This window comes from Mercurialis annua, linkage group LG5 (genome assembly GCF_937616625.2).
Source record: "Mercurialis annua linkage group LG5, ddMerAnnu1.2, whole genome shotgun sequence".
NCBI classification, from domain to species: domain Eukaryota; kingdom Viridiplantae; phylum Streptophyta; class Magnoliopsida; order Malpighiales; family Euphorbiaceae; genus Mercurialis; species Mercurialis annua.
Window position 1 is genome coordinate 12,184,863 of NC_065574.1, and position 66,491 is coordinate 12,251,353.

At 33.4% G+C, this 66,491-nt stretch overlaps 4 protein-coding genes and 1 long non-coding RNA gene across 5 annotated transcripts; 3 read left to right on the forward strand and 2 right to left on the reverse strand.

Moving 5' to 3' along the window:
• Positions 1-19,841: 19,841 nt before the first annotated feature.
• LOC126681480 (uncharacterized) lies at positions 19,842-21,161 on the reverse strand. The gene has a single exon (XM_050377018.1). It carries the CDS (start codon positions 21,159-21,161, stop codon positions 19,842-19,844), a length of 1,320 nt encoding a protein of 439 aa, XP_050232975.1.
• Positions 21,162-23,821: 2,660 nt separating this feature from the next.
• On the forward strand, positions 23,822-24,635 carry LOC126682530 (uncharacterized). Its single transcript, XM_050378251.1, has 3 exons — positions 23,822-23,922; positions 23,992-24,080; positions 24,234-24,635. The coding sequence occupies exons 1-3, from the start codon at positions 23,822-23,824 to the stop codon at positions 24,362-24,364; spliced, it is 321 nt and encodes a 106-aa protein (XP_050234208.1). The 3' UTR covers positions 24,365-24,635.
• Positions 24,636-25,105: 470 nt separating this feature from the next.
• Positions 25,106-29,575, forward strand: LOC130015470 (uncharacterized). Its single transcript, XR_008790686.1, has 2 exons — positions 25,106-25,491; positions 29,031-29,575. It is a non-coding gene; the product is annotated as an uncharacterized LOC130015470 (long non-coding RNA).
• A 10,059-nt stretch (positions 29,576-39,634) lies between these two features.
• On the reverse strand, positions 39,635-40,069 carry LOC126681481 (uncharacterized). Its single transcript, XM_050377019.1, has one exon. It carries the CDS (start codon positions 40,067-40,069, stop codon positions 39,635-39,637), a length of 435 nt encoding a protein of 144 aa, XP_050232976.1.
• Positions 40,070-56,926: 16,857 nt separating this feature from the next.
• LOC126681482 (uncharacterized) lies at positions 56,927-57,717 on the forward strand. The gene is made up of 2 exons (XM_050377020.1): positions 56,927-57,133; positions 57,181-57,717. Exons 1-2 carry the CDS (start codon positions 56,927-56,929, stop codon positions 57,715-57,717), a joined length of 744 nt encoding a protein of 247 aa, XP_050232977.1.
• The last annotated feature ends 8,774 nt before the right edge of the window (positions 57,718-66,491 follow it).

Here is a 66,491-nt window from a genome sequence, read left to right on the forward strand (position 1 = left end):
AATGATAAAAAATAGTTTAGTGACAGAAATGAAAAAACTTGAAAGTTCAGTAATATTCAAGATCAATTACCCACTTATATTTTTAAAAATATTTGTATGGTTATGTGTTCTTTTTTTTGTCAAAGATGGTAATCAATTCTTCATAGTCCCAATTGTTAGTTTGTTAGTTACGGAGGTGTGATTCGAACCCAAAATCTTTTAATGCATTTAGAGGAACCTTAGCCATCTAAGTTTGACTAACACTGACGTATGGTTATGTGTGATTTGTATGTGATTTGTAGTTTGATCGGTTTATATATATTTATTATTATTCTTTTATTTAATATAAAAATAAAATAAAAATTATTAATTATTTTCTATTTATTTAATACATTCCATGTCAATATAACACTTCTCTTTATAAATTTTAAATTAAATAATTTAAACAGAGTTCAGTATAAAAATAGTATTTTAAAGAAATGTTATATTTCTTTATATTTAGTAATATTAAATAAAATAAATAATTATAGAATTTATATAATTTAATTTCATACCCTCAGTTTATTTTATTAAATAATTAGTGTAGTAATTTAAAGTATACTTTTCAATTAAGAATTAAATTAAATAAATTGTAAAAAATACTAAATTTTTTACATTAAAATATTAGAAATTATTTATTTTAGCATGTTAAATTAAAAGAAATATTATAATATTATCCTTTACTTGAGTTTTACTATAAAATGAGATAAATTTATGGTGTGGGTAGCTAATTTGACGAGCTTTTCTTAAAAAGACTTAATGTTTTTAAGAAAAGCTAAAATTTGGTGGGAGGTCAATTCTACCAAAAAAAAGCTTAAAATTATTTTATTAGCCCAATATGATAAATGTCTTGTTAACTATAATTATTTAAAAATAATATAAAATATTGCCACTTCTCAATTTTTCCTCTTTAATCTAATTTAGAGGTATTGCGAGTAAATGACTCTGTAATTGTTTTTCCTTTAGAAATTTCTCAATTATTTTTAAATATTTATAGATTAAATTTTTTTAGTTTTTTTTCCCAGGTTAGATTAGATTACATAGTAAGCCAATCAAACTAGCAGATAAATACACTATAACGTCGAAACTTAGCTTTATGCAATTGAACTAAACGGTGAGTCTCGCTGTTGTTTTGACGTTTAATCCAGCTAAATTGACTGTGGTCAAAAGAAGGTGAGCATAGAAAAATATCCTGACAGATTTCCCAACATGAAGCCAATAAACATTTACCGGAGTTAACTGAATTGGAGACATGGATGACTTCCCCCTAAAAACCACTAATCGCCAGAGGTGGTGGTGCACAGCGTAGATGACCGGATGTGGTTGATGGTGGTAGAAGCCGACTTAGGTAGCGTGTGATAATTATATATGTATGGATCGTGTATGATTAGTGAGATATTGATATGTGTCCATAAATAATAAAATTAGTTGTAGACAAGTTATTAAGAATAAATGTGAAATTTAAAAAAACTATTAACGAAATCTAAGTAAACTGATTGGAATTTTAAAAAAAAAATTAATGTAAAAAATATATTGAAAATAAAATCTTAGTAAAATAATTGTAAACTATATTGAAAAAATTAAAAGTATACAAAGTGGTGATACACTTAAAATAAATCTAGTCTAATAATAGATATAGATTATCTAAGTACAGTGTAAAAAATTGACTTAGTAAAGATTTATAATACAAAAAGTAAATTAAGGAATTTTTTATAAAATAATATAATACGGAATTTAAATTGATAGTAAATTAATAATAAAATAATTAAAATAATTTACCAAATTTTTATAATATCGAAAAATAAACTGAAAGTAAATTTTTAGTAAATCAGTCATAAATATTAATTTTTTGAAAAAATAATAATAAGTGAAAACTAAATTTGATGATGCTATTAAAGTAAATTTAGTCTAATAATAAATTTAGAACTAAAATAAAAATATCAATTTTAACTTATAATTTACTGGTGATGTATATAAAAGTATAATTAAGATAAAGCTAATATACAAAGGTTTATACTACGGAAATTAGAAAGTAAATTAATTAAATTATTTATAAATAATAGTGCTTCTAAACCTCAGAATTCCCGGATCTTACATCAATCAATTAAAGCTAGAAAAACCGATCAATCTCAGTTCTGATTATAGTGTAATCGCTACAGATGATTAAAATTATAAATTATCTAGCAGGATCAATAGAAAACGAGCTAAATTCTTTTAAAATGGTATCAGTTCTGATTCATATTTTTTCCTGAAAACACTTAGGCTTGCATGTTAGATCCATTCTTAAACTCAAAATCAATAGTTCTAATTTTTCTGGTGTTCATACATATTTTTACAGACCCGAGTTTAAGTGTTTTAGATGTCTCTTTTAGCATGAAAAATGAATCCAAGATCGAAATCACGAACTGAAAAATTGCGTGACAAAAGATTGTTCTCATGCCTCTTACTTTAAGCCTCTAAATTATCTTCAATTTGGTAAACTCCTAGTAATGCCAACCGAGTCAAAAAGCTGCACCTTCTAAAAAATCGTTGATGTTTCAAAGATGAAAATTCTTTCGGTATCGGTGGCAGTAATCACTTCTGTGATCATATGTATTCTAGACTAGAGGCTAGACGGTCGATCGGTTTAACAATATTTATAACTATGCATGTACAAATAAGTGTAATGAGTATGTTGAACTTGTTTAATTGATATACGGAATGTATGTGAAGATCATATTAACATTATTGGAATCCAGTCCTTGCATTAAAGGCTAATAACAATGCAGGTTAATTCATGACTACTAATGATATAGAAATAATAAGATTGCAGTAAAAATAAAAATAGATGTTTATTTAATCATTAACAATGATAAATATTTACAATCAATCTCACTTATACATTTCTTTTAGGGTTTGTGCACGTGAACGGAATAAAATCCACATTAGAAACTTTTTTTAATACGTCAAATTTCACTAAATAGAATCCGAAACAATTACATTTATAAGAAATTCGGGAAATTCAAAAATTAAATCCGATGACCTGACATGCAACAGATTATTTACACTAACTTGCATTGTCTGATTCGCAGATCTACTTACGAAAACAAATACTAAATTATTAACTGTTTCGTCAATAAAGTGCAGTATTTGATCATGTTAGATTTCATCTTAAAACCAATTAGTGTTAAGTGTAGGTGTTCAACTAATATTTAAACACATATCCATTCACACACAATCAATGTTGGATACTCCCCCTCACGCGTAGCGTGTTCGGGCCGGACAACTAATCTCCCGTCACGCATCTTACGTTTGCCGGCCAAATTCAAATTGTGTGAATGGACGAGACTCTGATACCATGTTAAATTCCATCTTAAAACAAATTGGTGTTAAGTGGATGTGTCCAACTAATATTTAAACACATGTCCATTCACACACACAATCAATGTAGGATACTCCCACTTCAACAAATCAAACTTCTTCCATGTCTGCTAACTGATGTTTGATATCAGAAACTACAGCCATAATTTCAGATCAACCACCACCCGACTAACCCTTTAAAAAAAAGGACAACCAACCTTTCATAAAGAAAGGACAACAAACTTTTCACATAGAAAGGCAAAAAATGAAAGAAAATAACAATAAAAAAAATTAATATAACCTATAAAAATTCTATTTTTATTGTTGAAAGGTCTTCAATCCATCTTCGACTCGCTTTTCGACTATAAATATTAATCTATCAAAATAAAAAAAGAGTTGCCTATTTATTAAATTTTATGAAATTAAAGCAAAATAAAAAAAAAGATAGCTACTGCTAACAATAAAATCAAACCACTGACGGCAGCCAGAGAAAAAATAATATCCACTTTAGTAGCTCATTATTTTCTAAAAATCGGAACTAAATAATTGTTTAGGACTATGTATTTATGTGTTAACTATGATAGTTAAATGTTGAATCCTATGACAATTAATTCTTATCTTTTTGTATCTCAGTATTAATTTTAGTATTTATTTATTTATTATTGATTTGAGACTTATTGTAATTATATGGCATAATAGATATATGTATAATAAAAATATTTTGGTAAATTAATAAATTTAATAATGACGAATTAATTGTGTGAACTATATCCCGGATTTAGAAATTTTTATCTTATGTTTGATTTCTAAAACTAAAAAGTGAGGTATATAAGTCATTATAGAAGACGGTGGCTTTGTTTTTAATATCGGTATTTGTTCCATTTTGCGGGCAGAGTTATGGGGTAATTTTAAAGGAATTGAGTTGGCTTGGAGCTTGAGCATTTGAAAGGTGGGCAATACTTTAAATTTTAAGGTAAAAAAAACTATAGCATTAGTTTATATATTCATATTTTTTTGAAGATTTTAAATAATAAAATGGTCAATTGTCCGCCATAAATTTTTCCTTAGTCCACTCTTCTAATGTGGATGTTGTATGATTGTTCTGTTGCTGGCCTGTCTCCCTCCGACTGTCTGATCCGTGGGTTCTTGAGGCTCCTGCCTCCCTTTTGTAACCAAAAAAAGAAGACGCAAATTATTATAAGGCTGAACGAACATAGCAAATTCGGGTCCCATTCTCTTATTGTATAAAGATTTTTTTATGGAGATGAGTAATTCTGTAACAAAAAAATCAGGCAATAATTCACCAAAAGGAGAATAATCCAATTGAGACCATTGGAACAAGAGATGCCAACTTGCAATAATGATCACAAATTCACGGCCTTGAAAGTTGAAAGGACATGAAAACAAAAAGTGACAGATTCTGTTAAAAGCAAAACATAAAGATTATATTGCGTTTGCTAGTATATTATATTGACATTATTTTAAAATTATTATTGCTATTGCTATTTATATTTAAATATTAAATAATTAATTTTTATGAAGATGTTTAAATATATCTTTTTATTAATTTTTTCTCTCAATTCCAACAAGTAAAATATTTTAAAAAGAGAGTCTAATAATCTCATATAGAATAAAATATTTGAGTAATTACAAATATTATATTGTTCGCCGATTGCTTTAAAAGATTAAAAATTAAATTAAATAATTATTTTTACATAACAAAAATTAATTTTAATAAAAACCTGGCAATTTTTTGTAGAAAAAACTAATAAACTTTCCATAAAAAACATAAAAACTCTCATATAAAATACAAACAATAGATAAAAATATTTTAAAAAAAAAACTGTTATTGCTCGTAATTAATTTCATTTTTATTGTTTAAAGGAACACATTTATTTTTAATTTTTAATTCGCACACAAATTAAATTTAAATATATACTTTATCAATAATTTTAATTAATTAAATTAAGAAGATTAAAAAAATTTGACTATATCACATATCTTATAAAAATAAATCAATAACAAATGACTAGTGTTGTAGGTAATAATAAATTATTAATTGCAGTTGAAAATAAAAAAATAAACATTTACATTTTTTATCTAAAAGAGAGAAAGATGAAGATATTTCAAGTTATTAATTAAAATTAATAATGTAATTGGATTTGAAAGATGATGACTAATTATTTTTTAAAAAGTTTAATAATGGGAAAATATTGGCCGACATTGCGTAACCAATGAAGTCAAATAATGTTTGGTGAGAGTGGGAATAAAATTCTTAAGGGTAAGGGGAAGGCTCGCATGTAAAACGCATCGAAATGATATCAGTGGATGCGTCTGATCACTCGAGTCCAAGATTGTTGGTTTCTCTCGCACCCATTTTTAAGTCACGGGGGTTCTGCTCGAGCTCAATGATTAAAAAATAACTTTATTACTTTTTCCTTTTCAAGGAAGAACAGAAAAATCTACTATTGTTTTTATACGACGTAAGTAGCAATTTGCTCCTTCAACTTGTAACAATGGACAACTGACACGTAAATTAACTATGTTGGCAAATCAGTACACGAACTTGGTGATTATAGGCAATTAGCACATTTAATATTACATTCTCAACAGGAATTTCATTTTGTCAATCACCAAAGAAGCAATTTTATTGCATAAAGCCAAAAAACTGGCAAAGAACAAGCTGATAATCAGCTACAACAACAGCCTAACTAAAAAAGGCAAACAAGAAGCTAATTACTTCTACATCTACTCATAACATCAGCTTTAATACTTCTGAACACTTGATCACTATTGGCTAATTTCTAATTGAAGATAACTTCATTCCTTGCATGCTAGATTTGGTACACTGTGGCACATAAGAACAATCTTCTTTCCCTGGCAATCAACGATCTACCATTGCATTTTCTAATAAAATAACTGATCTCTCTTCTCCAAGGCATATGCTATTAGTTATACCCAATCTTTTTCAGAACACATGCCCAAACATCATAGGAGAGCTTACACCTAAAGAATAGATGGTTGACATCCTCAGGGCACTAGTTACATAAACTAGTAATACTCGGTAAGACCGAGGTCGAATCCCACAAGAATGAGAGATTTAAAGTGAGTGAAATATGATTTTGAAATCCAATTCGTTTAGCAATAGCAAGGTAGTTTATTTGGACTTTGAACAATTAAAACATTAATTAAAGCAAACACAATTACTAAACAATTTAACTAGAAAAATGCAATAAACAAGTGATTGAATGATTAAGATAAACTATGGATAACGAGCTTGAGGGGTGATACTACGATTAACCAATTACTATCAAGGGGTCGGACTATGACTTCTAAACGCGAACCGAGTTTTTTTTTAAATCGCAACTCCCGCTCTCTCGAGCCTCAAAGAGTTACAACACCACAACTAATTAAGCTCAACCTACTCTCGTAGCACTAAACACAATTAGAGGCAATTAGCAATTAAACACAACTCATAGGTCACCTAATTACTAACCCACTCTCATGGTGTTACTAATTAAGCATCTAATTAATTAATTCCAATTAATAAACCCTCTCTCAAGGTAAAAATTAATCTAGCAACAAATACTAGGAGATCAATCTAGCATAGGCATTAAGCAATTAATTAGAACACACAAGCCAAACCCTAACCAAATCTAGCAATTATTCAACCATCATATCAACCCCCAAACATGGAGGTTTTAGCTACTCATGACAAAGTTAAAATCAACAAACAACCAAAAACAATTAATAAATATAAAGAAAGAATTAAATACCTCTTGAAGACAATAAATGAGTAGAGACATTAGTTAGAAAAGATAAAACTTCATTAAATTGCAATATCCATATAATAAAAGCTTAAAATGTTCATCAATGGGAGATACTAAAAATGATGGAAATGATGAAGAAGATGGTGACTCAAAACCCTAAAATTAATCTACTCCTAAAAATGACTAAAAATGTGTAGAAAATAAGTGATGTATGTATTTACATGATAAGTGATACCCTAAAGGTGAGAGATAATGAGCCTTATATAGGTAAAAACAAAAGAGGAAACATAAAAAACATTCTAGTCCACGTTTTGTTGGGCTAAATAAGGAAAATGTTCAAAGCAAAGCTCTAAACTCGAATTTTGGTCTTTTCTGAGTTTTCTTCATGTCTCTATCGAGAAGCTTGTTGAGAAGTGCTTCTTGATCGAGACCCAATTTTGGCTTGCTCTCTGTTCCTTTTTGTAACACTGGTCTCTATCGAGAAGCTCATCTGAACATGCTTCTCGATCGAGACATGCACAAAAGTTTGTCTTGAAAGAGACACTATTTCTGCTGCGCAACGACTGACTTCAAAACTCCATAACTCGTTGTAGACACCTCCAAATGAGCTGATTCTTGAACCGTTGGAAAGATTAGGATGTCTACTTAAACATTCATGAAGAACACAAGTTCATTTGAAGCCTCTAGCTAGTCCATATTTGTCAATAAGTGCAGCGGGGTCAGATTTTCAGGGTTGCAAATGTGCTTTCGGTATCTCTTTACTTCGGAAACCTTCAGAATGCTCAAATTAAACCCAAAACTCATTGATTTCCATGTATTTAACCTTAAATACTAAAACACACAATAAGACCTATAATAGTTCAATTATAACAATAAAAGCATGTTAGAAAGACCAAAACCGATATAGAAAATAGGAGTATTTCTACTCCTATCAGCTAACCAAGTAGTAAAGCTATAAATGAATGTCTAGGAATGTTTCCAGAAAATCAGATAATCTTGCATTAGGGAACTCTACAGCTTCCAGTATTCAATTTTCTCCAAAGACTTTAGATGGTAAAAATGTCATTATTTTGAGCTTTCCAGATGATGTTGTCTGTAGTTTCAGGGTTGATACAATAGTTATTTGTGACTTGGTCCTAAATCTCTTAGGTAGCTTCATCAATGGGGTTAGCGAAGACCCATTGGTTGTTTTTCCAAAGGTCTTTGACAACAGCTGATTTGCTAATATCAGCATCAGAGATACTTATATTAAAAAACCTATCAACAATACTTTTCACCTCCAACCAAGGGTCATACCAGAATGAAACCTCTCACCATTACATAGTTTATAGTCAAAATAAGGCTTGATCAAGTGTCTTATTTTTAGGAGGTTCCTCCAGCTCCATGAGCTATCATAAGGTTTAGTAATTCCCCAAAAGCTCGGCTTCTTCAATTTGTTTGCACTGACCCATGTAGCCCAGAGAGTGGACTTAAGAGTAACTAAACCCAAACCTATTTTGGCAAGGCAGCAATATTCTAGTTCTTTATAGCTTTAACTCCAAGGCCACCAAACACTTTTCTGTCACAGACCCTGGACCAGCTAACTAAAGCACCATTTTTGCTAGCATCTGAACCATGCCAGAGGAACCTTCTGCAAACAGCTTCAACTCCTTAAATAATGGAGGCAAAGAGCATGAAAATGGAACTCCAAAAATATGCATGCTGAGAAGGATTGGGTTCACCATTTGAAGTCTACCAGCATAAGACAAGTTGTTGCTGGACCATTGGGTTATTCTAGAGGTAATCCTGTTTATCAGATTCTCACAATGGGATTTGTCTAGTTTAGAGGAGATAAGAGGTAACCCTAGATACTTAATAGGATCCCTCTTGGAAGCCAAGGATACCTATAATCTGTTTTTTAGTGACTCCATTTGCTCCATTGAATAAAATAGAGCTCTTTGTTTGATTAGGACAAAGACCTCAGGGTATTCTTAATAATAGAGACAAAGTGCAGATCACTAATACAAAAGAGGAAGAGGTCATCAGCAAAGGAAAGTTGGCACAATTTAGTACTTTTACATCCTTTTATGGTAGATAAACCCTGACCCTGGAGCAGTATTTTTCACAATCATTCTGGAGAAATACTCCATGCATAACACAAACAGCAGGGGAAAATTGGGTCCCCCTGTCTTAAGCCTCGACCATTATCAAAATAGCCTATAGATTCCCCATTTATCAGAATTGAGTACTTCACCTTCCTAGTGCAAGTCATCACCAGATTGATAAAATTTCTTGAGAATCTAAGACCAATTAAAACTTCCTCTATGAAATACCAATTAACTGAATCATAAGCCTTTTATATGTCCCCTTTAATAGCACAAGAGTTATTATCACCCCTATGGTAATTTCTAACTATTTCATGAGATAAAAGGATATTATCAGCTATGTTTCTAGAGGGGACAAAAGCATATCGACAGGGGTTAACCAATTTATCTAACACAACTCTCATTCTATTGGTTAAAATCTTATATATGCATTTGTAGATTACATTACAACATGCAATAGGTCTAAAATATTTTATAGTTTGAGGATCACTAACCTTAGGGACTAAGATAATAGAAGTTGCATTAAGTTGGGTAAGCATTTTACCAGACTTGAAGAGTTCAGAAATAGCTTTTGATATGACCAACTGTTCTCCAAGTCTTCCTGAAAAACATGCTGTTGTAGCCATCAGGTCCAGGGGCTTTGTCAACCCCAATATCAAAAATAGACTTTCTGATTTCCTCCATAGTGACAGGTAAATCCATTTTCTTTTTGTTGGACCACATATTGTTTTATCTTATAAGTATCATTAAGTTTTAAGAGATATTTGTTAGTAGTATATGATGCATGAGTTGTTCGGAGTCGTGCAGGGAATATAATCCATTGAATATTAAATTGATGCATAGCTTGTTATGTGTGAACTGTTTGTGTTCAACATCATCCAAACTTTCTTTAGCAGCTCGGCATATTCAAGCTGATACTTCATTTTTTAAGATATTTTTAAGGGTTTATGTCAAAAAAAAAAAATCACGAACTTTACACGTTTTCTTATTTTAATCACGCAGTTTAAATTTTCTCATTTTCATGCACGAACTACCACTTTTTCTCAAATTCATGCACGGTGTTGAGGTGACACTCACTCATTGGTGTAAAATGACCTCCACCTCAGCAAATTACACCAATGGAGCCGTGACACCTCAGCACCGTGCATGAATTTGAGAAAAAGTGGTAGTTCGTGCATGAAAATGAGAAAATTTAAACTTCGTGATTAAAATGAGAAAACGTGCAAAGTTTGTGAATTTTTATGACATTAACCCTATTTTTAATAAAATGTTTATAAAGTTAATTTGAGAACAAAGTTATAAGAAATTCAATTTTAAAATGCATTCCAAACATAAATATATAAAAGTCATTGCAATTTTAAATTTTATATTTTTTCATTTCAAATGGTGTAATTCATTTGTAAATGATTTCTATATAAAATTTATTTATAAATGAATTTCAATTGACAATTGAAATTGTTTCAAAGGGGGCCTTAATCAAATTGAGATCATGCGGAATAAACAACAAAGTATCATCAGCAAATTGCAAGATAAAAATCAGATCATTATACCCATCAATACAAACCATTTCCAATGTTACTAATAACAAATTGACTAATTAAAGCTTTTAAACCTTTAATCGTTAAAACAAACAATATAAGAGAAAGAGGATCACCATTCTAACTCTTTTTCACATCGAATTTTTTGGGCTTCTTACTCAAATAACCAACATTCATGTTTGATTTACTTTTATACCAACACATATTTGACATTTTAAAACTACCATGCAAGGGAGAAATTATTACTTTTATACCATCCATATAAATAGAACCCTAATAACACAAATCTTCATAATTACAATTATTTTCTCTCTCCTCAATTTTCTCTCTCCTTTCTCTTTCAATTCACCTTTCACACAAATTTCAGATTTGTTCTTCGCACCAATCCGCCTCCGCCGTTCCATTTTTGTCGTTTTGCCTCCGCCGTTCCACCATCTTTCTTTTATCATTTTGATTTCAGATCTGAAGTTTTTTTTTTCATTTTCAGATCTATAATTTGTTTATTTTTACTGTTGTTTTCACCATTAAACATGTATGAAGATTATCTTTAAAGAATCTAATACTCATTTCATGTAATGTAGAATAATTTTGTGATTCTATGGAATAAAATTCTGTTATTTCTGCATTTTCTTGTGTTTCTGCGTTTTTTTTATTCTGCAGAACGATTTGTTGATGATGATTGATTGCTGAATTATTGTAATGTTACAGTGTTGTTGATTTTATGTTGACTTTATGTTGATATCAACTGATTTTTTTATTTTTACATTGACAACTAAGATAACATTGTCTGTGAAATAAACTAAAAAAATTAAATTAAATTAAATTGAGACTAGATAATGATGTGGTAGCATCGGGGAAGAAGACATATAATGATGTTGTATTATTGTAATGTTACAATGTTGATATGATGTTGATTTTCGGTTGATATTTTGTTGATTTTAGCATCGGTGAAGAAGACAATAATGATGTTAAATTATTGTAATGTTACAATGTTGATCTTATGTTGATATAGTGTTGACATGGTGTTGACATGGTGTTGATTTTGGTATAGGTAAAAAATATAAATAATGATTTTGAATTATTATAATATTATAAATTTGAATTTATGTTGATATTATGTTGATTTTGTGTTGGTATTTTAGATTGGAAAAATAATTTATTAATCTTTGATTAATTTAATGTTGATTTTATATTGATATATATAAAAAATAAAATATATGATAAATAATAAATTTTGATTAATTATTAGCAAAAATAAAGGTAAATAAATATTAAAAATAAAAATTAGTGTTAAAAAAGATTTATTAAATGTTGTTGATATTATGTTGATATTGTGTTGATATTAAAACTGACAAAAATGTCAACAATAAATAATGTACACATGTTAATTTTATATTGATTTTGTGTTGATTTTGAGTTGATATTTGATTAATTTTAATGACAAATAGTATACACATGTTGATTTTGTGTTGATCTTCAATTAATTTTAGGGATATGTGCATGTTAATTTTAGGTTGATTTTAGGTTGACATCGAGTTGATTTTGCGTTGATTTTAATTAATATAGCTTAAATAATTGTACATCAATAAAATTCAACATTGATTTTATAATAAAGTTTGTACGTAGAACATAATATAAGGAGCAAAAAAACCAACCAAATTTCAAAAATGCCGAAATGAATTTAGTACATTCTAATAAAATAACACTCTATAAAATGAAAGTTATATAAAAATGGCTGAATACCAATAACATATGTTTATGTAGGGAATTTCAGAACGTTTATCGAGAAAAAAACACAAAGAGATCAATCATTCAAACAAATATGTGCACTCCACATTCCATCCTGCTGCTTTTCAAATAAACATCTATTCCGCAAACTTACAGGAGGCATTTATTTCATAGACAATATTATCTTGTTTGTCAATGTTAAAATAAAAAAAAATAGTTGATATCAACATAATATCAACATAAAATCAACATAAAATCAACAACACTGTAACATAACAGTAGTTCAGCAATCAATCATCATCTACAAATTGTTCTGCAGAATAAAAAAACGTAGAAATACAACAAAACACAAAAAAATGCAGAGTTAACAGATTTTATTACATAAAATCACAAAATTATTTCTACATATCATGAAATAAGTATTAAATTCTTTAAAAATACTCTTTATACATGTTTAATGGTGAATAAACAGTAAAAGATAAACAAATTACAAATCTGAAAATGAAAATATAAATAACAAAAAATTTCAGATCTAAAATCAAAAATAGAAAAGAAAGATGGCGTGGCGAGACAAAGGTGAAACGACGGAGGCGAAACGACGGAGATGGAACAGCAAAAACGGAACGGCGGAGGCGGAAGCGGAACCCCGGAAGCGAAGAAATAAGAACATGGAGAAACTCTGCTGGACTCATGGAGAAGAAGAAGGAGCCGCCAAAATTCAAGAGAAAAAGAAAAAACGGTAGAAAAGTAAGAATTCAAAGAAATTAGGTTACAATTTTAATTTTGGATGGTATGAAATGTAAACTTTGGCTTTAGACTGTATAAAAGTAAATTTGGGCCAATTTTCTGTATATTGGGTAAAAAACCCGAATTTTTTTAGGACTCTCACTTACAAAAACTGAGAGCTGAGCTAAATTAAAAAAGGCCGAAATTCACTTCCACCAAGTGCAATCGAAATCCATTCCTACAATTCAAGTTTTATACTTTTTAAATTTTGATTTGATATATTTACAATAATAGAATGAAAATTCTTTTTTTAGTTTGATATCTTCTATTATGTGTGACAATGTAATCCCAAATTCCCACTCGAACCGAACCAAATCCAAGTTCCAAATTTAGTCCGGGACAAAAAATATTAAAACTATTATAGAAAAATAAATTTGTACAAAGAAATATATTTGTACAACAAAAATTAAATAATATTTTTTTATATTTTTTGAAATATATTTTAAAAATAAAATTTGAAAAAAATATATTTAAATAAATAAACATTTTTATATTTTGAAAAAAAAAAACAAGTTTTTAAAAGAAATTGACAACAATTAATTTTTTTGAATTTTGTTTTGAACAGACTCATAAAATCGAACCGGACTGAACCGAACGCAAAAAAAAAATGAAATCCCAAAAACAAATATTTCTAGGTACTGGAATTCCATGTATTCTTTGGAAAAGAAATCCTAATAAAATCATATTTCTAGAATTAATTTTTTTTATTTATATACCAAATCAAATAATTGAAATGAGAATAGGGTTTTCATTTCAAAATGTCATACGGAAGTCGGCAGAGAACGCACACTCATGGAAATTGGTAATTCAGACTCTTTTTTGCAGCAAAAACTTATATGACCCCCTGGCAATGTTCAATACATACAGCCTTGCCAACATCTCCAAGAACTATAGTGGTTGTAGCATCGGACAGAAATGGTGGCAATGTACGTATAAGCTGAATCCTTTGTTCATCGTTTGCGGTCCAAAATGGCAACTTTAGCAAAATTCACAACTTGAATCTTTTTATTTTCGATTAATTTTTTGCACATTTTGTTTGTTGTTTTACTTGTTTCTTATGATGTTTCTTAAATTTTTGATAGAGTTGTAAATATCATATAGTTAAATCTTGTCATATGACTTTTTAAATTATACTAAAATGATATCACAAAGAACATTTGACCACTTAAACATGGCTGCCATTGATTGAAAGCCCATGAAAAAGTTATAAATAGCCCATAAAATCATTTTAAGTAAATTGCAGACAAGAGCAAGAGAAGACCCAGCTATGAAAACTGAAAAGAAAGAAATGCATAACAAAATTTGCCGAGTGGAGGTCATTCCATATAAAATGATTATAATTTGAAAACATGAACCTCTATAATCATCAATCGTCATAAGAATGATAAGAAGGAGTAATGTTTTAAAAATTTAACAATTTAATACGTTTTCTCATTTTAATCATGTCAAATCGTCATTTTCATAACCAATTACCAATTTTTCTCAAATCCATATACTGTTAAAAAATCTGGAAAAACATATTGATGTGTGACTATCTACTTCGTTATGACATGTCACTATACGGTTGTCAAATCAGCAATTTTTTATCGGATTTTTGAACGGTGTATGAATTTGAGAAAAATTGATATTTTGTATAAAGAAATGACGATTTTTGACGGCGTGATTAAAATAAAAAACGTATAAAGTTGGTAAATTTTTATGACACTAACCCTATTAAAAACATGTGATTTATCAAAAGCACCAAATAAAGTTGAAAGAGGCAATACAATACTTTTCAAAGAATTATTATAAAGATTTTCGTGGAGGAAATTAATCAAATAAACAATGTACATTACTGACAAATTTATTTGTATTCACAAATGGAAGAATCTCAAACTAACAATGGTTTTCTCAGAAAAACAGGTTAGGGACTTTAGAGTACGAGAAAAATAACATGCATCAGTCATAACAAAAAAATCAAGAGTAAATTATTCTAAAACTCCTTACGTTTGTCATAATTTTTAATTTGGTACCATTTATTTGAAAATCAAACGATTTGAAATTTTAATTTTGATTTTGTAAATTATAAGACCCCTCTGTTAAATATAGGTACTAAATTGTTAACGGAATAAAATGCGAGGTAACCAAATCGTTTGAAAATGAGGTACAAAATTCTTTAACATAATTGAAACTGAGGTACCAAATCGTTTATATAATTGAAACTGAGATACCAAATCGCTTGAAAGTCAATTTCAAATCATTAACGGAACTAATAAAAATGCCTTATAGTTTATAAAATCAAAACTGAGATACCAAATCGTTGAATTTTCAAATAAGGAGAATCAAACTGTAAATTATGACAAACGTGAGGGGGGCCTTGGAGTAATTTGCTCAAAAATCAAAACTAAAATTTGCTACTTCTTCCCAACCAGTATTTGAATTTCAATTGTATTCCACACCGGTTTACTTTCAGTGTAATAGCTAGCATTCATTCAGTTTCTTTTTTTTTTTGAGAGGAAAAGAAGACTTTATTGATTAGAATGAAACAATAAGTTCGTTGACCGGGGAAGGAATTTCACCGTCAAACATACAGTCTTTTCCGATAAAAATACCCCATTTAGCGAGGGCATGTGCAACAAGATTGCAATTTCTACTAACATGACGAAAGATAACATTCTTCTCTTGAGCTGCTGCAATACAGTCTTCAATAATCATTTGAACGTGATCAATGGCTACACCTTGCTGCTGAAAACGCTTGACAACAGTAAGGGCATCTGTCTCAACAACCTGCTCCTTAACTTGCAAATCAGCAACCATTTGTAACCCCAACCGAACTGCTAAGGCCTCAGCTAGTTCTACTTCAGTCACCCCATGCAAGATAGCTACACCACACTTCACCACTATACCTGAGCTGTCCCTACAAACAGCGCTAATGGCAGCTAACTTTTTCTGAGCTGAAATTGCAGCATCGGAGTTGATTTTAAGAACATTGGGAGGAGGGGGCTGCCAAGTAGTATCATCTCTTACCTTAGGGAGAACCTGACGTTCAACACCACGGCCACGAAAAGAGGAGACGTTGCGAAAGAGAAGCTGAGCTGGCTGCCTAGGATTCGAGAAGACAATGTTGTTACGATCATTCCAGAGCATCCATAAGCAGATTATAAAAATTTGAAGATCATCAGCTTTAAGGGTAGAGAACATAACTCCTAACCAGTCAATCAACGACAGGGCCTGCATTTCATTCACTCTCAAGTTTAATGGAGATAAAAGCCATAAACCCCTCACTTCTTCACACTCTTTCAAAGCGTGTAGGTCAGTCTCAGCTTGCGTACCGCATCTCGGGCAAAGGTTGACAACAGGGACTGCTCGTTTTGCCAGATTATCCAAGCAAGATAGCGATTTATGACAGATGCGCCAGAGAAAGTGACGGATCTTCGGTTGGACAGATACCTGCCAGATCTTCGTCCAAAGCTTGTCCGGATCAGAAATAGTTGATGAACTCGCACTTCCCCTATTCAAGATATTGCAGGCTTTATAGTATCCAGATTTTACCGAGTAGAAACCATTCCTATTCGAGGGCCAAAAAAGCTTGTCCGGAGGAAGTCTATTGCTGATAGGGATCTTGAGAATATCAGTGGCAACCGAAGGAGAGAAAGCAGCCATAACTTTATCATGGTCCCAGCTGGGCTGCTGAACGTTGATAAAGGAGCTAACATTACAATCGTCTGGGGCATGAACAGGACCCAACGGCTTTAAAAAATTTGAAGTGGTAATCCAGTTATCCTTACGCACATTCACTGACTTACCATCCCCAATTCTCCATGCTATGCCGGCATCAATAATTTTCTTCCCTTCCATAATACTTTGCCAAACGAAACTCGCACCTCGTCTCAAATGGGCACGAAGGAAAGACTCCTGCGGGAAGTATTTGGCTTTGAAAACTCTGGCACAGAGAGAGTCTGGACACCGAATTAAACGCCAAGCCTGTTTGGCTAGCATCGCCAGGTTAAAAGCCCTTAAATTTCGAAAACCGAGACCACCCTCTTTCTTGGCCTTACAGATTTTGTTCCAGCTAACCCATGAAATTTTCCGCTTATCATCAACACCGTTCCACCAAAACTTGGAAATAATACTCTGCATGTCCGCACAGAACGAGATAGGCAAAGCAAAACAACTCATAATGTAAGTTGGTATAGATTGAGCAATGGATTTAATAAGAGTTTCTTTGCCTGCTTTAGATAAAAACCTTTCCTTCCATCCTAGAGTTCTCTTGTTCAGCCGGTCTCTGAGAAAAGCAAAAATAGGTTTTTTAGATCGACCAACCATAGTAGGCATCCCCAAGTATTTCTTAAAATAAGGCACCACTTGAATGCCAAGAATCTGCTGAATAGATTGTTTGCCCTCCTGCGCTACCCCTGAACTGAAAAGTAATTCAGACTTGTCAAAATTGACAACTTGTCCAGTCGCCGTTTCAAACAAGCCGATTATCTTCTTCACAGCGTGACATTCTTTACTCGTGGCCTGGGCAAACAGGACGCTATCGTCTGCAAAAAATAAATGATTGACTTTAGGTGCTCCTCGACATAGTCGACTGCCCGTTATACTGCCTTCTCGGACACCCTTCCTGAGCAAAGCAGAAAAACCTTCCATACAAAAGAGAAACAAATATGGTGATAGTGGGTCGCCTTGTCGAAGGCCTCGCTGAGGTTGCAGGAAGCCGTGTGGCGTGCCATTAACAAGGAAAGAAAAGGTTACCGAAGACATACAAACAGCAATAAGCTTAGTAAAATGCACCGGAAAGCCCATTTTACGCATCGCCTTCTCAATGAAACTCCATTCTACCCTGTCGTACGCCTTGCTCATATCCAACTTTAGAGCAATCGATCCTTTCTTACCCTGAGACCTCTTAGCCATGGAGTGGAATAATTCGAACGCAATCAGCGCATTATCAGAGATGAGTCTCCCCGGGACAAAAGCACTTTGTGATTCATGGATCAAACTGGATAACACTCTCTTCAATCTATTGGCAAGCACCTTAGCTATCAACTTGTACACAACATTGCATAGACTAATAGGTCGAAGATCTTTCATGGACTCCGGAGATGGCTTCTTAGGAATAAGAGTAATGAAAGTGTGATTCATATCTTTCGGCATAACCCCAGACTGTAAGACTCCGAGAACACATTTGACTACATCCTTTCCGACAATGTGCCAATAAGAACTATAAAAGAGAGCAGGCATACCATCAGGACCTGGAGCCTTTGTTGGACCCATCTGCTTGAGCGCTGAAACAACCTCCTCTTCGCGAAATTCAGCCTGCAAATCAGAGAACTGCTCCTCCGTAATACACGAATCGAAACTGTCAACTACGGCCTCTTGATTTATCGGATTGGATGATGTAAACAATTTCCTGAAGTACTCCGTGACAACCACTGCAACCGCCTCACCTACCCGCCAGTTACCCAAATCATCTTGGATCCTATGAATGGTATTGGTTTTCTTACGGCCAGAAGCTTTGTGATGGAAAAATTTGGTATTGCGGTCACCATCTTTAAGCCAATTCGCACGAGAGCGTTGCATCCACATAGTCTCTTCCCTACACAGTTGTTCATCCAATTCCAAGTTCAGTGCAGCAATAGCTCTACCATTGTCATCAGAGAACGGTCTAGCTTGTAATTCTTTAAGGGCTGCCATATTTTCCTTGATGTTGCGACGAATGCACCCTATATTATGATAAGCCCATTCTTTGAAATTCTGGCCACACAAAATCATCTTCTCCATAAAACCATCATGAGGGACAGCGGTTTCATTCCACAGCGAAGCAACAACTCCTTCAAACTGATCATGAGACATCCATAATTTTTCGAATCGAACCGGCTTGGCCTCCTTTTTCACTGCAGTGCTCATCGTGTTGAGCAACACAGGGCAGTGATCAGATCGTTGGCGAGCAAGATGGTGGACTCTCCACCCCCAATACATCTCCTGCCATCTAGCGTTGCCTAGAAAACGGTCCAACCTAGCTTGTATATTCTGATCCAAGTTTCTCATGTTCGACCAAGTGAAAGGACAACCTTCAAACCCCAGATCAGCGAGACTACAATCGTCAATGGCATTTTTAAACCCATCGATCTCTTTTTGATCTCTAAGCCGACCCCCTATCTTCTCCGAGTGAAGGAGACACGTGTTGAAATCTCCAAAGATTAGCAATGGTTTAGTTATGTGCAAGCAAACCCGTCGCAACAAATCACAAGTGAGCATCTTATTATTGGCCTCAGGCCAGCCGTAAACACCAACACCAATCCAGTCCAAGCTCACCTCCACATCATGAGCAGAAAAAGCAATATGATTACTAGAAAAATCAGAAATATTAACAGTGATGGATTTTCTCCAAAAAAGAGCCAAACCACCTTTACGACCAACACAATCAACAGAAAAGGAATTAAAAGACTGAAACTTCCTTCTAATAGAGGTGAACTCATTATCGAAGAGTTTTGTCTCCATAAGAAAGAAAATGTCCGGGGAATTAGAAGTAACAATAAAGTTAAGAGCACGTACCGTCCAAGGATTCCCCGCACCTTGGAGGTTCCAACTGAGGAGTTTCATTGCTTCCGGCGAGACTGCTTAACAGCCTCCGCCGATATCTCAATATTGTCAAACTTATCCAACAATCCATCTCTAGCTTTCTTTGAGAAAAGATTATTTGGATCACAAGCTATCTCTGCCTCAACGAGTGATCTTTTCGAGACTCCGGTTGACTTCGAACCCTCTCCAATCTCACACCCTTCGTTTCTCTGCCCTGAAAATCGTGACCATGTGCTCTTTTTATTACCCTTCCCTTTTTTTCCTTCCTTGGGGTCATCAGATTTGTAATTTGCATTTAGCGCTGGAATCTGGTGTAGATGTTGCACCTGAGATACATTAACCTCCACAAACTCATTTGTTACTACATTAGTTGAAATTGTTGTTTCCTTACATCCCACCTGAGTTTCCATCGCGTTCTTCCCCTTATTCGTCTGGTTGGGGCCATTTAAATCAGCTATTACCCCATTGCAATTTTCCTCCAAATTCAGGACCCTTCTCGCAGTGGACGCTACCTCTGGTTCCACATTATGCATGTTAGTCTCATCCACCTCCTTCCGACTTCTAACTCCCGTTGGAGCTGAGCGTATATTTCCCATAAGAACCCGTTTTCGTGGTGTAGCTCTAAGACCAGCTCCATACGGCCATTCAGTAACATCAGTTTCGTCCGGCTTAAGCTCACAATCAACCACTGTGTGATCAAGAAGACCGCACCAATAACAAAAGTTTTGAACTCGTTCATACTTGAAAGAGATCCAGCAGCTCTCTCCGATTGGATTTATGATTTTCGTCCCCCGAATTAATGGTTTTGTGACATCTATCATTACTCGAACTCTGCTATATCTATTCCAGCTCCCTTCTCCTTCATCGCACCATTCAACCACTCTACCAACCTTCCCTCCAATCCTACTAATAGCCGCTTTCCCTCGACAGTTAAGTGGGAGATCATATATGCGAAGCCAGAAAGGAGAGCATTGTAGTCCCATATTATTTGGTTGCATATTTCCACTCATTGGTTCGAAGATAATCAACTGTTTATCAAAGTGCCATGGGGCATCACTCAGAACCCTATTTTTATCAGCTTTTGTGCGGAATTCACAGACAAACAGATTATCACCGATATCCCTCATCTCAAACCCCTTAGCAAGTCTCCAAGCACTCGTAAGCGCGTTGCGCATATGACTCAGATTATATGGTTTCTTTGTCAGAAGTTTTCCGACAAGGCTAAGATTAGCCTTATGTTCTAGGGTTTCGTCAATTACATCCTCTAGATTAATAGCAGTGCACTCATCCTCTGTGAGTCGTATGTTTGCACAACGATCCACCAGTTCTTCCTCCATGACGGGCTCCGGAAAGCAAGACAGGGCAGTAAACAAACGAAATAAATCCGATCAGACTTCACGTAGAAGAGATAAACCCTAACCCTAGATAGGCCTAGAGTAGAGAGGAGGCTCCACAAAAATAGGGAGAGTTAAAATTCCCGCAATTGAATAATTCGTACTTTCATTCATTCAGTTTCTTAAAATTTGAATCTTGCTCCATTAGTATTTCTTTTATTCTAGATGTAGAATAATAAAATTTCTCATTCCATTTTTCATTGTAAAGAATTGTAATAATGTCATGATAATGGTGGCATTTTCTTGTTTCTTGGTAATTAAAGTATGAAAGTGAAAGCTCCGATCTTCTAAAACGGCAAATTCAAATTTATGACTTAAAACATGAAAGGTTTACATATTAGACATTGATTACATGTATAACATATACTAAAATATTTAGTCATGTCAAATTAATAAATTTTTTAGTCTGTTTCTAAATCCGCCTAGTTAGTAGGCCTAATTAATCAAATATTATTTGTCTTTTTCAAATTTTAGAATACCATTTAACTAGTTATAAGTTACTTTCAATCTAATTATACTAGTTTAGTTTCCACCTGAACTAGATCATACAAAGTTTACATGCATCTCCTCTTCTATATAATATTTTATGCAATCTTCTTTGCAATTGTCTGACTAGGATTTTACAAAACCGAACTGTATCAATATGTTGTATGAAAAACTTTAAAAATATATATAATTATGTATAAAGAAATAGATCTATAATTTTTCGTCTCAAATTGATATGCACTGTTACAAATTGTTTATCTCAAATAATAGATGTTTTAGTTATATGTAAGTGATTAGTATCATATATATATATATATATATATATATATATATATATATATATATATCTCTTCATTAATAACAGTACAGTTCATTAAAAATAAAAAAAAGTTCTCTAAAGTGATGAAGCTGCTAACTAATAAAATAACAATAATACAAACGAATTATAACTTAAATGGTATGCGCGTTGGGCATCAAATTGTTAGGTCATGGGTTGAATTTCTCACAAGCACCTTCCCTCTCCAATTACCAAAAAAATTATATTATTATAAAAGTAAATCTAATTCAATTCAGATGTGTTGGTTACTGAAATTCAATGCAAGGAAGTTCCTAAAACCTCTCCAAACATTGAGTTACTCCTTATCCCTATAGTACTCTTGTTATATGTAGTGAGGAGGTTAGGATGCCTTGTTATACTATGAATAAGAATGTCAGTTTAGGTGTGATTGGTGAGGGTAGGTCGAGGCTTACCAAACCCCCTAAAATAATTTGATGATAGGCTGTTGGAACATTAGAGGGGTTAGTATGTCCCTCAAGCAGTCATAGGTGTGCTCTCTGATTAAAACTAATATATTGTGTGTTGTTGGTCTAGTGGAAACTAGAGTTAAAGAAGTAATTTTGAGGAAATTTGGGATTCCATGAAAAAGAGTCTTCCTGATTGGGATATAATTCACAACTATGTTTGTTCTATTATTGGAAGGATTTGGATTTTGTTTAACTCTGAGATTGTTTTTGTGTGTTCCTTAATCAAACATAATCAGTTTATCCATTGTAAAGTGAGTATGGGGGATGTGATATTACTGTGTACTATGGTCTACGGTTCTTATTTAGCTTATCAGAGAAGTGAGTTGTGGAATCAACTAGGCACCATTAGCGAAAATGTGTGTGACAAGTGGGCTATTATGTAGGGCTTTAATGCTGTTATGACCAATGCTAATAGAATCGGGGGTAAATGTATTGATAACCAGGCAGGGTTGGATTTTAAAAACTGGTAAGTTCATGTAAATGTAACTGAGTTAAGGCATCATGGTAGTTCTTATACTTGGTGTAATAATCAAAGAGGTACCAACAAGATTTGGAGAAAATTAGATTGGATTTTTGTGAATGATATGTGGTTGCACCAGTGGATGGATTCTTATTATGATGTCCTTCATTTTGGTATTTCTAACCATATTCCTCTAGTCATAAGATTTGGCAATAGTTTGGTTGACAGGAAAAGCACCTTTAGATTCTTTAATGTGTGGTGTAAGCATTCTAATTTTCAGGATATTGTGAATCAAGCCTGGAATAACAGTGTTGATAGCTCCAAGATATTTAAGGTCTATCAGAATTTGAAGATTCTTGGAAAAGAGCTCAGGTGTCTTAGTAAAAGAGATTTTTGTGATATATCTCTTAAGTTGAATCAAACAAAAAGTCTTTTGGAGAGACTCCAAGATGATTTAATTAGTGATCCTTTTAATGAGCATTTGCATGATGGGGAGAGGGCAGTGAGCAGATATATGTACAAATTTATTAAGGATCCTTCGTTGTTTCGAATTGGTCTGAGTTACCCATTACCTATCATGATTTGCCTTTATCTCTGAAACCGGTAAAAGCGGAGCATTAGGATCCAATGATTAGCAATTTTCTCCTCACAGTTGGCAGGTTGGAAAGGAAATTTGCTATTTTTGGATGGTATGCTGACTTGGATTAAGTTTATTCTTAGCAGTCTCTTAGTCTACTATCTTTGCTCTTTTTACATTTCCCATCCAATTGTTTTATTTCTGTAACAATTTATACGTTTTGTTTTTGGAGTGGTTCAATTGTCAAGTCGGGGTTCAGTAAAGTTTCATGGGTGGATGTTTGTTTTCCATTCGTTGATGGGCTTTGAGCATTACTCCTATGAAAATCAAAAATCAAAGTTTGCTACTAAAGTGGATTTGGAAGCTTATTACTACCGGTAAGTTATCTCTATGGTTTAATGTAATTTCTTATAGTTCGGGTTTAATAAATTGGTTTGATATTGAAGATGTTGCTGCTCGGCGTCTATCTCATTTGTGGCGCGATATTCAATCGGCATTTGGAGAAGCTTCAAAAGCGGGCTAAGCATCTATTTGAGTATGAGAGATTAATCAAGATTTTGGTTTCATATTTGGACTGGTAATGAGCCTCTATTTTTGTTTCCTAGTCTGTTTTCTCTTTTTAGAATTTAGAATTTCTTGTTTCTGATATGTTTGACTTTCAGCAGAACTATTATTGTTTTTCTTGCAGGCAGCGTAATTTTTGGCTGGGTGAATAGACTCGGCTTTGTTCTATGTTGGTTTTGGTCTCCGGCCGTCTTCCTTGCTCTGCCAGACCGAATGACTTCTGCTGGAAGAACAAGTTTGTGTATTCTTTGGTAGCTTTGGTTAACCTTCTTCATAATTCTGCTCGGTCTGCTCTTGTAACTCGGCTGGGAAGATTTTGGAAGTTCAAAATTCCCCCACACATCCTCTTCTTTATGTGGTTGTTGTCGAATGTAATGTTGGTTTGCAGAGGAGTTCTTTCGTTACTCAACTCTCCCTGCTTGCTTTATTCATAGGAGCAATCAAGTATAAGATGTGGCTTATTACCCAGCTAACAACTTGAGTTTTGATTATTTTCATAAATGATAAATTTGAACTATTTTTGTAATTTTTTATGATCTGGTAGATTTTTTTCTTTTTGAAAAGACTCTTTGTGATCCACTTCTTTTTGGATGAGCTAATCCAATAATCATTTGTCTAAAAATTTATTCTAGTTCAAGTTGCTAAATAAATAATATTTTATTTTTGTATGGATATTTGAATTATTTCATAATTGAAAGACATATTTGAATATTTTTATATATGAAAGACATGTTTAATCTTATCATTTACGAAGGGTATATTTGAACCTTTTGATATATGAAATTTGAAAAAAGAATCAAATCGCCCCTCTATTTGGCACGAAATATCAAATAAGTCAATCTCACCGCTTTTAATACAAACAGATCCAAAACTTGTGTTTTCATATAAAAAAACCCTTAGACAGTGAGTTTTTTAATATCAATTCATTAATTTAATGATAATAATTAGTTATAATTAAATTTTTAATTATAACCCAATTACAACCGTAATCAGTTAAAGTCCTAATTATACACCTAATTGGCTAATTCACTCTAATTAAACGAATAAAGCACAACTAATCCTAATTGAATTAAATCTAATTCTAATTAAAGTAAACCTAACCCACAACAACCAGTTGCCGTCGCCCTTACCACCTGCTAGTGTCTACTATCAAACCATTGCTCAGCAGACTCTGCCACAACCATCTCTTCAATCTCCTCCGCTGCCACCAGCAAACCAACGGCCAACAAACAATCAAATGACCAAAATGACCCCGTCTTTGTAATCACCTTCAAGAATGTCCGTCCGATGTTTATGTGGCTGAGAAAAATGAAACATGATGGTTGGTCTGCAAAATGAAACCTAGATGGTTTGTTCGTGGGGCTGAGAAAAATGAAACCCATGTTAAATATCACCGACATTACTCTCTTAATCTCTAGGACTTTCCATTTCTAGATATTTCTAGGATTGTGTAATAAAAGAAAAACCTAGAAACACCTAAACTCATAATTAACCGACCTAGACAACTATAAATAGGAATGGGCTTATCAAATTTTGTATGCATAAAGAAAGCTATCAAATATTAAGTGAGTGGGTGCAAGTGACGTGAGTGTGTGAGAAAGAGTGTGGTGTAATAGTTAGAAGTGTGTACTAATTACAATTTAGTACAAATAAATAAAAATTGTTTCAATTAAATCCTCCCTAAAAACTAACAAGTGGTATCGGAGCCGGACGGTGAGGGACCGGTTCGAGAAAAGGTCGAGCAAACGATCCGGGATCGTGGTACGTTGAATCGCCGCAAGCACGCAGTCAGGGACCGTGCAGAGTATTGGTCAGGGACCAAGTGATTTGGTTAATTAGAGAAAATAACCAAAGAAATGGCGGATATTTCAACCTCGGTAAGTACCCTGGAAAAACTCAATGCTAATAATTATAGCACTTGGAGTACTCGTATGCAATTTTATTTGCTCGGTCAAGATCTGTGGGAGATCGTCGGAGGGAGTGAAACGACATCCCCAACAAATAAAGATGACCTTAGAAAGTGGAAGGTCGGGGCCGGTAAAGCTATGTACGCTTTATCGATATTGGTGGAGGATGATTTGCTACAGCACATCAAGGATGCAAAAACGCCCAAAGAGGCGTGGGACACTCTTGCTGGAGTATACACTCGGAAGAATGACGCCAAGCTCCAACAACTCGAGAACGAGTTACTATCGATATCACAACAAGATTTAACGGTAAGTCAATACTTTACCAAAGTTAAATCTTTATGCCAAGAAATATCAAAGTTGGATCCTGAAAATAAAATCACGGAAACACGAATGCGGAGAATAATCACTCACGGGCTACGTCCAGAGTTTAATGCTCTCGTGACCGCAACCCGTGGATGGTCAAAAGAACCAACTTTGAATGAGTTAGAAAATGTCTTGGCAAATCAAGAGGAATTAGACAAGCAAATGTCTAAAACCTCAATCAAAGAAGAGGAGAGAGCCCTCTTCAGTAATAAAAATGGTAAGGATCCACAAAGGGTGAGATCCAACAACGGAGGAAGAACGCCAATGCAAGAAAATTGGCGAAGACGACAAGAAAGGAATTCGCAACAAGGGGGAGCTCAACGAGAAACCAACAATGATCGACGAGAGGAGACGAGACGACGTACAAATAATCAATGCTTCGTTTGTGGCAAACGAGGTCACTATGCTCGCGATTGTTGGTATAGAAAAGTTGAAGGAAATGTGGCATCCACACACCCACAGGTGGAGACCGAGGAGGAGTTAGATTTTCAAGCATCTGCTGCGGTGAGTGATAACATTATTAATTATGATAATGATTGGATTTTAGACTCCGGATGCTCAAATCATATGAGTGGAGATAAAAAGAAATTTCTAAGCATGTCGGAGTATAAGGGAGAACGAGTCGTAGTTACTGCAAATGACTCGAAGCTACCTATCACTCACGTCGGTAAGACAATGGTAGTGCCTCGATACAACTCCAAAGAAGTACCATTGGAAAATGTGCTTCATGTACCAGGGATGAAGAAGAATCTAATATCGGTGTCGCAACTCACATCTTCGGGAAACTACGTAGTGTTCGGACCCAAAGATGTGAAGGTGTATCAAAATTTGAGATTACCAAATAAGCCATTGATGGAGGGACGAAGGCTAAATTCTGTCTACGTGATGTCTGCTCAAACGGCATACGCAGACAAGATGAGGAAAAATGAGACGGCTGACTTGTGGCATGCACGCCTAGGACACGTGAATTATCACAAGTTAAAGGTGATGATGCAAAAGTCTATACTCAGGGGACTTCCTCAACTAAATGTTCGAGAAGACACTGTATGTGCTGGCTGCCAGTTCGGGAAAGCGCATCAGCTACCATATGAGGATTCCGAGTATAGAGCGAAGGAGCCGCTCGAGCTAGTCCATTCAGATGTATTTGGACCGGTGAAGCATCCATCAATTAGTGGCTTTCGGTACATGATTACTTTCATTGATGATTTATCGAGGTACGTTTGGGTCTATTTCATGAAAGAGAAATCGGAAGCACTACGTAAGTTTATTGAATTTAAGGAGATGATAGAAAAAGAAATTGGAAGAAAAATTCGGTGTCTGCGTACCGATAATGGGGGAGAATATACATCACGTGAGTTCTCAAAATATTTGCAAGACTGCAAAATAAGACGTCAGTTGACCTGTCCAAACACTCCACAACAAAATGGAGTGGCGGAAAGAAAGAATAGACATCTAGCGGAAACATGTAGAAGCATGTTACACGCGAAGAATGTTCCACCTCGGTTTTGGGCAGAGTGTATGAAGACAGCTGCTCATGTGATCAACAGACTACCACAAGTGCCGATTGGATCTGTTTCACCCTACGAGAAGCTCAAGAATATAAAACCCACTGTAAGTCACTTTCGAGTTTTCGGATGTGTGTGTTATGTTTTTTGTGCCTGATCATTTGCGGAGCAAATTTGATAAGAAGGCGTTGAAGTGCATATTTGTGGGGTATGACAACGAAAGAAAAGGGTGGAGGTGTTGTGATCCAAATACAGGAAAATGTTATACTTCGAGAAATGTAATATTCGATGAAACTTCTTCGTGGTGGTCTTCTCAAGGAGTAGTTCTTCCTGACTCCAAAGACATAGAAGAGAGGCTACAAGAAAAGCCTCAAGAAGACATAGTGATCGAGCAGAGTACTCGAGAAGTGGAGTCAAGTGAAGAAAATAGAAGAAGTCAATCCCCGAGAAGAGCTAAATCTCCGTGGCGCACAGGAGTATATCATCGAACACCGGAAGAAGAAAGACCAAGTCAACTTGAGGACGATATTCAAGAAGAAATTCCAGCGGAATGTGAGATACAACCTAGAAGAAGTGAAAGGCAAAGGAAGCCGAATCCTAAATATGCTAATGTGGCAATTGTCGAAAATGACAGTACGAGAGAGCCAGCAACATTTGAAGAGGTGGCCTCGGGCAGAAAGTTAAAGATAAAATTCGTGAAGACCGATGATCAAGTTGGCAACATATTTACTAAAGGACTAAACCGTGCAAAATTAAGAGATCTCGAAAGACGATTTGGTGGAGTAAGCAGAGAAACACTTTAAGAGAGTAGTCGTTGAGGGGGAGTGTTAAATATCACCGACATTACTCTCTTAATCTCTAGGACTTTCCATTTCTAGATATTTCTAGGATTGTGTAATAAAAGAAAAACCTAAAAACACCTAAACTCATAATTAACCGACCTAGACAACTATAAATAGGAGTGGGCTTATCAAATTTTGTATGCATAAAGAAAGCTATCAAATATTAAGTGAGCGGGTGCAAGTGACGTGAGTGTGTGTGAAAGAGTGTGGTGTAATAGTTAGAAGTGTGTACTAATTACAATTTAGTACAAATAAATAAAAATTGTTTCAATTAAATCCTCCCTAAAAACTAACAACCCAGATGGTTCGTCTGCAAACGAACCATCTGGGTTTGTCGAATTCACTGACAGCCACCTCAAAAGCCACCAGCAAGCACCCATCAGCAACCATATGCAAAGAAGAAAAATAAGCGATAACAACGAAACCAACAAAGCAACGAAAAATCTTCTCCTTCACAACGCCGGAAGAACAAACAGTTTATGTCTTCGTCGTCGATGAAGATGAACCAGACAAACCAACTACTGGTTCGCTGCTTCGTCGAAGACGAAGACCCAGTTGTTCATTACTTCGGAAAATGGCATGTTTTCAAGGTTAGCGATCCGGTGAAGGGGTGACATGGGGAGGTAGACAAAAATGGAGAACAAGATGAAGGTGATGACGGTAAAGAAAAATGGAGAATGAAGAATAGGGTTTAGTCAAAACGGGCAAAAATAGTCCCTCAAATTTTATTTAAATTGTAAACAGATTTTTGAACTTTTTAAATTACAATTATAAATAAAATTTAGAAATAGTTAAATGTTAATTTGAGAAATAAACAAAATATAAAGGGTCTTTTTAAATTTTTTTCTATGTTGTAAGTGGAGAGCGGAACTCACTCGAGGGGGTGCGACTGGGCTAGGGTGGTGAAGGGGGTTTTTGATATGAAAACGCAAGTTTTGGGTCTGTTTGTACCAAAAGCAGCGACATTGACTCATTTGATATTTTGTGCCAAGTTAAGGGGACGATTTGATCCTTTATTCTATGTAATTTCATACCTGAACCACAAGTTAAATATTAAGGGCATATTTGAACCATCGCAAATTTAAGGTGGCACATCAGATTTCACATAAGTCAAAATAGACAACTTTTAACAGGGCTTAATTCTTTAAAAAAATCTTCATCTTGCACTTTTTCTTCGTTTATACCCTGATCTTGTAAAAACACCATTTGTACCCAATTTTAGGTTTTTATGTTTATCCCTACCCAAAAGCATTAAATTGTACTCTTTTCATTTGGAAAAGAGTTTAAAACATACTTTTTTTATTTTAAAAAATACAAACAATCCTTAAACTTAAAAAATAATCAAATACATCCAAATAATTAATTATTTTTTTTAATTTTATAAATAATAAAAAAAATTAAAAAAATCTGGAACCAACGAGGAGCCGCCGCCGCTCCTTCTCCAATTGGAGCACGGAGAAGGAGCGGCGACCGCTCCTTCTCCTATGAAAATGGGCGGCAGTTCCTGAAATAATTTTTAAAAAAATTAAAAAAGTATTATTATTTTTAATTTTTTAAAGAAGATGGTATTTTTGTACTATTAATAACATTAATATCTAATTAGTGTATAGGTTAAAAATGAATGATTGTTTTAAACTCTTTTTCAAATAAAAATAGTACAATTTAATGCTTTTGGGTCGAGATAAAACATAAAAACTCGAAATTGAGTATAAATGGTGTTTTTATAAGGTCAGGGTATAAACGAAAAAGAAATGCAAGGTGGTTTTTTTTAAGGAATTAAGCCTTTTTAACGGTATTAGAAAGATGAATTTATTTAAACAGATTTAGACATATGAATTTGAGCACCTTTTCAAACACTAGTTTCGCATTACGTGCTATGCACGTGGCTCGTAACGTAACTCGTCAATGAACATATTAGTAAATTTATTATAATTATATCAATTTTTTATTTATAATTAATATCAAATTAGTTAAGAATTTTTGTAAAAGTAAGTATGATAGATTCGGTTATTAAATTTTTTTCATACTGAATTTCTTTTTTTTTGATTTTACAATAACCATAATTAAATAATTAACTTAATTTTATTAATAATATCTTTAAAAATAATAAGATAGAAATTTAAATAATAATATATTGACCAAATACAGTATTTTAATTTTGCAGTTCAATCAAATTAAAAGATATTCCTACTAATTTGGAGACAATTTAGTTATTTTTTACATAATAAAAACAAAATTGGAGATAATTTAGCGACCTATTCTAATTAGAACTTTAATTACAATAGTGATTAATTAAATAACTAATTAGTTAATGACTATAAAACCTTTATTTAGTACTAAAATAAAAAGGATTATTCAGTAAATTTGTCTGTTTCCCCTCCATCCGTGCTTTTATATATAGTATAGATGGAGGATCTATTTCCAATAATTATTCTTACTCATATTCATAAAAAAAGAATATAGTTTTATCACATTTAACTCCAAATCCAAATCTATAAATGCATCTAAAACCCGGGCTAAAAGATCCATGTTGATATGTTATTTTCTAGGATAGTAATTTCGTAGTCATTGATTTCAAAACTTTGACCAACTAAAAGATTCCCAGGCATATGTTTCCTAATCTGCAAGTCATTTTCAATTGTGATGTTTCGCAAATCATGAAATTAACAAAAATTTATGCAAAATTTGACCATGGCCAATAAATTAAAAGTCAGATATTTCCTCAAGTAACAATTACCACATCTTTAATATGCGAACAAATACATCAAATCCATTACCAAAACACCATTCTATATTTTATCTCTCACATGAAAGATGTTCAAAATGTAATTTTCAGATTTAGAGAGCCTTACTTTTGTTTTCCCTCTTTATCTATTTTTTTCACTTTATAAATTTTTAATCCAATTTTATCCATCTTATAAAAAAAAATTAAAACTCTCCCACCATATATTTTTCTTTCATTTACAAAGATTCAAATTGAAAATCTTGCAAGAAGACTTGGACCAACATGTACAGAAAAGTAGAAATTTGTTAAAAGGTCAGTGTCTTCATGCAAGATTAGCTTATAAACAGAAATATAACCAAGTTGTTCTAAGGAAGGCCGTAACTAGGCTATGCTAAAAACAAGAATAACTAGGTTCAATAATTCACTGAAAATCTTTGTTCAATGAACCAGAAACTTGACTATAATTAATTAAATTAAATACTTTTAATGACATTAATAATTATTTTTAAGTATTAGGGTTTGTAGTTCTCAAATGGGCCACCTTCATTAATGTTGTACACAACCTAGAAAGGACTAACTACATTGTTTTTAATTTGAGACATGACTTTGCTTCGATTAGAGTTCAAAAAGCATTATCCTTATTGTCGATCTTCATCTAGTAGTTGAGATAAGGCATGCAATACAATACATGATCCATTATTTGTACATTTATATATTATATACTATACTTTTTCTTCAATTATAGAACTTATAAGGTCTATATCGCTTCTGCATTTAATTGATTGATGACTAGCAACCCACCTCAAAGATCCTGTTTTGAAGATGATTAAAAAAGTCTTTCACATTTCTAGTTTTGAAAAATTCTTCAAATAAAATACTCCGAATGTATCATATATATAGCACTATCTGTTTATATATATTTTTTTTAAATTGGGGCCGGGAAACAAAGAAGTATGGGGATGACGGAGAGGGAGGCTACGAGCCCTTTTCCGTTGCTTTTTTCCTAGTAGGAATGTACAATCAGTTGAAATAAACCGAATCATATATAAAAAAAATAGATACTATTAGTTAAATCGACTCAAAAAAGTTGATTTGATTTATCTTTAATTTCATATGATATTGGTTCAGTTTTATATTCAAAATGAACTGAAATGCAAAATTTATGTGAATTATGTTTTTAGATTTCTATATAAAATTTAAGTTTTATGATTAGAAATAGTAGATCACTGTGTGGAAATCATCTAGAAATTGTTTACATCAGTTGTTTTATCTGATCTCAAATTTTTTACATTTTTATTAGAAAATTAGTTTACAAATGTAAATTTTTATAACTTGCTTCTTATTTATTAAATTTATTATTGATCTATTGTGAATTGTTTTTTGTAATTATTTAGAGCAGCAGTTTATTATGCTTATTTGGTTACATTTATTTTTAAATTTAATTTTTTAAATTTTATCTAATCTCCTGATTTTTGGGTGGCTTTAGATAGCCAACAAATCACGTCATGCTGTAAGGTTTTTAGCAATTTTATAAAAAAAAAATGTAGCGAAATTTGAAACTTCTGTAGTTGTATTTTTTTGTCAATAAAACTCTATCTTTTGAAAAAATAAAATTAACTAGAATATCTATAATTAAAATTGCAGTAAGCCTTCATTTACCGAAATTAAATAATCATAACTTAATTTTACAGATTCAAAACTATGACTGAAATAGTAAGTTCCTTTTAACTACAAATTATAATGATTGTAAACTTAATATTTTTTTACAGATAATATATCACATTTACTATATATATAAACATGATTTTAGTGGTTATTATTAGGATATCAAACACACTTATCATGATTAAATAGAAGCTTAATAATTGTGCCCTTTTTGTCTTATTGAGTTAAAGTCTTGTTTGGGACCCATTTCACCACAATCAGAATCGCAAAAAATTGCAGACTGTGGGACTTTACAATGGACATGAATCTACAAATATGTAATTAAGTGGCATACCTTTTTCTTTTTCTTAATTTCATTATTCCCAAATTTTATTTTTTCGTAAATCACTGGCCTTATGGCTAGATTATTCATGTTAAATTTAGAATTTAATGTAAATAGGTGGGTTATAAAGTATTTTTCTTATTGTGTAATGCTATATTATAATTCAAAGTCTGTCAGTGAATCTTTAATGGAACTTTTTTGATATTCAAACCATATTATAATTCAAATTTTAATGTGAATCTGATGGATCCCGTTGGTGGATCTTATATTATTGCTTTCAAGTGACTGATATACACTTAAAATTCATTTTAAATCAAGACATATATTGTAGATGCTAATTTTTGATCAACAGTCAACGAAAAACTAGCAATCAGCCGTCAATTAGTTAACAATCAAAAAATTATTGTTGACTGTCGTTAACCGCCATTTACGGCTGTTGATCGGAAAAATTCTATAACACTCCGTATTTTTTTGTTATGTTTTCGATTTGGTTCCGGATTGGTTTAGGTTGGTTTTAGCATTGTGACACCTTAATTGAGACTTAAATTGTATTTTGTATGTGTCACATGTGTAGTGTAGGTTTTCGATGTTGATTTGATTCGTTTCTGGATAATTCTTGAAGTTGTATTCGCATGTTTTACAAAACTGCCATGTTTTAGTAAAATGTTGATATCTCCCCAATTGCAATGTCGGATCGGGCCCCTTTTTGGATATATTATTCTTGAGAGAATTTACTAAAATTTGGTTGGTTGGTTTATTTTTTTGAATGTTTCTAACTCTAAAAAAAAAGTTATTAAACCGTTAGACTTTAATCAAAGCCCATGCAAAGCCCGTGGGAGCCGATTAATAGACCCACTAACTTGTAACCCTAGCCTCTGTTTCGATTTATTACGCTTTACATCCTACTCGCAAGATCTACATGATTTCTACGTTCACGTTCATCGTTTAAGTGTTGGTGGCTTTGATTATTTCTCACCAGACCTTGTTCCTTAATATTTATACACCTTATATCAGTTTATATGTCATTCTTATGTAAAGTTTCTCATCTCTTTTCATTTGGTGATTCGTTTTATACTTTTATTGCATAGAAATGCATGATTTGGGGTTTTCAATGAGTGAAACCATATGTATCATATTCCACTGGTCTAAATGTTTTGGTTTGATACTAAGTGTTGGAATTGAATTGCATCGTTTGTCTTATACGTTATTGCACAAAAATGGTGTATTCAAGATTAATGAGAGTTGCAATTGCACGAATGTATGGAATGATGTACCTACTGACGTAACATGTTTAATATGATGTTTTAATTGTTTATAATCAGTTGTTACATGTTTCGAACCTTGGGTGTATGATTTGCCTTGTTTGTCATGTTTATGCAAATTCTAGCAAAATTGCTTTATTAATTCTTTTAACAACTTTGCCATGAGTTTGGATCGGAACTAAAATGATATTATTTATTAATATGAGATATACTACTTATCCATATGGATTTGGGACTTTGATTCATGTTGTGTTGGCTTTATTTGTAAAACTAGCTAGTTTTACGCTAAAATGTCATGTTTTCATATTCGATGTGTAGTGGTGACTTAGAATCTGATTTGAATCCATATTGTATGTTAAGGCATGCTTGTAATCTGATATAAGGTGTTTTGGTTTGGTGATTCATGTTTGGTCTCGTTTTGGGTTAAGTGCTATGAATGCTTAATTGGCTTTATTTATGAAGGGTATGCGTGATTAATTCTAAATGTTTTGTCAGTACATGTATTATAGTATACGTGGTTAGTATACATGATTGGGCTGTTTATGTTGGATTTTTGCCTATTTTAGTGTGTTTGGCTTTTGGAGACTTTATTCGAAAGTTTGGTGGGCGTATTGCCATACTTGGGTTTTTTTAAGTTCCCTTACTTTCTAAAATAATTATATGGGTTATTCAAATATTTTATAGACTTTAAACTTTGGTTTTACTTTGATTTGATGTTTGGTTTGGGTTAGACTTGGGTCACCCAATTTGTGAGAAGAAGCTTGACAGTTATGATAACTCCGCTGACTCGCCACTTTGGATTTTAACTTGATTTATTATTTTAAATTATTTAAATTGTAATTCCGGACTATGTTTTTAAAGTGGGAACCCGATATAACTTGGTTGTTGTATGACTTTCATTATGGTTTGAGCATGTATTTTTACTTTGTGTTTGGTTTGTGCTTTGGCATATTTAATTATGGTTAGTACTCTTTAGAGTTAGGGGTTAATATTGATTTTAACTTATGTTTTATTTCTTAAACCTATCGACTGCTCGTGCTTCAAAGTCAAACCAGGTTTAATTGTTTGCTAGCCTAGCTATATTTTTAGGGAATTCGCAAGCAGCGAGTTTATGTCGCTATTTACAGCTTTATTAAGTAAATTTTATATCGTGTATATATACTGTATACGCAACTTTCAAACTATTTTTAGGCATTATGGATCTGAATTGGAGCAGACTACTCGATGAGCATCATCAATTCTGCGTGCTCACCGGTATGATCATTCGGTATATGAGGTAGGTTGGAGATTCGTTTCACCTTAGTGAGGGCGCCAGTGGATAATACGTCTTCTAAGACTCACGTGATTTATTTAAGTGACAGTTAAGGATCGGTTATGGAAATACGTCTCACCAGCACGACAATTGAATTTAGACATTTTTGATTTAGAGTTTCAATGCTTATCCATAATAATAAAATGCTTTATAAATGTTTTAAAGATTTTTCAATTAATAAATATAAATGGAAACATGAACTCATCTCAGTATATCTGACCCACGTTGTTTTCCTATTTTCCAGGTTTACATTTGAGCGCGTCTGATTTATTTCTAGCTTTCATTATTCTTTGGAGGTCTATTTTTGTTTTAAATAAAGATGGTCAAAATTTATTTAAAACTCTTAAACCGCAGTAGTATTAGTATTATGTCGTTATTATATTCGACTTGTTATTTTGTCGGATTGGTTCGACTGTTGCTTTATTCATGTTGGCATGTTATTACTTTGGTTTATGAATATTTATATATATGTCACGCTGCTGAAGTCTCAGAGTTGTGCCGATCATTTCTGGTTATATGTTATTTATATAAAATGTTAGATTATGGTTGGAGTCTCGGTAGTCCCCGAGTATGGGCTTTATGCAGGTTATGTGCTTTATATGTGTTATATATTTATCTACGAGGCTAGCTACGGGTTTCGGATACACCACTCCCATACTCTAGCGCCGTTCACGATCTCTGAAATCGGGTCGTGACAAAGGGTATCAGAGCGTTGGTTATAAAAACCAAGGCCTATTGAATGTTATGTGATATTTGTGTTGGCATGATTTGTTGGTTGTTGTGTCATAGGAACTACTGTTGAATTAGGATTCGTGTCTTGTCTTTTGAAACGTCATCTTTTCTTTTTAAAACTTTCTGCCTACACCTATAGAATGTATATCGGTCATGTTTAAATTTGATGCTATGATTTATCGATTGCTTTTCACTTAGGTGATTACTTGTGGGTTTTTGTGTCTTGGATGATTTTGATTATGTTGGATTACTATTGCCTTGTTGATGAGTATATTTTGGGTTTGGCCTTGATTGTTGGTTACTAATATGATGACACGGTAGGCGTTGGCCTTGTTTTTGCTTGTAAATGATTTTGGTTATAAAAATTATAACGTGTTTTATGGATATATATTATTTGGCCATGTTTTGATTTTTCTTAATGTTGATAATTGAGATTAATGTTTTTTCTCACTTGAGCCTTTGAGTTTGATGTCTGATACTTGAGTTATGTTGAGTTCCCATTTTTGAAAAGATTGAAATTTCATTTATGTGCATTTTTTCGGATTAATAAATGTTTTAAATACATTTTATAAATGGTTGTTGTGGGTATAATTTGAGTCACCCAAAGTGGGAGTTGAACTTGATAGTTGTAATGACTCAGTTAATTCGATGATTTTTATAGATTTAGATGTTTTTGGAACTTTGACCATTATTTTCTAAAAGAGGTTTTCCGGACAAAGACTTTGAAACCTTGGAACTCGACTAGAACTTGAAAGTTATTGTTATTGATTTATGTTTTGGAAAGAGGTTTTGATGCGTAATTTTTGATCGATATCATATTACATGTTGATTTTTTTAAGACGATTTTGAGTGCGCTGTAGCATATTTTGTTTTGATATTTGAAAAATCATTGGATTATATTGATTTTGTATGCCATATTAGTAGGTATATGATGATCAAAATAGAATGTTGTATGCTTGTGAAGGATTTTGGAGTTATCACTCTCATTTTCTAGTGCTGGTCATAATCAGTGAAGTTTGATCGTGATAATTTATTTTTGTGATATGAACTATTTGTGTAAAATATGCATTAATTGTATTAAAAATGGAAGGCGTTTGGATAGATTAATAGAATACAATCAACAATTGATAAATAAAAAGTATTTTTAGTGTGATGTGGGATTCACTTGTACGCTGTGACAGATGTTTTTTAATTTTATCTGAAAAATGACAATAACTGAATTAAATTTTTTTAAATGTTAGCCGAGATATTTAAAATAAAAAATACAGAAAAAAACATTCTTCCTAAAATGAGATGCATGAAAAGATCAACTGAAATTTATAAATCAATAGCCAGATTTATGAATTGTTACCCGTAGTTCAATTAAGATATAATTTTAAGGCATATGTGAATCGATAAGACGCTATTTTAATTTAAGTGAGATTGCGAGTTCGAACCGTACTCATATATGTAAACGTTTAAAATTTGGGACTAGAGTTTTTTCTCTCGTAAAATATCTATCCGGCTCGAACGAAAATTAGTCTGAATATAGAAGGTTTAAAGATGTTTCATAGTTGGAATCCGTTAATAATACCTTATGTATTTGTATCAAAAAATACATAAATAATTTGGCCAATGGATTTTAGTTGAAGTGGCAATATATTTTGAGGGTTGAATCTTTTAAACTTTCAGGATCAAGTCTCTTAGAAAACGTTAAGATCCCCTTCTTATTGTAATAGGTCATTTTCGAAAGAAAGAATATGATTTCAAAAAGTGTAATGATCTAACTGACGAATGAGGTGATTTTTAAACGGTAATGTAATATAAAAGTTAAAAACAATGATAAATGAAGTTGGCAATTTTCAAATACTGCGATAGAATTATAATTTAGTATAAAATGGTGGTTATATAATTAACCCTATAAAATTGAAAGGAGAAACATTTTATACTGATTGGTCTAAAAATAACATACTAAGTTATTATATACTAAAAATGAAAATAAGATATCTAAAATAAAAAATACAGAAAAAGAAAAGAATTTGTTCCTAAAATGAGATGGAAAGATCAATATAGCTATCAACTTAAAAATCAACCGGTTGAATGGATTTTTTAACCGGTTAGATTAAAGTACTAGCAAAATATGTACCGTTCTTTTCATACCTGTCAACTTTAGCTAAAAAAAGTACACAATCTATCTTATATTCCCTCCGTCCCATTCTAATTGAACGCTATTTCTTTTTTGGGTGTCTCATTCTAATTGACACTTTCTATTTATAAAATACTTTTCACACTATTTTTTTATACCCTCATCAATTAATGCATTTAGAAAGTATATTTTTGAAAAGTTGTGATGCATTTAATGTAATATAAGGATATAAAAGTAATGTTACTATTTTAAATAATATGCAATTGAAATTTTCTCAATTAGAATGAGACAGAGAGAGTATAAACTATTATCTGAAATGAATTAATGTATAGATATGATTTGATGTAAAAATGTACTATATTCACGTGGCAATCCGTAGGCTTCAAGGAATGCCTCAATCATTAATCAATCTATCTATCCATGATCCATACAATATTTTGCCTTTGAAATTCAGGTAATTTCAAGTAGCAATGGATTAATCAAAAAATATATCCAATCCCAATAGATTGGACTGTCCTTTTTGTTAGTGACACAAATTTAATTTTATTGTTAGGTAAAGGGACATATCTTTCGCTACCCTTCTATCTACCCTCTAGATTCTTATGTTTATTTATATCATTCATTATTTTATCAATAAATTTTTTTTTTTCCGGAAAGATATAATCTTCATTAATGAATCGACTTCTAAAGTCTCGTATCTAACCACACCAATTGAGCTAAAGTGTTGTTATAAAAATAAGGATCTCGAAGGGCTTTTTTCGCTCACTCATGAACCGCCCAATTACAATTACGTCTAACAAAACTAAAATTAGTGAATCCTAATTCACCACACAAGGATCTATAATTTTGGAGGATCACATCGCAATTTAGTTCCACCGGTTTAGACGAGAGAACAACGTCGATAATAGACTTCGCATCCCCTTCAAAGTACGGGTTTAATGTTTGAGTTCTCGCAGCAAGCTGAATAGATTCTCTAAGAGCCAAGGCTTCTATTATTGCAGGAGAAGAGACATTGTGGAATCGTTTCGCAATAGAGAAGACAGCCCTCCCCTGGCTATTACGCATAACACATGCACCAACTCCCACCTGAGAATCCTTCAAATAAGCACCATCAAAACTAATTTTGAATGCATTTGCAGGAGGAGGAAGCCAAGTAGAGACCACAATTTTATCAATAATATCATTTGAGGAAAACATTACTTATCCAATATTGTTATAATGACATTTTATTTTAACTATGTAAATCCATGGTAAAGTTTTTATACTATTAACTTTTATTTTACTTGATTCTTAACAAATTTTTTATATTTAAATAGTTATTTAACTATTTATTTGTACACTTCTAGTCCTTTTCCTAATAAAACTATAAAAATATGTCGTCGTTTTAATTACATAAAACAATGACGTGTGTACAAAATAAATAGTTAAAAGATCACTTAAATGTAAAAATATTGTCAAATACCAAGTGAAATAAAAAACTGTTAGCGCAACAAAAAATAAATAAGAAAAGAGAAAAGAATTACATAATATTTTTTATGTGGTTCGATCAATGCGATCTACTCCACGAGCAGAGAGAGAATTTACTCTATATGTTTGTTGTGAGTTTACAATAGGGTCATCACATGTATTTATAGTGAACCCTTAAAACACAATTTAAGTCCTAATCCATTAAAGAACTAGATTGCAAATCCCAAAAGGAAAGCAATGCTAAAAAAAGGATTAAGTATCTTAATTTAAATAGGAATAATATGAGCCATAACTCAATAAAACAATTGTACAGAAACTTCAGGATGGGTTAGCCTTTTAACTAATACAAGATTATTAGTATATTTTTTATAGATTCTTATTGAAAATAAAGTCTTAAACATTTAAAAATATCGACTTAAAACACAAATATAGAGTTTACCTTTAAATCTGTAAAGATATATATTATTTCAAATTTTTATTAGTCTTTTGTCTAACAATTAATTGACATTTTCATCAATTTTAGGTATTTTAAATGAATATTGGAATTTACGGTCGTTTAGTAATGTTTACACATACAATTTATCTTGTATGGCGGTAAAATATAAAATTTAAATTTTATGGCCATCTCTATAGTTTCTTTATATTTAATTTACTTTATATACTATATTATTGGATGAACGTCATTATAATTCATCTAATAGTAATAAGTGGATAAAGTAATATTTAACTTTTGAAAACGAAGTACGTAACCAAAGATGTATTTTAATGACAGATTATTTTATTTTATTTTTATTTCGATTTGGATTTTTCAATTGTGGTATAGGCACGACGATTTTTTGGCATTACAATACCAATGATGATGGAAGCACTAAGACAACAACAGAAATGGAGTAGTTCTTAATTTCAGATATCGTCGTCTAACTTTTGAAAAAGATTGTGAGGGTCTTATAAATGCAATACATTCCTCCAACATTAATGACAAGATGCTAGAGTAGTTTTAGTTGATATTCTTATTCTAATTTCTCGATTTTTGGAAATCAGATTTTAATTAGGTGGTCCATTCAGTGGCTAAAAAAACTCTGGTTGATGAGTGTTTTTCTCATCATTTGATTTTGGAATGGCTTACTCATTAGTGTTGAGGAGTAATTTTCTATTTGTATATATATCATTCTTCATTCAATGAAATTTAAACTTTGACAAAAAAATCCAAAAATATCTCTTTTTTGGAATTTTTATCGTTTATATCCTAAACTTTTAAATTTCTTAATTTTAATCAATTTTTTAATTTTCAATTTTAATTATATCCATTTTCAAATTAAAATGTTTTCACTTAAAAATAATTCTAATATTTTTTTCATATAACATTAAGAGTTTATTTAAACTACGTGTCAGATATGACATATTTGGACAATTTTTCGGAGTAAAAAAACTCTAATTTTTAAAAAATAAATAAAACTAAAACTAAAAATTGAATAATAGAGTAAAATTGATTATTTTAAATATTTGAGATATACGACATTGAAAAATGTGATAGTTTAGAAAATTTAAAAATTTAAAATTGCTAATTGTATATCAATACTATGAGGAGATGAAATGAGGTAATATATAATCTTGGGTTCATTATTATTGTTCACTATTATAATAGCTTCAAATGAGAAATTTTAAAAAATATTGGTCTACTCAGCCATCTATAGATTGAGCCAATCAATTTAAAATAGATCATCAAAATAGTGATATTAATATAGTTCTACAAAATTCATCGTGCTTTCCTACCCATTCTGTTTTATTCCTAAAAATATTACTCACTTTTATTTAAAAGTACAAGATTTCTATACTTCTAAACCATGATTAAATTGTAAAAAAATAGTAAAAAAAATTAGGTAGATCGAATTTATCATGTTATCTGTAGACTAAATCAATCATGTTATAATACTTTATTAAAATAATAGTAAAATTATAATAAATATATTCAAATTTTAATAATAATATTACAATTTTGTCATCATTTTTATTGGGGTTAATTCCTAAAAAAATCACGAACTTTACACGAAGTTTCATTTTAATCATGATCTTTAAAAGTTGCCATTTAAAGGCACGAACTTTCATTTTGTTTCAAATCTATCATTTCAGTGTATTTTTATTGACTAAATTCTTCAATAAACCATTAATGAACAACCCAAATTATAAATCGACATTAGATCTTATTATCTTTTAGTTATAGTATATAGGATTAGGAATTTTTGGTTCGATAAAATACACCGGATTTTACTTTGGCGATAGATTTGAAACAAAATGAAAGTTCGTGACTTTAAATGACAACTTTTAAATTTCATGATTAAAATGAAACTTCGTGTAAAGTTTGTGATTTTTTTAGAAATTAACCCTTTTTATTGAGGTGTTATAATGTTATTGATTTAGTTCGTATATGACATGGTAGACTCAATTTACCTAAAAAATTCTTTGAAACAGTTTATTACTTTTTATGATGACTAAGGATTAATTTATAATGGAAAATTAACCAGATTAGAACAAAACAATAACCACCAAGATACCCATTAGTGATTTCTCTCCCGTTTTTTCGTGGAGTTTCTCTCTCTACCTTAGGTTTCTAGGGTTAGGGTTCTTATCTTCATCTTTGGAGCTTCTCTATCGTTTTTTCGATCCCTTTACGCCAGTTTCATGTGCGTTCCTGGTTCTGTTATCAGTTTTTTAATCCTACGATGGAGGAGGGACTGGCTGAAGCTTGTGCCCAGCTGTCACGACCCAAATTATTGAGCCGCGACCGGCGCTAGGGAACGGGAGTGGTAGCTCCAGAACCCGTAGCAAGCCTTAAATCACTATTAATTTTTCGCAAAATAATAAACAAATAGCATAAAGCAACATAAGCAAGTATACATAACATGTATATACAAACATTTACACTAACTGTTCTGTTATCCTCGCGGGCTTTGGTTACCGTACCTCGTACGAACTGGCCTCGCGGTACTATGTTCCTCAGTTAGTGTATCCAACATATCACTGGCACCTAGTGCCGTGCACAACATATAAAACACGTAGCCTACAGAAACATATAAACTGGGCAGCAAGTAATATGTACACTCAATGTGTACTGCTGTCTAGGCTACGACTCTGTCACACGGGACCACTACTGCAGCATTCACAGAAGTCAGAAACTATACATATACAGCTGACTTCTGGACTTCAAAATTGGCCTCTAGCTAAGTCCACACACTAAGCACCTGGAAACATCAAAGGTGAGGGGTCAGTATTTGGGAAATACTGAGTGAGTTGACATTTACTAACAATATTAGTATAAAAACATAGCATCGCATTCCAAGAAAATAATAATATGAAACATATAAACACGTATTTGATCCGTACGAAACTAATATCCTAGCATGCGACACATCTCTCGAATAATCATATATCATTCAACCCAATCGTAAATATCAATTGCGAGTCCAACTCGCTGGTGGCCCAGCCACTAGATACGGGGACTTCCAGGCTACACCGTAGCCGAGTTCACTCTCGTATCGAAATCATATACCCAATCGTAAATTTCATATTCATCAACAGCTCCCAGCTGTGTTAAATCATTTCTCAATGCAAACATACTAGACTGACTCGATACTGGTGATCACACAGCCTATTGACACCCAATAGGTAGCTAGTTTCTTCGGATCGCATACTAGTTCTCGTATATATAGATTAAGTAAACATATAACATTTCAATCAATTATATGTAATGCGATGCGTATAAACAGTATATATATCTATATAAAATAACTTTAATATATAATACACGAAAGTAAAGTGCAACTCACAGTGACCGCAATCCAATCACAAATATGGTCGATGAAATGATATGCCCTTGCTATCCCACGTCTACTGACCTCTCTGCTCTGACACGTCTGATAAATAATTAATGTTTAATGATTAGACGTGAATCTCGTATTCCTATACGTATAATGCTTTTAAGTTTTAAGGTTTAGTTTCATTTCGATGAAGTTTTAAGGAGTTTTCAGGACAGTGCGCAGGTGCTGCCTGCACACTGACACTGTTTAGTAAAACGACGATCTCTCCCAATTGAACCGTCGGATCGAGATGAAATTTAACAGAGGCGTTCCTAAGAGGCAAATCTATAAACTGACCGTTGGGATTTTGAATCTGCCAAGTTTAGGGTAGTGTGCGAACGCACACAATGAGTGTGCGAACGCACACCCTAAATTTCAAGGAGTGTGCGAACGCACACTCAATGTGTGCGAACGCACACCCTTGACAGCCCCCCGGAAAGTCGTTTTCCGGGGCTTTTCAGCTATCCCGACGTGCTATACATCCAACTATACAAAACCCGCATCTCGGTTTTCATTAAAACGCTATAATAACTTCAAAAACGTCAAATTCAATCCAAACAAAATCCTAACTCAAAACAGCCCTTAAACTCATCATTTTCAAGCTAAAAACCGACCTATTACCTTGATTTGATGCTTAGGGTTGATAGAGGCTTCGATTCTGAAGAAATCGCCGCGAAAATCACTCGAATCGGACGTCGAGCGGCGAAACGGCGGCGAAACGACGGTATCGTCGATATTTTTCTCCATTTCTCTCGATCCTTCTGCTCCCTCTCTGATTCATATCTTTCTTTCTTATATCATTTGGCTAAAGTGTCATTTTAGTCCTTGTCCTTTTTGTTTCTTACCATTTATCGTTTAAACTTTTCTTTTATACGATTTAGTCCATAAATCGATAAATCGTTTTATTATAACTTATACGTATTATTTATATCCAATAAATAATACGAAACCCGATATTAATACTTTCCCGTCAAAATCCAAAAGTTCCATTTTCGACACAAAGTGGCTAAATTACCACTTTGGTCCCTGTACTTTATTTTGGACTTTTCTTGACATTTTTTTTTCCCTTTTAATTCCAATTCTAACTTTACAATTGAAATATAACCTTAATTTTCTCATAATTAATTTTCCAAAACCAATCTACTAAAACTTATTTATCGGAAAACTTTCCTATTTTGCCACTCTGGCAAATCCAAACTGGACACGTGGTCCAATTAAATAATTAAATAATTTGGGGTATTACATTCTTCCCCCCTTATAAAAATTCGTCCTCGAATTTTCATAAAACTTGTTGGGACTTTTAAATTATTCTTATATCTCCCTTGACGTCCATTACTATGTGTCAATCTTAGCTTTTTCTTTTACTTTAACTCTTAGCTTTCCGCCTAAAGCTGTGACCTTACACTTATCACTAATCGATTGTCTATCTTGCTCATAGTAGTTTCTTATTGTAGCATAGCTGAGAATCTTCTTATTGTTACTCTCGTCTCGTCTCTTTTCGTCGTCTACAACTGGTCGTGATCTTCCTGATTATCATTAGCGTTGATTAATCCTCACTTGATACTTTCCAACTCTATTGTCTCATTCTTAATCGTCATCGGGTCGCTACTTGTCTCTTTTATACGTGAATAGTCACGACGTATCGATTACACCTTTAATGACGTACTTATTTCATTCGTACTTCTATGAGTATTTCCTTTTATAAACACAATCTACGACTTTTAATCCTTGCTATCATCTGACGATATCACCTTTCTCCTTTAACTGGTTATCGTCGTTTCTTACTTCTCTCTACTGTCATCTGACATCTCCTTCCTTATTAGCTAATCTTTTTCAACTTGTACCTTGTTTATCACACATGTTGTTTCTTAACGTAGTTGGGTCTGATACATCTTTTACTATCTTCAATTTATCCTTTCTTTGCTTATTTAAGCAATCGTGAATTTCACGTTGCTCTGTTGGTCGTGATCCTTCATCCATTATCATTGTCTTAAACGTTGCATTTCACGTTACCTTTGATTATATAGCTTATACAGTTGTCCTTGCTTACTAGTACTATTCGTATTCTTATCCTCTTCACTACTTTCTAGTTACTCCTTTGAGGTTCGCCTCGAATCTCTTATTGACTTTTCCGCTTACGAAGTTTTTCCTTTACATCACCTTAATCTCTGACTGATTCAATAGACCTTTAATATTTTATATACTTTTGTACTCAAATTTCTTATTGACTTATCAGTCAAAGCTGTTTTTCCTTTATGTCACAATTCTTTATTCCTGATGACCTCATAAGAATCTCACACGCTTCTTAAATATTTAAATTTCTTAAGAATTCATCTTAGTGACCAATTTTCACTTATTCATCCTTACCTTTAATTCTTAACAGATTCAGTAGATTCTTAATAATTTATTTACTTCCTTTATCGTCATTCCTTCTTACTGTATAAACAACTTTCTTTTTCATCTTACACTTCTACTTCTTGCTTCTGAGTAGTTCCACTATTTTATTCTCACCCTTCAAGGTATTGGCTCAATACTGGTTATGATTGTTTCTTAGTTTGTCCTTATTCTGTTTTTCATCTTCTTCTTGAAGTGTTTTCCGCTTATTCTTAACATTTTAGATTGTAATTGACTTTGTAACTTCCAAAATTAGGGAGTAGTTCCGACTTGTCGTCCTATACACCTTATGCTTTTTCAGCATTTATGTCAAGATTCTAATTATCTTTTAAACAACTTACTTTCTCTGTACTAATATGATACCGTGGTTTCTTAGATACAATTTACTCCTATCGGTCCAATAGTAATGAAGTATCATCTTGTCCTTTAATTACTGTATTCATTACGTTCTTCCTTTATTTATAATAGCTCCATTAATGCTGTTCCACTCTGATAATCTTTCTGACGTATCTCTAGAACTTTCCACTTCTCTATTCATCTTACTAAATCTTAAGGGCATATGAGTCCCTTCATTATACTTTCTTTCATCTTATCCATTATTCTTATATTTACTGACATGTATACCTATACGTGTGCTTTTGTCCTTATACTAGAGTTTCATAACTTAACTCTTCTCTTTTCTGTTAACACAACTTATAACTCTTAATGCTGATATTAGTGACTTCACCTAATATCAGTCAATTAGCATCACTTATCTTTTGATCTATCTAATTTCAAACTTTCACGTCTTACAAGATTATCTTCTTCGTCGTTTCGTATTCCTTCTCCTTCTACTTTTATATCTTCAAACACTGATATTGATAAGGTTATATATCCTTAAAATATCACTTGATGTTCATCATTCATATTATCGTCTTTTATACTTTTAATTTCTCTCCTCCGATATGACTCACGATCGCAGTATTATTTATCTCAACATAATGATATTCATTATATTCTTCATTCTTGCATTTTCGTTGTATTTCTTTCGTTTAATATGACTCTCTGTCATTTCATCCTTTACTTTATCATAAGGATAATTACTATATCCTTAAATATTGCCAGCGCATTGCATCTTGACTGCGTTCGCTCTCCGGCAATAACTCCTCGTTCACATTTCACTGTAGCTCCCTTAACATTATTGCAATTATCATTAACAGGGCTTTATTCTGTTATTGGGATGTGCTTTTAAATTTTATTCTTATTTACTAAGAACATTTTATTATCCGTCGCAGAGTTTCACATCTGAGTTCACTTACTAATAAAAGATTTCAAAACATCTTTTGGCTAGCCAGCTCTTTTAAATCACTTTTCATAAATCGTTTGAAATCATTAGTACAATTGTAGCTCAGAGTGATGACACCTCTCATCACCAAAGAGTTGCTCAAAATCGCATTTTTCTTTATCATTGTAAAGATATGATGCATGATCTACATTTCGAAAATCATTTTCTTATGTATTCCTATCGTGATTATGCAATGTCATATGCGATGTCTGAGCACAATCGTACTTTGAAAAATCTTAAGAATTCTTCATACTTTTCATAAAACATAAGTTTACTCCAGGTTGTACACTCTGCGACTATTAACGGCTTTCTTTATTATTATTGGGTACATTTCAAATTTTTGTATTGTTGTCACCTTCTGTCATTTTCCTGACTATTCTCCTATCACATCAATTCTTTCTCCATATCTCCGATAACTTAATTTAATTCAACATTTTCTACTACTGTAATCACCACAACCACTTCTTTAACACTCTGTACCATGTCATGTCCTGTACAAACGCAGGTACCGATGTTTCATATCGATTCCCTGTTGGTAACCCATCTCTTTCTTCACAACTTCTAGAACGTAATACAAGAATTACGTTCGCGATAAATGTATTATTTATCGTTTATTATATTATTGTTTTTGTAAATTATGTTTATATATTCATTTTTTAAGCACGTGTTTGTCAATATCGCTTCCTATAGGCCCTACCTATCTGAGGTATTATCCTATAGGTACATTCTACTCGTTATGCTCTATCATGCATGCAGTAAACATATACACAACAATGCAACATATAAACACAAATACTCAAAGCATATTAATCATTTATACCTAAGGGTGCCTGATGTGGAACGCTAGGTTTCCTAATAACTATTCCAGTGTGTCGACCCTTAACTCTTCTACTGGAGTTGACTCCGCCTCTATGCACGGAGTGGGGGTTAGTCCTAATACCAGAGGATCGACAAGTATAATCTGGATAGAACGTACATCTGAAAAAGTAGGGTCGAACAGGATTGCCATCCCACTCGTGGTCAGCCTCGATCTTACGGGCCATCATAGTGAGCGTTCCAAAGTGCTCGTGAACATACTCGTATAGCTCATCAAACTCTGGTCCTAATCTCCTGACATATCTACGATTAATTGTCTCATTATCTTTATCTAGATCTGGGACTCCCTCGACCATACGTAAAAAGTCAGTGGAACACAGTCCCACTGGTAGTATTCCTCCAGAAAAGGAGCGCATTTGTCTCCTAACCTGATTCAAAACCCCTTGTGCCTGGCCATTTACTAGCCCTCCATCTTCTCTCAAATTGCGGTACCTCCGCACATTGGACCAGAAATGTTTACTTCGGTACTCCTCGACGTCTGACTTATCTGATAACTCTTCTTCTTCAAAGTCCTCTTCTTGATGAACTTATTCTGATTCTTCCTCACTTTCTTCATTGTACTCCATTTCAAGCAAGTGAGTTCTACCTCTAACCCTAAAAGAACTATCAATTTCTGATACTGACATGAAACCATTCTGATATATCTCAGGTGATCTCCTAGCATCTGAGTGTAATCCATTCTGGTGGACTTCAGATGGTCCGCCTATTTCGTTGTGAAATCCATTTTGACAGATAGGAGGTGCTTCCTCCCATTCCTCTGCAGCATGTGACTGAGCTCCGTTCTGCCCAGACATGCTAAAAAGAAACAACTCCAATGCCAGCGACCATCTGAGCCCTCTTTTTCCTTGCTTAACTTCAATATCATCTCGTAAGGCATCACAAACATTAAATTCAAATCAATCTATACGTAATTCGCAAATACGTAATCACTGAATATCCCTTACACAAGTAATAAACACTTAGTTGCCTTATCCGCTCATATACACAAATATTCATCACTTCTCCATTTAACCATCTCGGTTCGCACGCTTTATGGAACTTACTAATAATGCACACATCAATCAAATGCAAACAACTAAGGTTTGACTCTTTTGCTGCAGTAGTTCCTAGGTTTACTTACTGACAGAGTTTCACAATTCAGACAGACATCCAAAACAAACTAGCAGTGGTAACTGGACCAACTGCTCTCAAAACAATTATCAAAACAAACTTGCAGTGGTAACTGGACCAACTGCTCTGATACCAACATTGTCACGACCCAAATTATTGAGCCGCGACCGGCGCTAGGGAACGGGAGTGGTAGCTCCAGAACCCGTAGCAAGCCTTAAATCACTATTAATTTTTCGCAAAATAATAAACAAATAGCATAAAGCAACAGAAGCAAGTATACATAACATGTATACACAAACATTTACACTAACTGTTCTGTTATCCTCGCGGGCTTTGGTTACCGTACCTCGTACGAACTGGCCTCGCGGTACTATGTTCCTCAGTTAGTGTATCCAACATATCACTGGCACCTAGTGCCGTGCACAACATATAAAACACGTAGCCTACAGAAACATATAAACTGGGCAGCAAGTAATATGTACACTCAATGTGTACTGCTGTCTAGGCTACGACTCTGTCACACGGGACCACTACTGCAGCATTCACAGAAGTCAGAAACTATACATATACAGCTGACTTCTGGGCTTCAAAATTGGCCTCTAGCTAAGTCCACACACTAAGCACCTGGAAACATCAAAGGTGAGGGGTCAGTATTTGGGAAATACTGAGTGAGTTGACATTTACTAACAATATTAGTATAAAAACATAGCATCGCATTCCAAGAAAATAATAATATGAAACATATAAACACGTATTTGATCCGTACGAAACTAATATCCTAGCATGCGACACATCTCTCGAATAATCATATATCATTCAACCCAATCGTAAATATCAATTGCGAGTCCAACTCGCTGGTGGCCCAGCCACTAGATACGGGGACTTCCAGGCTACACCGTAGCCGAGTTCACTCTCGTATCGAAATCATATACCCAATCGTAAATTTCATATTCATCAACAGCTCCCAGCTGTGTTAAATCATTTCTCAATGCAAACATACTAGACTGACTCGATACTGGTGATCACACAGCCTATTGACACCCAATAGGTAGCTAGTTTCTTCGGATCGCATACTAGTTCTCGTATATATAGATTAAGTAAACATATAACATTTCAATCAATTATATGTAATGCGATACGTATAAACAGTATATATATCTATATAAAATAACTTTAATATATAATACACGAAAGTAAAGTGCAACTCACAGTGACCGCAATCCAATCACAAATATGGTCGATGAAATGATATGCCCTTGCTATCCCACGTCTACTGACCTCTCTGCTCTGACACGTCTGATAAATAATTAATGTTTAATGATTAGACGTGAATCTCGTATTCCTATACGTATAATGCTTTTAAGTTTTAAGGTTTAGTTTCATTTCGATGAAGTTTTAAGGAGTTTTCAGGACAGTGCGCAGGTGCTGCCTGCACACTGACACTGTTTAGTAAAACGACGATCTCTCCCAATTGAACCGTCGGATCGAGATGAAATTTAACAGAGGCGTTCCTAAGAGGCAAATCTATAAACTGACCGTTGGAATTTTGAATCTGCCAAGTTTAGGGTAGTGTGCGAACGCACACAATGAGTGTGCGAACGCACACCCTAAATTTCAAGGAGTGTGCGAACGCACACTCAATGTGTGCGAACGCACACCCTTGACAGCCCCCCGAAAAGTCGTTTTCCGGGGCTTTTCAGCTATCCCGACGTGCTATACATCCAACTATACAAAACCCGCATCTCGGTTTTTATTAAAACGCTATAATAACTTCAAAAACGTCAAATTCAATCCAAACAAAATCCTAACTCAAAACAGCCCTTAAACTCATCATTTTCAAGCTAAAAACCGACCTATTACCTTGATTTGATGCTTAGGGTTGATAGAGGCTTCGATTCTGAAGAAATCGCCGCGAAAATCACTCGAATCGGACGTCGAACGGCGAAACGGCGGCGAAACGACGGTATCGTCGATATTTTCCTCCATTTCTCTCGATCCTTCTGCTCCCTCTCTGATTCATATCTTTATTTCTTATATCATTTGGCTAAAGTGCCATTTTAGTCCTTGTCCTTTTTGTTTCTTACCATTTATCGTTTAAACTTTTCTTTTATACGATTTAGTCCATAACTAAATCGATAAATCCTTTTATTATAACTTATACGTATTATTTATATCCAATAAATAATACGAAACCCGATATTAATACTTTCCTGTCAAAATCCAAAAGTTCCATTTTCGACACAAAGTAGCTAAATTACCACTTTGGTCCCTGTACTTTATTTTGGACTTTTCTTGACATTTTTTTTCCTTTTAATTCCAATTCTAACTTTACAATTGAAATATAACCTTAATTTTCTCATAATTAATTTTCCAAAACCAATCTACTAAAACTTATTTATCGGAAAACTTTCCTATTTTGCCACTCTGGCAAATCCAAACTGGACACGTGGTCCAATTAAATAATTAAATAATTTGGGGTATTACACCAGCTATGATTAACTGATGATGAACAGTCGACAATTACGCTCGAAGATGTTATTGATGACAACGCTGATGCAAAAGCTGAACTGAGTCTGGTTGGAAAACTACTAACGCAAAAGACTACAATCTCACTCATCTGAAGAACGCACTCCATAGTGCATGGCGGCTGGTCAAAGGATTTAATATCACAGATATAGGGAATGATCTCTTTGTCTGTGAATTCTTTTCGAAGAATGATAAAAATAGAGTTATACAGGAGGGTCCGTGGAATTTTGATAAACAATTGATTCTCTTTGAACAATTGTCAGGAAACATGCAACCAAGCAACACAGTTCTGAATAACTGTGTGGTATGGGTTCGGATTTATAATTTGCCCATGAACTGTAGGGGGGTAGCTGCATTAAGCAAAATTGGAGCGAAGGTAGGGAGGGTTGTGGAAGTTGATAACGTGATTGGAGAATGCTATCGTTTCGGTAGGGTTAGAGTCAGGTTGGATGTCTCAAAACCAATCATACGGGGCACACAAAATTATCAATCCACTTGGAGAACTTTGTTGGATTCCATTTAAGTACGAACGCCTCTAAATTTTTTGTTATTGGTGCGGTATGCTCGACCATCTAGGAGAAGCCGGAGGAGACTGAGGTTTCTGACTGGCCATATGGACCAAGTCTTCGTGCCACACCACGAAAGCGAAGTCTGATGGGGAACAGACCTGGAAATTCTGTGAGACATAAAGGAGTGGAGGAGCAGAGGGCTACGGGCTCACCATTGTCCTGTGATGGGAATCCAATAGGGGTCAGGAGATCGTTGAATCTCAGTCATGATGGACAAACTGATAATATTGCCAGGGTCACTGTTTTGACGCAACAGGTTGGGAGCAGCAGTAAGGAAACTAACGTTGTGCCATCTCAAAGTGAAACAGGAGGAGAAGTAGCAGCACAATTTTGATGGTCTTGTGGAGGTAGACATTGTCCAAGCTCAGCTGGGCAAGACTGCAATTATTGATGTCTCTCCAGGCACTGATACAGCAGGTAAAAAAACAAGCAAGGTGAGTTCCTGGACTCGGGCAAAATCTGGTACAGAAGTTAGGAAAATGGAGAAGGGCAGCTCTAGCAAGAAAACAACAGCAAAGCGACCCCGTAGTCTGGCTCAGGAAGATGATTCTGATGACCTTTTCTCAAAGAAAGTTAGAGATGGGTTGACGAATAGGTTCGAAACAATTGAGATATCGGCGGAGACTGGCGTCCAGTCTCGCTGGATGCAATGAAACTCTTCAATTGGAACCTCCAGGGATTGGGGAATCCTTGGACGGTTAGGGCCCTCAAATTATTTGTTAAAAATAATTCCCCAGACATTTTCTTTTTAATAGAAACAAAGTTATTACAAAGCGAATTCAGTAGCATTAGTCGTAGTTTTAATACTTTTAATTGTTTTATTGTTGATTCCGACGGCAGAAAGGGTGGTCTTGCTTTATTCTGGAGGAGGAGTATTGATGTCAGTATTGTTAACTCTTCCAAAAACCAGGTTGAATTTGTGGTTAGTGATCATAATAGTAACTTGTCTTGGCGAGGTATAGGTATTTATGGGTGGCCGGAAGCTCAGAATAAGTCTCGGACCTGTGAGCTTATAAGAAATTCCCGGGGAGCTACCTCACAAGCTCTAGTTCTCTTTGGAGACTTCAATCTCCATTTGCTTCATGATGAGAAGGAGGGTGGTCGTATTAGTGACCAAAGGGAATTGACAGAATTCAAAGAAGCTGTTGACTCGTGTGGGGTGGAGGATTTGGGTTGTAACGGAGGGCTATTTACATGGTCTAACGGTCACAGCGGTGATAATCTTATTCAGATTAGGTTGGATCGATTTTTTGCGAATCAGAGATGGCAAGAAGCTTACCCGGGTTGGTGTGTCTCTCACCTAGCAAAATACAAGTCGGATCACTGCCCCATCCTTCTTAATACTTGCAGACCTTCATCTAGTCTTGGCGAGAACAAGAAGGAGAAGATATTCCGGTTTGAGCAAATGTGGATGACCCACGAGCATTTCGATGATATCGTCAAGTCAGCTTGGAACGGTGGGAACAGTTGGTCGGATGGTATCATGGCAAGATTGGAAGGTTGTGGTAATAGTTTAAAAGGTTGGGCTTCCTCCACTTTTGGCAACATAAATAAGCAGAAAAAAGATAAAATGGCCGAGCTGCTCCTTTTGCAGAATAGCCATGATCAGGTCCAAAGTGGTGGACGTTTGACGGAGATGATAGCTGATCTGGATGCTCTCCTTGCGCAGGAAGAAATTATGTGGAAACAGAGATCTCGGGCAGATTGGCTTAGAGAAGGGGACCGGAACATAAAATTTTTTCATAACAAAGCTTCCAACCGCAAGAAGAATAATTTTATCCAACGAATCCGCGACAAGACTGGAGAATGGAGACATGGTATGGCGGTGAACTCAGTTATTGAAAATTACTACAAGCAGCTATTTACAACATGTAATCCAACGAACCAAGAGAGAGTAACAGATTGCATTGATTCAGCGTTAAGACTTGAGCAGATTCAAGGCCTCCAAAAACCTTTTCGGGAAGAGGAGATCTTAGTAGCGTTGAAGCAAATGGGTTCGCTGAAGGCCCCAGGCCCTGATGAGATGCCGGTTCTTTTCTATAACTCTTATTGGCATGTTGTTGGTCGCGATGTGATTAAATGTGTCCTTGATTTCCTGCACACGGATATTATGCCAAACCGTGCTAATCATACTTTTCTGACACTGATTCCGAAAACCGCAGCCCCTGAATCTATGAAAGATCTCCGACCAATTAGCTTGTGCAATGTCATCTATAAGATTATGGCTAAAGTCCTCGCTAACAGACTGAAAAGGGTCCTCTCGGATCTTATCGATGAATCACAAAGCGCTTTTGTCTCAGGCAGGCTGATTACGGACAACGCTATGATAGCTTTCGAGATCTTCCACTCTATATCTAAACGCTCCCAGGGCAGAACGGGATCGGTTGCTCTTAAATTAGATATGAGTAAGGCGTATGACAGAGTAGAATGGAGCTTTATCAAGTGCGTTATGGAGAAGATGGGGTTTCCCAATCACTTTATTAGGCTCATTATGACTTGTGTCTCGACGGTATCGTTCACCTTCTTGATCAATGGCTCGCCGGTTGGTCTTATTCATCCTCAGCGTGGGCTTCGACAAGGTGATCCTCTCTCCCCATACCTATTTCTCCTTTGCTCTGAGGGGTTCTCCGCACTGATTAGAAGAGGTGTTCGAGATAAAACAATCTCTGGCGGCAGGGCAGGTAGAGGAGGGCCGCGCATTAGCCATTTGTTATTTGTAGACGACAGTGTTCTTTTCATCAAGGCAGCTCGTCGGGAAGCAAATGCTCTAAAGGATATCATCAGAGTATACGAACAAGCTTCAGGGCAAGTTGTCAACTCTGAGAAGTCAGAGATGTTCTTTAGTGCAGGGGTTAATTCGGCTAACCAGGAGATGTTAGAAGGGGTGCTGGGGTTTCGCGTTGTGGAGCGGTTTAAGAAGTACCTCAGTATGCCTACGCTTATTGGTCGGTCAAAAAAGCCTATCTTTGCTTTTCTTCGTGATCGTCTCCATAAGAGAATTTTAGGCTGGAAGGAGAGGTTTCTATGGAAAGTAGGGAGGGAAGTTCTCATAAAATCCATAGCGCAATCCATCCCGACCTACATTATGAGCTATTTTGCTCTCCCAATCTCCTTCTGCAACGAGATGAGAAGTATCATTGCAAAGTTTTTCTGGAGTGGTACTGATGACCAGAAAAAAATCCATTGGGTGAGTTGGCAATCCATTTGCAAGCCAAAAAATGATGGTGGCCTTGGCTTTCGCAATATTCGCGCTTTTAATTTAGCAATGCTCGCAAAACAAGCGTGGAAATTTGCTCATAACCCTTCGTCCCTTTGCGCTAGAGTTTTCAAGGCGAAGTATCACCCGGGACATGATTTTTTGCAGGCTACGAGTCGGAGAGGAGCCAGTTTTGTTTGGCAGAGCATAATGGAGGGGAAAAATTTCCTCGACTCCGGGTTAGCTTGGCGAGTAGGTAACGGAACGTCCATTGATGTGGTTAGTGACAACTGGATATCGACGACAGATTTTATGAAGCCGGTTGGAGTTTCGAATGTTGCGACGGGCTGTAAGGTGAGTTATTTTTTGAGCAATGACGGGTCTTGGGATATTGATAAGGTTAATAACTGTTTCTTGCCTAGCGATGTGTCTAATATTCTAAAGATCCCTCTCAGTAGGAACCTCCCTCCGGATAAGCTCTTTTGGTCGTTGAACAGAAACGGCTTCTACACCGTGAAGTCCGGTTACTATCAGGCCTGTAAGGTGTTGGAGAGAGGAGCAGCGTCATCCTCTTCAGGAACTCAGAACGACAGTTTGTGGTCTCGGATTTGGCGTAGCCCTGTTCAGCCAAAAATTAGACATTTCCTTTGGAGAATTTTGCATGAGGCTCTCCCATGCAACGTAAAATTATCAAGAAGAGTCCCTGTAGTCCCCATGCTTTGACCGCGTTGTGAAAATATGCAAGAAACCCAACTGCATGCCTTGAAGGATTGTGAAGTTGTTCGTGGCCTATGGTTGTTGTCTCCTTTGAACTTGAGAACTGACAGATTTCAATGCAACAACATGAAGGAATGGATTTCGCAGATGTTTACTTCTCTCAGGGACGATGAGCTCCAGTTATTTATTCTGAGTCTTTGGACTATTTGGACAGACCGAAATAATATTGTCTTTGGGAATTATAGACAGCCGCCTGAGAGGTTGTTTGCACGCAGGATAATAATGCTCGATCTGATAGGGTTTCCAAAGCCCTCCAACCTGCTGCTTCGGTTGATTGGCAACCCCCACCACCAAACGCGCTGAAGACGAACTCTGACGCCGCTATTTCTGTGAGAAACCATTCAGCTGTTGTTAGCGCAGTGTACAGGAATTCTTCCGGAGCTGTCATCAGGTGGGGAATCAAGCAAATTCAGGGTGTTACAAATGTAGAAAACACTGAAACTCAAGCTATTCTTCTTGGCCTCCAAATTTCAGCGGATATTCCTTGCGACCTTCTGATATGTGAATCAGACGCAGTTAATGTAATCAACAGGGTTCGAAATCCAGTTAGTGCCATCGACCCCATCCAGTTGATTGTTGATGATTGCCTGGCCGTAGTGGGTAACCGTAATGTGGCATTTCAGCATGTCCGAAGACAGTGTAACCAAGTTGCACATTCCCTAGCTAAATGGGGTATTTTTATCGGCAAAGATTGTATCTCTGACGAGAATGTTCCTTTCCCAGTCAATGAACTTGTTAATCTTTTCTCTTAATTAAAAAAGTTCAATCTTTCCTCTAAAAAAAGGATTAATTTATAATGAAAATCAAAATTCCCATTTTGTTTTTTGAAAATCGAGTTAGATTGATGCATTATATATCTAGATATTAATTCCAGTATTATTTATTTATGGGTTAATTGCAAATTAATACACAAACTTTACCCCAATTTGCAATTACAACACGAACTTTAAAACTTGGCAAATTGGTACACCGATTTTCATTTTTTGGCGAATTGATACACCGAACTAGAAAAACACTAACGTGGACATTGTCATATACAGCCACGTGTTGTTGTATGATTGGTCGGTGTACCAATTTGCCAAAAAAATGAAAGTTGATGTATTAAATTGCCAAGTTTCAAAGTTCGTGTTGTAATTGCAAATTAGGATAAAGTTCGTGTATTAATTTGCAATTAACCCTTTATTTATTTATACAGTTTTAATTAACAATTTATCAGCAGTTTTAATAACTATTAATGTTTTTATATAATTGAAAAGAAGAGAACAATTGTGAAAAAATTGAACCGACGATCTAAGCGGTTTTTAAAATTTTACTGCTTTAATTATTATTATTTTAGCCAAAAGTGCATCTAAAGCAAAAGACAAGTTTCCTCTGGCACAGGTGGCCCTAATAATACTAAAGTAACCTTGATATGTAAATGCTGGATTGTCTATTTTGGCTGTCACTAAATTTTTAAATTATTTAATTTAAACTTTTGAATTATAATTCATCTCACTTAGTAACTAAATTGTAATTTTATTTTAACAAATTTTATTTTAATTCAAACAAAATTATTCTAATGTGCCAATCAATTTCAACATTTATATCACATGATACATTATTATTTTATATGAACACATAAACAACAAAGAATCAACTTAGCAATTTCGTGTTGTCATTAAAAAATATTCCCCTTGAGTAAAATTAAAGTATAATAAATTAAAATAAAATAAAGAATTTTGTGATATAAATAAAATAGCTCAAAATTTTAGTTATTTTTTAGATAATTCATTCGGTAAATGATATTTGGTTATCTAAATGACGATGTCAATTATCAAACTCTAGACTTTTTGATCACAGAAGCTCTTATTGCATGAACATTCTATATTACAAATTGCAGATAGCTTCACAAAACCACTTGTTCCTTAATCTTTTGAATCTGTTATATCTAAACTTGACATATTTAATATTTACCATGCAAGCTAGCTTAAGGGAGGATAATACGATATACATCAGCAATGCATGATTGATTAGTGATCCGATCTTCTTTATGGTGTGTTAGTTAATTATGATTGATTAGTATAAGACAATTATTTTAACGGTTTAAGAATCTTTAATAGTTAGATTTCAGTTAGTTGCTACAAATATAAAACAATAAACAAATTAGTTTGTACTCAACTTTTAATCAATCAATAAAGATTATATGTGCTTTATGCTTATATTTCTAAAGTTTAGTGTCTAAATTAGAACAAATTAAAATTTTCTCATCCAAATAAAATAGCCCGAAAGTCTAGTAACTCTAAAAATTTGATGCCCAGAGACCAACCATAATAGTCATGGTTGAACGTGATCATACATGTATTTTTTTCTACAAAATACTTATATAGTTTAACTCGAAATAAAAACTCATATGTACGATGACAAAACCAAAAAAACAATTATAGAAGAGGAAAAAAATGCCGATTACTGATTGATGGAGTCTGCCTTCTAATCCGATGAATATTTAACCTGCAAAACAGGGTAGGCCGAAAATCGGATCCTTAATTCCGCCCCTGATTGTAGCATCAATCTAAGAATCAAAGAACAAAAACCCGAAAGGTGATCCGATTAATGTTTGGCATCTTCACTCCTTTAAATTTCCTTAGCTACATTTTACATTAATCCATTGCAGATTGGTGAGAATCTTTGATGAACTATAGAAGAAACAATGTGGATGAGATATGGAAGTGACATGACAAAAACAGGTGAATTAATATTTACTTGAAGAAAAGGCCATAAATTTCTCATAATGTGTCCCCACTGAAGGGGAAGTACACATCAAAATGCAATGAATATGTTGCTTTCAACTTAAATTAATTAACTTTTCTGCAACCCATCTTATTCTTTTTACAGAATTGAATGGAAGTGGTCAATGCTACAGATCATTGCACGAGTGTCATATATTGTCCTTTCAATCATTCATATCCATCTATTATTCTTCCATTTTAATTCATTTTTGCATATTATACAATGCCAATTAAGTTTAATCTTGATCGTTTTTAATAGATTTTAATTTAGTCCATCATCCCTAAATAGAGCCGATAATTGAAATTCTCACTATAAGATAATTTCAGTTAAACACGTGTAAACAATTATTAGAAAGAAAATATTTTTTTTAAAGGCTTAAGGTGTCAATTCGCCAAACGTTTTTATATTTGTAAATTTATTCAAAACTTTCAAAATTGAAAATCTATTCCAATTAAAATTCGTTGCAATTATATCTTAAAAAATTCAATCAATTTAATTGTGTCAATGTTTCACTTCAGTTTAATATTTATTTATCTTATTTGTCATTTATTTTTGGTCGAATCACTCAAAAAGTCCTCACCTTTAATTTTTTTTTTCAATTCCACCCCGACGTTGAAAATTTGTCAATTTTACCCACTTTTGAATTTTCCGTTTTCAATTGTACCCCAATTTTTTAATTGTTGTTAATTTTTTAACTTAAATGATGAAATCATTCAATTAACTAAGTTTAAACATGAAATTAAATTCTTTTTTATTTAAAAAAGTACAAATAAGTCCTTTATTTTTAAAAACTAACTAAAACTCATAATCATATTAACACTAACTTAAATTCTTAATTAATTTAACTAAATTTAAATAAATTTTAAAAACGTACAATTAATATATGCTAGACATGGAGAATGTTTTAAACAAATTTTCAAACAAAAAAGACGTTAATTTAATTTTTCAGGGCACAATTGAAACACAAAAATGCAAAATATGGTAAAATTGACAAATTTTCAACGTCAGGCTATGATTGAAAAGGGGCTAAAAGGTCGGGGGTTTTTAAGACATTAGACCTTTATTTTTATTTATCGCTTCAAACTTTTTTTTTTTGCTTCAACCACCGACATACATAAAATTTCAAATTAGATTCTTACTTTGTTTTTCAGTTTTTTTAATTAAAAGATAACTTTTACAATTTTAAAAGATGAGTTTATAAACTAAGATGTTGCCATAAAATTCAACTAAAAATGAGACAATTAAATTAATCAAATAACTATTGGATAGAATTGCAATAAAGTTATCAAATTGTATCAATTTAACAAATTTTGAAAGCTAGAAGGTTTAGTGTAGAAATATCCAATTCTTTTTAACTTTTGCTGCAAATCAAACAATATTTTTTAATTTTGATAATTTTAGCCGAATTCCAAGAGTCAATAGCAATGTAGTCCAATTCCAAAATTACGTAATTGTATTAACATTCATTGGAACTTGGAAGCAGCCAAAGAGCATTATCATTATAAAATTGCAATATTTATGGCATGAACTAGCTACTCATACTACATGCTTTATCTTAATAATTTAATTTTAAAATTCAAAGGGTTTATTTGGTAGTTAAGTTTTATTTTTGGCTTATTTTCAGGTTTTATACTTTTTATTTTTTATTTACTTGATCCTTATTTTTATTTTACTTTTTAAATAGTTTTTTTTTTATTTGATCCCTTTACCATTAAATTTTGCAAATGATTTAATTCTTAAAAAATAAATTAAGGACGAACCAAACAAAAAATAAAATTAGACATAAATAATATACAAGTATTAAATAAATAAAAATTACATAAAAGAAAAACAAAATAATTTAGAAAATAAGTAAACAAAAAATGAATAATACATAAATTTGGGAATGAATTATACTTTTTTTAGGAAGGTTGGTTAATTTAATTAAATTAGCTATAAACCTATACTGTTTCCTCTCTCCATCAAGAGAAGAAGACAGAGATAGAGCAGTGACCCCCTTTTGAAAAAGACCTAACAATGCCACTATCGGATACCAAACATTATACAGTTGGTGCATCATCTCATCTTATCAATTTTACCTAAAAATCTATTTTTATTAACTAAGGGATAGTAGTGCTACAAGCACATGTTAGCACACACTATAACTAATAATATAACTGATGGAGTTTGCCTTCTGATTCAATAAATTAGACTTACAAAACGAGATAGAAGTTAACCGAATGGTGGTTGCCCGTTTAACTCTCCAATACTAAAGTCAGTTTCAAGCTTTGAGCAGTATTTTTAGCATATGAATGTAGTTGTGTGTTTAGACATACCTCCACCTCCTTTTATAATAGATGAAAGTATACTTTGTATAGTTGTAGTAGGAAGATGAATCTTACTTTATAGGGTTTGACTCTGATTAGGAGTGATATTTCTTATTCAGACATGAGTCTTATTAAGGAACGTCTTCCTAAATAGTCTCGTCTTCCTAAGTTAGAGGTTATCTTCATAAGTTGGAGTTTGTATACAAATAGGTAAGATGTTCGAGAATATCTAGTAGATCTGGTAATCCGCCCGAATCTCAGGATCGACGCACTTTGTCCGAATCCTTAGGGATTCGGTATTATTCCTGCCAGGTGGTGTTTCAGTAGAGGCGAATCTTATGGATTCGACCACCTGTTTCGTATGTTTTGACCTTTCGGGAAGGAGTCCGGTGTTATCTGAGTATGGATCTCCTGCGACTCGGCTCCATTGTAGTTAAGATAGGATTCGGTATTCATCAATAACTAATGTGAATTTGTTTTTTAAAAACCACTAAAAAACAATCAAATTACAATAGATAGATAAAATAATTGTATGGCCAAATAACCAAAAAAGGTCAAACCTTTCATGAAAGTTTCACAAAAGTCCAAACTTTTCAATTTTATCCAATTTGTCATGAAACGCATGATTTCGTTTCAATTTTGTCCAATTATATAATTTTACTCATGTGGCGCGTAAGTGGCGCTGATGTGGCATGCTACACATCAGCGCCGCATAAATAAAATTGTGTAGTTGGACAAAATTGAAAAACAAATCATTTATTTTAGGACAAATTGGATAAAATTGAAAAGTTTGGACTTTTGTGAAATTTTCATTAAAGGTTTGGCCTTTTTTGGTCATTTGGCCTAATTTTATACATCACATCTTTAACCACAGTAAAAACAAATAATTTGTGACGTCTAGCTTTTTTTTTCAGGGAAAAACTTATTGAAACCTCTCTCTAAAATTTCATCTCTCCTCTATATACAACTTCTTCTCTACTTCATGTCTTTTATAAACTTAGAGTTTATTTTAATAAATTATCTGTTTGATAGTTTTTGCGGCATGAATTTTAGTGTTTTTTTATTTAAAAATTTATGCTTTTATATTTTTGTGTTGTATTTTCTTAGATTTCTCAAAAAAATTTAGTGACAGTTCAAACTTCATAGTCAATTTTTTGTATATCTAAAATTTTTGGATGAGTATTATTCCAATTTTTTAGAAATTCATTGAAGATGCGGATTGCAAAAATACTACACTTCAACGCATCAAGCGGATTGTCAGTCAAATTGGAAGGACAAATCAAAGACCCGCTCCAACTAAACTTTGCTCTCAAGTCTCGTTCGGTCCTTTAACGCGGAATCAATATCTAGATTTGCATAATTTCGATTTATTTTTTACTTGTATCTTGGGTTATTTGTTAGTATTTTAGATAAAAATTGAAAGATCATATATTAACTTTATTATATGATTTTCCAATTCTAAGTTTGATATATTAACTTTGTTAAGAAATTTTTAGATAGACTCCGTCCACCACGTCATCCGTGAACTAAACAAGTCATATCATAACATCTCATTAAAATGGGGGTATTTTTGTAATATTATTATTCAAAAGTGTATGGAAATAACAAATAAAATTATAAGAATACCCGCATTTTATGAGGTGTTATGATATGATTGATTTAGTCTACGGATGACGTGATAGACTGAGTCTACATAAGAGTTTCTTTAACTTTGTTATATGCAAAAAAATCGGCTTCTCTTTCATAGATTTGATTACTTTGGTCATTAATCCATCATAAATGACAGAAATGACCACTAGTTTTTGCGATGAATATTTTTCATAATAAATTTGTCACATTTTGTATAATCGTTAGAGGTGGCCATGGGCCGGGTCAGCCCGTGAACCAGCCCGGTCAAACCGGACCCGAAACCGGTCAAACTCAGAATCGGACTAAAACCGGCCCGAAACTGTACAAAGGGCGGTTTCGAGTCGGTTTCAAATCTGTTGACCCGTGAATCGGCGGTTCCGGATCGGAACCGGTGGTCAAAGGGTCGAACTCGTTGATAAAAAATATATATTATATATTTAAAATATATATTATATTTTTATCATATAATATATTTACTTTTGCAAGAAAATATATGTTATATTTGTTTTAGTTAAATTTTTTGTTAATATTTTAATTTTAAAAAAAATTCTTTATTTTTTTATAAAAGTATCTCCGTGAGTTATTTTATTCTAAATTATATTTTTTAGTAATTAAATTTTAATTTTAATTTTTAATTTTTTTTCTAAACCGTCCTAAACCGGGACTCGAACCGGAACCGTCCGGTTCCGAACCTTCATAGAACCGTCTCTTAGGCAGTTCCGGGTCGGTTCCACTTTTTTTTGAACCGTGATTCGGCGGTTCCGAACCGGAACCGCCGGTTTATGAACCGTGGCCACCCCTATTAATTGTGTCATGAAATAGTACGTTTCCTTTTTATTTACCATTAAATCAGTTTTTATCTCTAGCGATTCTCTTTAAACCCTAGCAGCCCGTCGTCTTCTTTGGGAGGTGATTTTGGCCAATGTTTTGCTAAAATCACCTCCCTACCCTCCAACTTTTTTAGTTATATTCTGAATATATTATGTATTTACTCTTTTGTCAGCTATTGGAATAATTTTGCCTCGTTGATTTCTACTTTTTATGGATTTTCTTCTTCTCATCATAGAGAGCTATGTAAAAATTTTACTCCGATGTTTCATGCTATGAGATCACTTGGTGGTCCTTCGTCTAAAAATCGACTTTAACGGGTGTTATGCTGAAGATTGAAGTTCGAAATTTCTAGCAACGCTTTGGAGATTAGTTTACAAATTAAATTTTACAGCTTAAATGATATTTCCTTATACTTGTTATAGGTTTGAGGTTTATATTTTTTTTTGTAATTTTATATTTGCAATTGTGCCCGGCTAGGTTTATTTTTAAATTTAGTTTTATGGTGTTATACTTTAGGTGACACAGTAGTTGTCGAGTAACTTTATATGTTGCAATTTCTAATCCGTTTATTGCGGTTAGAATAGAGACTCTTGTAGTCAAATTTTCATCTATGAATTAAATCATATCTTTGGTAAAAAAAAATTAACAATAGCTTGTAATGGATTTTATGTCGATATACACTTGTTTTAACCATAAACGTGGTTAATCATATTTCTATTGATAATATAACATGTGGTGCAATTAATTAAAAAAATTATTATGAAACCTTTCATCTATTCATAATTTACAATTTAATGTCTCTGTTTGAAAACCTTATTTAGTGGCCCTTTACTTTCAAGAGTTAATTGTAAATTAATACACGTATATTACCCTAATTTGTAGTTATAATACGAATTTTAAAATTTGGTAAATTAATATACTAACATTAATTTTTTGACAAATTGGTACATCGAACTAGAAAAACACTAATATGAACATTATAATATACAACCACGTGTTGTTGTATGATTCCTTGGTGTACCAATTTACTAAAAAAAGTAAAAGTTGATATACCAGTTTGCCAAGTTTTAAAGTCATTTTATAATTACAAATCAGATAAAATTAGTGTAGTAATTTATAGTTAATCTGACTTTCAATTATGTAACCAATTAGAGACTTTTGTTAAAAAAATTTATATCAAATCATTAATGAAATTGTAGTGAGATACTTTATCGTTTGAAATAAAGGTATCAAATCATTAATAAAATTGAAAATAAAATATCAAATCATTTAAAAGTGAATACCGAATTATTAACAGAACTAACAAAAGCCATCAATTGTTAATAAAGTTAAAAATGAAGGGTCATTAAATAAAATCTCAAACAAGAAAATTCAAATTATAAATTATAATACATACTGAGAACTTCATAATAATTTATTTTTAGTTAAAATCCTTAATTAACATAGACGAGTTCACCTAATTAGTTTTTCATATTGTTGGGTCGTTGTTGCTAAAATTCTGTCCACTCTGTTCATAGATGGTAATTTAATGGTGGTTTAAAATTTTTAATATAAAGTTTCTATATAGCAACATTTCATGTATTCTGCAGCACAAAGTAGTGCTCTAGAAAGCATGCATTAGCTGGCTATCCATATATATATGCATGCGTTAGTTCATATCAACATCAAAAATCTGATAAAATATATTATGTATGGCCAATCTTTAATAAATCATTGGCTAATTCACCGATGGGGGTTGGTTCAAGTGATAAGCGGTTTGCTATCGCTTAAGGAATGTCTCAGGTTTGAATCTTGTGAATGCAGAAAATTTCTATTAATAGACTCAGCCAGCATGTTAGTTGCGTGACGTGAATCGAATCCGGATTAGTCAGGGCGAAACTCTAAAAACCGAATGGACTAAAAAAACAATTATCGGCTAAATGCTTCCATACTATACGTACTCTAGTTATCCGATCTCTGCAGTTTAATTTTGCTCGGCTGATCAATCCCTCTAC

What these genes read in the sequence shown, in the direction of transcription:
- LOC126681481 (XM_050377019.1), bottom strand. Translation starts at nt 40,069, where the DNA reads ATGTTTTCCTCAAATGATATTATTGATAAAATTGTGGTCTCTACTTGG.
- LOC126681482 (XM_050377020.1), top strand. Translation starts at nt 56,927, where the DNA reads ATGCAAGAAACCCAACTGCATGCCTTGAAGGATTGTGAAGTTGTTCGT. An exon ending in GGACAGACCGAAATAATATT is followed by an intron (nt 57,134 to 57,180) that starts GTCTTTGGGAAT and finishes GTTTGCACGCAG; the next exon opens with GATAATAATGCTCGATCTGA.
- LOC126682530 (XM_050378251.1), top strand. Translation starts at nt 23,822, where the DNA reads ATGTTTGTTTTCCATTCGTTGATGGGCTTTGAGCATTACTCCTATGAA. An exon ending in TTGGAAGCTTATTACTACCG is followed by an intron (nt 23,923 to 23,991) that starts GTAAGTTATCTC and finishes TTGATATTGAAG; the next exon opens with ATGTTGCTGCTCGGCGTCTA. An exon ending in CGGGCTAAGCATCTATTTGA is followed by an intron (nt 24,081 to 24,233) that starts GTATGAGAGATT and finishes TTTTTCTTGCAG; the next exon opens with GCAGCGTAATTTTTGGCTGG.
- LOC126681480 (XM_050377018.1), bottom strand. Translation starts at nt 21,161, where the DNA reads ATGGAGGAAGAACTGGTGGATCGTTGTGCAAACATACGACTCACAGAG.